At 43.9% G+C, this 71,689-nt stretch overlaps 3 protein-coding genes across 4 annotated transcripts; all 3 read left to right on the top strand.

The window, feature by feature from the left end:
• The first annotated feature begins 20,830 nt into the window (after nucleotides 1–20,830).
• LOC135903155 (uncharacterized) lies at nucleotides 20,831–27,803 on the top strand. The gene is made up of 3 exons (XM_070539949.1): nucleotides 20,831–22,929; nucleotides 24,559–25,337; nucleotides 27,764–27,803. The coding sequence occupies exons 1-3, from the start codon at nucleotides 21,217–21,219 to the stop codon at nucleotides 27,801–27,803; spliced, it is 2,532 nt and encodes an 843-aa protein (XP_070396050.1). The 5' UTR covers nucleotides 20,831–21,216.
• A 10,527-nt stretch (nucleotides 27,804–38,330) lies between these two features.
• aln (divergent protein kinase domain 1C) lies at nucleotides 38,331–41,153 on the top strand. Its single transcript, XM_065433554.1, has 3 exons — nucleotides 38,331–38,678; nucleotides 38,740–39,543; nucleotides 39,904–41,153. The coding sequence occupies exons 1-3, from the start codon at nucleotides 38,523–38,525 to the stop codon at nucleotides 40,105–40,107; spliced, it is 1,164 nt and encodes a 387-aa protein (XP_065289626.1). The 5' UTR covers nucleotides 38,331–38,522; the 3' UTR covers nucleotides 40,108–41,153.
• A 419-nt stretch (nucleotides 41,154–41,572) lies between these two features.
• On the top strand, nucleotides 41,573–70,000 carry LOC135903145 (malonate--CoA ligase ACSF3, mitochondrial-like). Of its 2 annotated transcripts, none has more exons than XM_065433552.1 (7): nucleotides 41,573–42,391; nucleotides 42,444–42,713; nucleotides 50,216–50,406; nucleotides 54,193–54,338; nucleotides 54,422–54,658; nucleotides 62,701–62,826; nucleotides 69,463–70,000. In XM_065433552.1, exons 1-7 carry the CDS (start codon nucleotides 41,876–41,878, stop codon nucleotides 69,705–69,707), a joined length of 1,731 nt encoding a protein of 576 aa, XP_065289624.1. In that variant the 5' UTR covers nucleotides 41,573–41,875; the 3' UTR covers nucleotides 69,708–70,000. The 2 variants fall into 2 exon arrangements, with proteins under 2 accessions (XP_065289624.1, XP_065289625.1); XM_065433553.2 differs by having other exon boundaries at nucleotides 41,578–42,391; nucleotides 50,234–50,406.
• Nucleotides 70,001–71,689: the final 1,689 nt, after the last annotated feature.

Raw genomic sequence — 71,689 nt, 5'->3', positions numbered from 1 at the left:
GTTTGTACGAGAAATGTTTGGGGTGCGCTCCAATCACGACGCGCTAGCGGGCGTGCCCCGTGGTATTTTTTGTATTTCGCGGGCAGCTGCAGTAAGCGTAAGAACACTAATACCTAATAGATAGAAAGTTAGAAACTGTTTAATCGGACGTTTTGCAAAGCACTCTACAACTTTCTAACTGGAATTTTTTGCCTAACTTCGTTGCTTCAGAAGTTGGTTAATTAATCTTGATTAACTATCTAATTAAGCAAAATACAAAAAATAGCGTGACACACCACATGCAAAAGTGAGAAACGTGCATTTGGTCGCGTCGTCTTTGAGTGCATAGGCATATTTGTAAACTCTGGTTAAAGTTAGCTGGGACACCCTGTATATTATGGATATGCATGCATGGAACCAGGGGTAACAATGAGGTTTTTTCTGGGTGACTGCGTCATTTACACACCTGGTAAACAGTCGATAACCAGACAAAGCAGTTTAACAAGTCTGTAGAAAACATCGTTACGTGGTGCGAAAAATCCGACATGCAAATTAATACATAGAAAGCTATGTATACGAATGTAACACGTAAAAGAGAACCTTTAAGTTTCACATATAAATTAATTAATACTTCTGTGGAACGAGTTGACTCAGTAAAGTATCTTGGTGTCACAATAACAAGATCGTTGAAGAGGGACGTATACATTTCAATAAAGTTTGCACACACGCGTTCAAAGAACTCGGATTTTTACGTAGAAAACGAGTGACAGCCCCCACCTCGATGAAATTGACTGCTTAAAAGACTGGTTAGGCCGATATTAGAATACGGCAGCATATTATGGTACCCGCATCAAGACTATTTAAACTTTTCATAAGAAAAGATTAATATATGTTAATATATTAATAATTTATATAAGTATATGTTAATATATTACTTTCGTTCTTTCAAAATATTGTCCTTAGGTGCGTCCGAAGCTTTGTTCCTCTGAAAACTAAGAAAGAAAACCCAAAGGTCCGCTGGATGACTAGAGAATTACTACACAATCCCGTCGTATTTCCAGATTGAGACGCCTAAAGCGGGCGGGTAACTTCCATGCTACAGCAGAGTTTCATATTAGTAAGGATGAATATTGCGTTAAGTCAAAGGAAGCCAGTGAGTTTTATTATTATGCTACCTTTACTAATTTATTGCGCAGTAATCCTAGAAAATTCTGGAGCACAATGTTTCCAAATGTAAGCTCTAGCAATACTTTTATCGTTAACAATGCACCCTCTAGTGATCCTAAGCTAATTGCCACAGCATTTAACGAGCATTTTCAATCTTTTCACAATAGACAACCGCGATATTCCTCCTCACAAAAGTGATGTGTATCCCCCTATTGAAGATGCGTTTGTATCGGAGGAAGGTGTTCTTAATATGATCCTGAACCTTGATACGAAAATTAATTGCGACCAGATGAGATTCCTGATACGTTTCTTCATCGTTATTCTTTTTTGGCGTTGTCGCTACCTAACGCTCGTATTCAAGATATCACTATAAACTAGTATAGTCCCTTCGTCAAGAAAAACAGCAATATTTATTCCGTTATATAAATCTGAGGACAGACAATATTTGTTGAATTATAGGCCAATCTCTAGCATTCTATTTATGCAAAATGTTGGAGCACATACTGCACAGGCATATTTCAGACTACCATGTTGATAACAATATTTTATCTAACTTTCAAGAGGGCCGGGCAAAGGAACAAGAGTTCAGGATCGCCAGTCAGCCTATAGAGTTTGTGAAGGAGTACGTTTACCTAGGTCAATTAATCACAGGGAACCCCGATCATGAGAAGAAAATTCATAGAATAAAAATGGGTTGGATCGCATATGGCAGACATTGTCAGCTCCTGACTGGAAGCTTACCATTATCATTGAAAAGGAAGGTGTACAATCAGTGCATTTTACCAGTGCTGACATGTGGGGCTGAGACTTGGAGACTGACAAAGAAGCTTGAGAACAAGTTAAGGACCGCGCAAAGAGCGATGGAACGAAGCTTGCTAGGCATAATGTTAAGAGACAGTAAGATAGCGGTTTGGATCAGACAGCAAACGAGTATAGACGATATTCTAATTGACATCAAGAGAAAAAAAATGGAGCTGGACAGGTCATGTAATGCGCCGGTTAGATAACCGTTGGACCATTAGGGTTACAGAATGAGTACCAAGAGAAGGGAAACGCAGTCGAGGACGGCAGAAGACTAGGTGGAGCGATGAAATTAGGAAATTCGCGGGCTCTAGTTGGAATCGGATGGCGCAGGACAAGGGTAATCGGAGATCGCAGGGAGAGGCCTTCGTCCTACAGTGGACATAAAGCGGTATGATGATGATGATGATGATTGTTAGTGAGCTTTATTAAGGTTGCCAAATTGATTCTGTCTTTATTTACCTCTCCAAACCTTTGATACAGTTACTCACTCCAAACTTTTATGCAAGCTTGACTCAATATTTAACAATCCTTCTCTTGTTCACTGGATTACAAGTTTTCTTACCGGCCGTTCACAAAGCGTTTATTTTAGGAACACTAACTCTTCTGCAGTTGTCGTAACATCCGTTGTGCCTCAGGATACCGTCCTGGGTCCATTGCTCTTCTTGCTGTACATCAATATCTACCTTCTAACATACCTGTTAATATACGTTTATACGTGGACGACTGCGTGCATTATCAGACTATCACCTCACCTAAAGATAATATTCTTCTTAACGATTCCTTTGGTCATTTCTGCCAACGGTGCAAAACCTGAGAAATGACTATAAATTTTAATAAAACCGTGTACGTGTCATTTTGTAGGCGTTTGTTTCCATCCATGTTTCCTTAGGCATTTACTGGTGGCGCACTGGAAAAAGTGTCAGAATATAAATACATGGGCCTTTATTTTACTAATAACGTGTCCTCGTCTCATCATATAAATTATATTTGTAATAAAGCACTTAAAAAGCTAGGCTACTTACGGCGTACTCTGCGCACAGGTACTTTGAAAGTTCAAGTAACCACTTACAAAGCAGTTATCCGTCCACTTTTGGAGTATACCTGTGTGGTATGGAAATTACATAAGAAATTAGACACCGTGAAGTTGGAAATGGTTCAGAAAAAAGGCTATCAATTTCATCTACCGTCGATACGATAGCAACTTTTCTCCGTCTTCTAAACTTTCAGAGTTAATCTAACTACTCTCAGCATCCGTCGCAACATAGAATGCCGAACGCTCTTGCACTCATTAATTAACTCACCAAACACTTCTACCCTTAGTAGATACATAAAATTTGCTGAACCTTCGTCATCTAAGAGATATCACCATCTTAATATTGTACCCTATTGGTCTCGAACTGATGCAATTAAATATAGTTTTTTTTCCTTTAACCATTGAATACTGGAACTTGTTTCCTGGTGCCATTCGTTCTCTTCCGTTGGACGATTTTTTGGTTAAACTTGAATGTCATTGATCTATTTTTGGTTTTGTTCTTTCTTTCCGACCATGAGAGGGGAAGGGGATGACGTAGCACCCACGGGGCCCTTGGCGTCCGGCCATACCTAACACCCGCGGCGGAGGTGCAGTTCGCCATTAAGGGGACCACATACGCAGCTTCGCTGGTCATTCTTCTTTACAGAGTCGAAGGGCACTGAGTTTTCTTTATCTTCTTTACCACTACCTCGTAAACTTAAAAAAATCCGAGTACTTGGTGCCACCCTCGGACGTCACTCCAGTAGAACTAACCATGCTAAATGTATTAGACCATTTTTTTCGCGTTGTAGCCCACTAAAATACTCTTTTATTTTCCTTTAACAGTACAGCTCTGGAATTCCCTTCCAAGTGTCACTGTTTGTTCACTATCTGTGTACTCATTCGTGTAGGCACTCGAATTGCACCTCGAATCATTATCAAAATGATGAACGCATTGTCGTCTTGGCAGAGCTTAATTCAAAAATTTATTAACGACACATTTCCATGCCGCAACTTCTTGCACACGAGCCGGTGCCTGTACGTTCTTTCGTACTTGTCTGCACTTTGTTTTTGCACATGTTAGTCCATTGGGTGCACATGTTAAGATTCATTGCATTCGATACTGTTTGTACATCACACGGCGCACCCATTGTGCCTCTTTTTTTTTTCCTATATTACCTGCTTCTTGCACTTTACATGGCATACCCATTGTACATTTTGTTTTTATTGCGATAGCAATTATATGGGCGCTCCAGCCGCATTTCTGCCGTCGGCGTCGCCGTCGCCGTGAGGTTCCGTATGAGTGAAAGCGTATGAGGGTGAGCCGGCGAACGCGGTTAAAAATCTCGCGCGCGCGAGCGAGGAACGCGGCCCCTCTCCTGCGGCGCGCGAGGCAAGGGGGTTCAAGTGAGAAAGGAGGGGCGGACGCCGCTCCGTAGAGAGTGGAGACATGCGGCGTCTACTACGGCGTTGGCCACGCGAATCGCGGACGCCGTAGTAGACGCCTTGGGCGGACGCCGTAGGGACGCGTTGCCGGTGCTCGTGTCTTGAAAGCGGTCTATGACGTGGCCAAAGTGCGCGCCCGCGCGGGCGTCATCTTCAAAGCGATCTGCGATGTTTCCAGAGAGCGCGTAGTGCCGGCAGCTTCGTATGCGCTGTGCTTTCTACGTTCCGTACGCGTTGAAGCGACAGATGCATGGAGGTCAATTGGCTCGTGGCTGCTGCCGTGATTCCTAACTCCAGCGTTTCCACAGACAGCTTCCGCTGTCATAGAGCAATGTGTGATCATGTTTACCTGTGCGCTGCCAACGGTGAGACTCTCAATCCCTGGAATAACGAAGAAGTCGAAGATGCCGCTTGCTGGGCTCAAGCATTTCGCGCTATCATACATTGCTTACATGTATAGATATTACGAACATGTTTTTACAGATGGTTCTGTGATACAGACCTCTTCCGCGGCGGCCTACACGGTGCCAGGAATGGGAATCGCACAGCGATTCAAGATAGGACACAGGACGTCGTCTACAGCAGCTGAGTTGACCGGAGTTCGAGAAGCAGTTCGCTGCATACTGCAACAGAGTCTCGAGAAGTGGACAGTGTTCTGTGACTCAAAACCAGCACTGCAACTCATCAGCAATTATATGAGTGAGAGAACGGCATATAGTCCTCTGGTTCATGACATCATTTCTCTACTTGCTGAGGCGTCACACTCCGGGCATACCATCGTGCTGCAGTGGATTCCTGGACATTGTGGAATAGCTGGAAACGAACAGGCTGACGCGGAAGCAAAAAAGGCGCACACCGACGGAACCATTATAAAAATTCATTTTTCCCGGTATGACATTAACGCCTTGCTCCATACCTCCCTTAAAACTTCTACGGCACGACATTGGGACAACCCCGAACATCGACAAGAGCGCCTTCATGACTTGACGCTGGCTTACAATTCCGGCTTCCACTTCGGTTGCGGAGAAGCCAGGAAACACTCATTCATCGATTACGGCTGGGTGTTGCATACACCCACCGATACCTTCACAAGATTGGACAAGCACGGGACCCTGAATGTAGCGTCTGTCACACTCTCGAGACAATAGCTCACGTACTTTGTGTGTGCCCTCAATATGCGGCCGAACGCAGAAAACTCAAATCAATAGTTGACAGCTTGGACTCCCGTCCCTTTTCAAAAAGCTTTTGGGCGCTTGGAGGAGTGTTCACTGTGCCCAACGTGCCATAAAATCACTTTTGAACTTTTTAAGTGAGACTGGTCTAGACGATCGCCTTTAGAAGCTGTGAGACGTGCAGTCAACACGAAATGTGTTTGCGCAATAACTTTTTGGGACAATATTACTTTTTGCATGGACAAGATTACCGTTACGTGTATGCGCGTTCACTGCGCACCCGCATATTGGATAACGTGTATATAGTATCTCATTGTACCATAACATAATCACCCGCCACCTACCTTTCCCTGTATTTCCCACTTCCCCTTTCCCCAGTGAGGAGTAGCAGGCTAGAGACACGCTCTCCAGGCCGACCTCTCCTCCTTTCTGTACATTAAAATCTACTCCTCCTCCTACCTGTGCGCTCGTGACACCGTGCTGGTTAATTTAGTTAAAACACGTTGACGGGCTAGTTGGTTTGAATCCATGATAGAATGTGTAAGCGCGACTGAACAAGGACGTAGAAAGAAGCAGAAACACAAAGACAGCCCTGTCTCCGTGTGTCTGTTTCTTTCTACGTCCTCGCTGAGTCACGCTTACATGTTCTATCATTGTTAATTTAGTTAGTAAGTGAATGTTTACAAATTTATACAGCCGATAAAACTATGCTTACTTGGTACAGCTATCTACTAATTTGCTATCGCAATTGGTGCCTCGCCTTTCCGGCAGAACTGCAAATTTTTGTTTCTTTGTATCAACCATTTTTTACATGTATGTAGGGTCTGTTGTAACCATTGCCTTTTTGTTCTGAGCTTGATGCATTCCCTGTGTGACAAAACTCTACGACTGTACTGTTTGTATGTCCACTCCGGTATGAGCTTTTCAAGGCTTAAGTATTGATAATTTTTTTAAATGTGTTAACAATAACATTTAACGTTAGTCTCCCGGTTGTTTACTTCCAATATACGCGTATAGGTGAGTTTTAGACTTTACATAATTTTAAGTAATCTCCTGTGGGAGAATAGCACAGTTCTCGTCTTTGAGCTGGATTATTCAAGGAGGCAGATATCACTTGCACGAGAAATCGAAACGCTCAAGAAGAAATAAAGAATTTTGACTTTTTTTTTTACTTTACGGAACACATTGCAATTTTCGAGTTGTACAGCCGATGAGTTTGCAAAGCGTATCCACTTGAAACCTTTTCTCAGGATTACACCAGACATGCGCCGTCAATCCTGTGATAAAAGTGTCATTGTTTTCCCATTTAGCTTTTTTTAACAAAACGCCGTTTTGTGCACTAAAGTAAAAAAAAAAATAACTGGAACGTTAATGCATTAATACTACGATAATAACACTGCGGGAATAAATATCTCGAAACTTGTGTCATCAGCATTTGTTCCAAGGGGATACGCCTTGCACGCGAACTCACCTGCTATACAATTCTTAAATTTTAATACGTGCCATGAAATAATTAGTCAAAACTTAATTAGTGAAATTTCTTTATTAGTCGGTTAGTGCATTTCGATTTATCATGAAAGTAATGTCCGCCTAATTTAGTAAACCGGCACAAAAACTTGAGTTGTGCTATTTACAACAGGTGATATTTAAAAATTCCGCATAGTTAAAGAAAGCACCCTTATATAATATAATGTTCTCCAGTTGCGTACGCGGAAGTTTTATGTTATCACGCGATAACTCCCTGTATTCAGCATAAAAAAATTGTTGCACTTTTTTCTTTGAAACAATTTCAACCATGAGTACTGCTCCGTAGTTTGCTGGTGCTTAGCAAGAAGCTGCTTTTCTGTGTTAAGTAGTAAGTTAGCCGCCGTAATGATTGTACGATGTAATGATTGTACGACAGTAATTATTTTTACGATGCACCTTACTTCTAACAAAGCCTGTTCTAGGCTCTTTTTTTTCATCTTAACAAGTATTGGCCTGACAAATTTTGGGTGGCTGGCAAAGCAGGAGCTCAAAATTTTCTATATTTACTAACCCTTATTCATATCACACGCCAACTGGCTGTAACGACTTGATTTTGATATATAATATTTAACTTTCGAGCACGCGACCTGGATAAACTGACAACAGGTTTAAACGATGCCACGATAATGTCATATATGTTAACTTCCTGAAAAAAAAAAGAAAACGTTATTGCATATAGTGTGTTGCACCGCGCATTCCTGGATTGCCGGAAGTTCTGCATTAACTGTATATACCTATATGTATATTGCACCGGATCCTTTGAACTTCATCTTTCAACGCAAACATATTTATTTATTCGTTTATTCCATGAAACATCGAAGGTTCAGTATTCCTTCAGTGTGCTCATCTCAGCATAGCTAGGTACTCGGTATTTTTTAAATACTCTTTGTGTGTGCACAACAAAGACCTATGGACCAAGGAATAAAGTTAAAGAACGAGTAGATCTCAGGGGATAAAGTTAAAAAGAAAAAGAAAGTTTCTGCTCTCAAGCTGGAACCAAATATCTCGTTTTTTTCACGTTCATTCATTTCTGGCCGGTGTCACGGAAATATATTGTGGCTTTTGTCCGGCCACATCCCGCCTACACACCGGCTTACGTGAAGGCCTAGACTTCTCAGTACGCATTGTGTATTTTGTAATGTTTATTTTACATTAACGACAACGATCTGCAGTTACGGTCAAGTTGTAATGTATGAATGGTGCCATATATACTTAAACGCTGTGCTACAGGAGTGAATAAAAGCGCAGGCAAACGTTTCGGGCTCTTCGATCAAGTCATAATCTACAGGCGGTCAAACAAAGAAGAAAGGGAATTACAAAAATCATGTATTCAAAGGTAACTCAGTAATATATGCATAATAATAAATATTTATATTATATTATAATATAATATAATATTATATTATTATATATATATATATATATATATATATATATATATATATATATATATATATATATATATATATATATATATATATATATATATATATATATATATATATATATATATATATATATATATATATATATATATATATATATATATATATATATATATATATATATATATATATATATATATATATATATATATATATATATATATATATATATATATATATATATATATATATATATATATATATATATATATTATAGTGAATTCGTAAAGCTTCGTGTGAACGTACCAAAAAAGAGCGTATACGCATGCTTAGAGGTTGTAGCACGACGTTGTCTTTTCGGTAATCCAGTAACGTATCGATGACTTTCTTTATACCAACGTGTTGTATAGCGCGCGTGTGACTGGTCCCTGTTTTAACCAAGGGAAAAAGTCCCCGCAAATAAGAGCATCAGAAAACTGAATGGTAACACACTGGGCTCAACTTCTTGGGCAAGTTAGTATCAAGAGCTAGTGCCATGACAGCGCCGTTCAAGCGGAAATGGGGCCATCTGAAGGACGCGCCAGTGGAGAGGCTACAAAGTGATTGAGCTATCAGACGCTACATGCACACCGCGAGGACGGACGACGCTGCCATACTGAATAAAATTGCGCACTGCAGGAAAGCTGCCCCTTGGGTTTTTCAGCTCCTTTTGCTCCCTCTTGGACCGCACCGCAGACACGTCACGTTGCAGAAGGACGGTACATACGCTTTTTATTTGCCTCATTTACGGAATATAGCCTCCGTTTCATTTCTGTGAACTGCATGTAGCCAGTTAATGTGCCCATTGGGCTATCTTTTGGCTCCCGCACCAGCCTAAGACTAGAAAAGCATTTATTCATTCATCCATTCCTTTTTCTTCTTTGTACATAGTTATCACTATTTTCTTCAATAGCACCATAATCATGTATATGCAACTTAGTACCACAGTCGCAAGAAATTCTACATTTCCTCCCCCCCCTCTTTGTTTCACGTTCGCTCTTCGCATCCAGTCATTCGCACACCACCCGGAAGTCTCCAGTGCCATGCAAGAAAGCACGCTTGTCATGCCGCGTAGTGGGCGGATCTTTGCGCTGAAATTTCCTTTGTAGATAAATAGAACAGCCACAAGATACTGCGTTTTCTGAAATCATATTCGAGTGAGTGAGTGAGTGAGTAGGTAAGTAATTAAGTAAGTAAGTACGTACGTACGTACGTACGTAAGTAAGTAATTACGTAATTAATTAAGTAAGTAAGTAATTAAGTAAGCAATTAATTAAGTAAGCAAGTAAATAAGTAATATATTAATTAAGTAAGTAATTAAGTGAGCAAGTAATTAAGTAAGTTAGTAATTAAGTAAGCAAGTAATTATGTAAGTAAGCAACTAAGCAAGCAAGTAATTACGTAATTAAGTAATTAAGTATGTAATTAAGCAAGTAATTAAGTAATTAAGTAAGTATGCAAGTAGGTCATTAATTAGGTACGTAAGTAAGTAAATAAGTAATTAATTAATTATGTCAGTAATTCAGTAAGTAATTATTAAGTAAGTAAATAATTAGTTACGTGAGTAATTAGTTATGTAAGTAAGTAATTAAGTAAGCAATTAATTATGTGAGTAAGTAAGTAATTAGGTAAGTAAGTAAGTAAGTACTTAATTAAGTGATTAATTAAGTAAGTAACTGAACCAATCATAATTACTTAAGCATTCCTTAATTATTTACTTACGTATATACTTACTTAATTAATCACTTAATTAAGTAAGTAAGTATATACGTAAGTAAATAATTATGGAATGGTTAAGTATGTAATCACTTAAGTAAGTAAGTAATTAAGTAAGTAATTATTTAGGTAGTAATTATGAAGAAAGTACTTATTAAGTAATTCATTAAGTAATTAAGTGAGTAAGTAAGTGATTAAGTAAGTCATTAGTTATGTAAGTAAGTAATTAAGTAAGTAATTAATAAAGTAAGTAAGTACGTACGTACGTGCGCAAGTAATTAGTTAAGTGATTAAGTAAGTAAGGAATTAGGTAAGTAATTAATTGTTTAGTAACTATTTAATTAAGCGAGTGATTAATTATCTAAGTAATTATTAAGTAGGTAATTAATTAAGTAATTATTTATTAAGCACGTTAGTCGGTAATTAAGTAATTAGTGAAGTAATTAATTACGTGAGTAAGTAATTATCTATGTGAGTAATTAATTATGTAATTGATTAGTTGTGTAAGTAGATAAGTAAGTAACTAATTAAGTAAGCAAGTAATTAAGTAAGCAATTAAGTAAGTAAGTAATTACGTAATTACGTAAGTAAGTAAGCATGTAAGTAAGCAAGCAAGCAAGGAATTAAGTAATTAAGTAAGTAAATAGGTAAGTAATGAAGTAGGTAATTAAATAAGTAAGTAAGTAAGTAATTAATGAGTTATTATGTAATTAGTTAAGAAAGTAATCAATTAAGTAAGTATTTAGGCAGTAATTATTCTGTAAGTAATTCTTAAGTAATTAAGTAAGTAAGTAAGTACGTACGTTAGTAAGTAATTAAGTAATAAAGTAAGTAATTACGTAAGTAAGTAAGCAAGCAAGAAAGCAAGCAAGTGAGTGATTAAGAAAGTAATTAGGCAAGTAATTAAGTAAGTAGCTAAGTAGGTAATTAAGTAATTAAGTAGTTAAGTAGCTAAGAAAATTACCTAACTAAATAATTGAATTAATTAATTTACATATCTAATCACTAGCTTAATTAGCTAACTATGTATTCATCCACTTAATTAATTGCTTAATTACAAATTAATCAACGATTTAACTAGTCGATTAATTAACGAACTAATTATTTTAAAACAATTAGATAACTAATTAATTCATAAATTATTATAGTTAATTATATTACTATTATAATCATTTATTATTATTATATGTATAATTATTTATACTTAATTATAATTGATTATTACCCTATTACTCTATTAGTAGGTAAATAAGTAATTAACTAGGTAATTAATTAGTTACTTGACTAAGCGGGTACTTCGTTATGTAACTAATTATGAAGATAGTAATTCATTAGGTAAGTAACTAATTATTACTTAATTAAGCGAGTGATTAGTTAAGTAAGTAATTATGAAGTATGTAATTACTTAAGTACGTAATTAAGTAAGTCAGTAAGTAATTAAATACTTAAATGAGTAAGTAATTAAGTAAGTGAGTAGGTAATTAACTATTTAGGTAAGTAAGTAATTAAGTAATTAATTAGTTATGTAATTAGTGAAGTAAGTAAATAAGTAAGGAACTAAGTAGGCAAATAAGCATGTGATTAATTAAGTAAGCAAGTAATTAAGTAAGTAATCAAGTAAGTAAGTAGTTACGTAAGTAAGTAAGCAAGTAAGCAAGCTAGCAAGCAAGTAATTAGGTAATTAGGTAAGTAATTACGTAAGTCATTAGGTAGGTAAATAAGTAAGTAATTAAGTAATAATTTAGTAAGTAAGTAAATACGTAAGTAATTATTAAGTAAGTAAGTAATTAATTAAGTAATTATTAAGTAAGTGCTTAAGCAAGTAATTAATTAAGTAATTATTTAGGTAGTAATTATTGAGTCAGCAATTTATTAGGTAAGTAATTAAGTAAGTAATTAAGTAAGTAAGTACGTACGTAAGTAAGTAAGTAAGTACGTAAGTAAGTAAGTAATTAAGTAATTAAGTAAGTAATTAAGTAAGGAATTAAGTAAGTACATAATTCAGTAAGCAACTACGTAAGTAATTAGGTAGATAATTAACTAAGTATTTATTTATATTTAATGAAATACTTAAGTAAGCACGTAATTAAGGAACTAAGTATGTAATTACGTAAGTAAGCAAGCAATAAGCAAGCAAGTAAATAAGTAATTGAGTAATTAATAGGGTAAGTAAATAAGTAAGTAAGTGCTTAAGTAAGTAATTAATAGGGTAAGTAATTAAGTAAGTAAGTAATTAAGTAAGCAATTATTATGTAATTACTAAGTAAGTAAAAATAAGTATGTAATTGATTAAGGTAGTAATTAATTGAGAAAGTAAGTAAGTATGTAATTACGGAAGTAAGTAATTAGGTAAGTATTTAAGTAAGTAATCAGGTAATTAAGTAATTAAGTATTTAAATAAGTAAGTAAACAATTAAGTAAGGATTAATCAATTAATTATTTAAGTGATTAATTAGGTATATGATTATGTATGTCATTAATTAAGCAATTAATTAATTGGGTAATTAAGTGAGTGCTTAAGTAAGTAAGTATTTAAGTGATTAAGTAAGTAAGTAATTAAGCACGTAATTAAGTAAGTCAGTGAATAAGTAATTAAGTAAGCAAGTAATGAAGTAAGCACGTAACTAAGTAAGCAAGTAAGTAAGTAATTAAGTAAGTAAGTAATTAAGTAAGTAAGTAATTACGTAAGTAAGTAAGTCGGACGGACGGACGGACAGACAGACAGACAGACAGACAGACAGACAGACAGACAGACAGACAGACAGACAGACAGACAGACCTTTATTGACACGGTCCTGAGAAGGCCTGCCCTAGGGCAGAGCTGCGGGCCGCTCCCATGTGGGGACTGGTAGGCCGAGCCTAACTGCCGCATCGTGGGCTCTCTGGACAGCCCAAGTTTGCCGTGAAAATTCTGATCTCTGGATGGCAGAGCGCCATTCTTCCGTGATGTGATTGGGTCCCTGTGACGAGGGGCATCGCCAGAGCATGCGTGCGAGTTTGCTAACAGCCCCACAGTCGGTGAAAATAGAGCTAAAAGCCTCTGGAGGGGAGGGAGGGAGGGAAAACTTTTGAGTCTTTCGAGAGTTTCGCGGTTACGAGGTCTCCGTCGTCTTCATCTTCTTGGCGCTGGCGACTGGAGACCTCTCTTCAGCAAGGGTGGGCCCCTATTCCAAGACTCCACTGAGTCGCGCTGCATCGCTCGCGTGCTGCACTAGGGCCCTTTGGGCCGTGAGCTCGCTGCTGGTGAGCCGACTCTCTCATTGCTCCGCACTCGGGTGTTCGTGTTTGTGGAATGCTTTGTTGCGTTCGCACTCCCAGGTGATGTGGTAGAGTGTAGGTTTGGCACCGCACCAAGGGCAGGTGGCCCTGTATTGTGTCGGAAACATCTTATTGAGCACGTGTAAGTTGGGGAAGGAGTTTGTCTGTAGTCTGCGCCAGCTGGTCGCTTCCTCCTTTGAGAGGTCTTTGTGTGGTGGCGGATATCTAATTCTAGTTCCTCTATGTAAGTTCAGGGTCTCTGCGTATCCCCCCTCGCAAGCCTGTAGGTGGGTCTCCGGGGCATTCGACCACCCAGCTCGGAACGCTTCACCTCGAGCTAGGCTGTCTGCCCTTTCGTTCCCCACTATGCCTACGTGACCCGGGATCCAGATTAGTTTGTGTCGGGGCTTTTCCTTCTCGGCGGAGGTGGCTCCGCTGAGTATTCTGAGGGCAGTTTTGCTGATTCTGCCTCTCGTGTAGTTTCTGCACACCTCTTTTGAGTCCGTCAGTATGTTGAGAGATCGGCCTGTTCTATAACCTTCCGCTGCCGCCAGCGCTGCGGCAATCTCCTCGGCCTCCGCTGTGCCAGCGACCTTTGCTGTGGCATACGTGATCGGGTTTCCTTCCCTATTAACCACTACCGTCGCGGCCACGCGTTCTCTTCCGTGTGGATATACGGCGGCGTCCGTGTATACTGTATTGTCTAGCTGGGCTAGCGTTCTCTCAACATATGCGGCCCTAGCTTTTCGCCTGTTTTCGTGTAAGTTGGGATCCATATTTTTTGGCAGTGGTCCCACATTAATGGTTTTTCTGAGGTGGTCCGGTACGTCCGCGTATCTTTCTGCCAGTCCGCTCGTATCCCGACCCAACCTCCTCAGGAGCGCTCGTCCCGTAGGGTTGCCTCTGAGTCTCGCGGTTTCCGTACCCAGCAGAGCCTCGGCGAGCTCGCTGAAGGTGTTGCTGATGCCCAGCTGGAGCAACTTCTCGTTCGACGTGTTTCTCGGTAGACACAGAGCCGTCTTGTACGCCTTCCTGAGGATGGTGTCTGCTTGCTCTCTTTCTGCCTTGGTCGTCACGTGGCACGGCAGGGAGTACGTGACTCGGCTGACAATTAGGCTGTTGACTAGCTTCAGAGTGTCTTCTTCTTTCATTCCGTATCTCTTTTGGGACACCCTATTGATCATGCGGCCCACCTGTTCCGCCGCCTTGCTCAGCAGGCTAATGGTGTGGCTGCACTTCCGGCTGCCTTGTAGCCACATGCCCAGGATCCTAATCATGTTCTTCTCCGGGATGTTGTGTCCCTCGAGGGTCACCTCCAGTGTCGCTTGCGTTGGGTGCTTGCCGACCCTGAGGAGCTCCGACTTCTCCGTGGAGCATCGCAGTCCCCTTTCTCTGGTGTAGTTTTCCACGCAGGTCGCCGCTTCCTGCAGTTTTTCTTGCTTCTCTCCGAGGGTGACCCGGATGACCCGGATTGTGACGTCGTCGGCATATATCGCGTGCTGGATGCCTCGGATCTCCTTAAGTTTTCTTGCCAGGCCAATCATTGCCACGTTGAAGAGGACGGTCGATATGACAGATCCTTGGGGTGTGCCCTTGCACGGCGTGGGGAAGACGTTGCTTCTCAGCTCGCCCAGCCCCACCGTCGCCGTTCTGTTGCTCAGGAAGTCCCTGACGTAATCGTGCACTCTCTTCCCGCAGTTGGTGTTGTTGATGCCCTCCATGATGGCCGCGTGGCTCACGTTGTCGAAGGCCCCCTTTATGTCGAGGGCCATGACGACGTTTTCGCCCGTTTTCGGCATCGTCTCGAGCACTTCCTCCTTGAGTTGGAGCAGCACGTCTTGCGTTGAGAGGTTGGCTCTGAAACCGTACATGCTGTCCGGGTACCATCGCTCGTTTTCCAAGTGGGACTGGATTCTCTTCGTGATCACTTTCTCGTACAGCTTGCCCAGGCACGACGTTAGGGATATCGGCCTGAGATTTTCTATTTGGAGTTTCTTCCCTGGCTTCTGAATCATTACAACGACGGCGTGTTTCCACTCCGCCGGAACTCTTCCTTCTTGCCAGAGCTTGTTGAGGTAGGCCGTCAGTTGGTCGATGGCCTCGTCGCCGACATTTCTGATTAGCGAGTTCCGGATTTTGTCCGCCCCCGCCGCCGTGTTCTTGGTGGCCGATCTTATCGCCTCGACGACCTCTTCTCTCATGATGGGTCGGTCCGTAGTAGGGTTTTCTTCGCCGCGGTATTCTTCCTTGTAGCTCTCGACCTGCTCTTTGCCGTAGCATTTGACCCGGACTTCCTCAAGGAGTTGTTCGTCTGTGCCTTCGTACTGGTGGACTAGCCTCTGTATCGACTTTCTGCCTTCGGATTTGTTTTTGCTCGGGTCCATGAGGGCCTTGAGGATCTGCCACGTTCTGGCCGTACTGAGGGTGCCGTTTAGCGAATTGCTAAATTGCTGCCACCCCTGTCTGGCCAGCTGCGTCGCGTACTCCTCCGTTTTCTTGGTGATGTCCGCAATTTTCTTTTTTAGCTTTCTGTTGAGTTTCTGTCTCTTCCACCTCTTGGTGAGCCCGCGTCTCGCCTCCCATAGCCTGAGGAGCCGCTTGTCCACCTCCGGCGTCTGTTCCGTTCTGTCTACTTCCTTCGTGTATAGGTCTTGGATTCGCCTGAGTTGTTGGCTCCACTCTTCCGCCGAAACGATGCTGCCTTCGATCTGCTTGCAGTGCGCTCTAAAGGCGTCCCAGTCCGTCAGCCGAGCCGTGCCAATCTTCCTCCGGACGTTGTCCGCCACCGTGCTGATCATTATTATGTGATGGTCGCTCCCAAGGTTCTCGAGCAGGTTTTCCCATTCCGCTTGTTTGGCGCCCCTGATAAAGGTTAGATCGGGACTCGTGTCTGGACTGACGCTATTCCCCTGCCTGGTCGGTTGGTTCTCGTCGGTTAGCAGCTCGCACCCTACGTTCTCTGCCGCCGTGCAGATGCCGCGCCCCTTTTTGTCCTCGTTAGTATAGCCCCATCTCGGACTCTTGGCGTTAAAGTCGCCCGCAATGATTAGAGTATTCTGCCCCGCTAACTTTTTCGCCTCCGCAAAGAGCCTAATAAAGTTCCCCTTTGTTTGTCTGAAGCATGCGTAAAGTGGACGCCAGAGGTCTAGCCAGTTTGCTATGAGGGGCAGGACAAGTCATCCTACCCTGGTGATAGTGCTTAGTGATTTCGTTGAAAGTAGTGAGAGTGTCCCGAAACTTGAGAACCCCGGAGTCTGAGCTCGCCTCTGCTCCCGCGCAATGGGTTAGTGCGCGCGCTTGGGAGTGGGCGATGTCATTGACACTGGGCAAGGAGTCAAGCTGGAAGTCGAGGTGCGCCGGAAACCACGTGATGGTGTGCGGAGAGATTATCTTCTTCTTGAGAATCTTGTGAGCCTCCTCGGCGATAAAACCTGAAGCGAAAGCCCTGACCGCCGATCTCGAATCAGTGAAGATTTGTGTTCTGCTTTATCCAGGAGTGCTATAGCAACTGCGACGTGCTCCGCTCTGAATGGTATTGAGCACTTCAGGGAAGCCGCATTCACTATCTGCCCGTTGTGATCAAAGAGGGCAATGGCGAAGTTAGACGACTGTCCATATTGGGCTGCGTCGACAAAACATGCCGAGTAGGGATCACCTTCGGTACTCTTGAGGAGGGCGAGCGCTCTTGCTCTGCGTCTGCCTACGTTGTGTAGGATGAACATTACGGGGAAACGGTGCGACTCGTATGTTGTTCCTTTGATCTTCTGAGATTTGATATTTCCTTTCTTCCATGAGGATAGGATTAATCCCAACAACCGCCAGGATCTTCTTTCCTGCCAGGGTATAGGATAGACGGGCCAGTTGGGCCGACTCCTGGGCCTCCATTATCTCGTCCAATGTGTTGTGCACTCCTATAGCTGCATAAGGAGGTCCGTGCTCACCCGTAACAGAATACCTAGTACTCTTTTGATACTATTTCCGATGAGCGTGTCCAATTTTTTTCTTCTCGTAGTTATGCCAATTGCGCATGGCTGCCACATAAACTATGACTCATGAGGAAGGCGTGGAATAACCTCAGGAGGTTGTCTTCCTGAAGGCCTCCACACCTATTCGAGACTCTGTTGATGAGCCTGATCATGCTCTCAGTTGTTTTTTTTTTGGGGGGGGGGGCGAAGGAGGGGTGCGGGAGGGGGGGATGAGTTGTTGGAGAGTTTTCAAAGTGCCAAGTAGGGGGCATAAATTAAATTTTAAAAAAGAGAAAGATAAAGAAAGAAAAAAGCATACACGATATTATGAAGAAAGCCAGAGTATAACAGAAGTTATTGCATAAACAAATTCTTGACAAGAGTGTATGTAGGCGTAAAAAAGGCAAAATAACGAAGTCCCATCCTAGGTACAGTACCGCATGCAAAAAAAAATTTTCTTTAGGCTTTAGGTGCCAAAACCACAGTATGATTATGAGGCACGCCGTTTGACCACTTGAGGTTCTTCAACGTGCACATAAAGCTAAGTACACACGAGTGTTTTTGCATTTCGCCCCCTTCGAAATGCGGCCGCACGAACCCCCGACATCGAGCTCAGAAGTGCAACGCTGTAGTGAATCTAACTTGCAGGGAGCGGAATAAACTATAATAATTAGTTAGGTAAAGTACGTAGAATCAGTAATCCTGCAGCAGACAGAGTGGATTGCTGCAGCAAGTGATATAGAACACGCTTTCTAAAGTGCAGAGGTTGTGTCGCGAATGAAATTCGTTTCTCATGCGGAATGTTCTACATAGGCTAGACGAGACGCTGTCTAAATGACAGATTAAGAGAACGCAGCAACAACGTAAAGAAAGGGCGGGATGGCTGCGTGCGTGCGTGCGTGCGTGCGTGCGTGCGTGCGTGCGTGTGTGTGTGTGTGTGTGTGTGTGTGTGTGTGTGTGTGTGTGTGTGTGTGTGTGTGTGTGTGTGTGTGTGTGTGTGTGTGTGTTTCCTAGGAAGAGAACAAACCATTATATGCATGTTCGTATGCATTATATCGCAAATGTTCACTTTTCTTGAAAAGCGACCATTTTGGGCCAGTCGCTCGCTGCTCGATTTTTCAATCGCGTGACCGTGGTCGCAAACTGATAAACCAATCAGTGGCGCAACGGAAGTGATCTTTCATGTGTCTATATTCCGGCCTGCTCCCGCGTCGCGGCAAATTCCGCATTGATTCCGAGAGTTCTCGCTCAGCCGCCTCGCGCTCGCGCTCAGCCGAGCTTGCCGGTGTGAACATCAGTCGCCTTCGGTCGCTTTTTGGTCGCGAGTCGCAAATGGTCGCGCGACCTCCTCAAGTCGCAGGTGTGAATGAGCCATTAGGCTAACACACTAATGACGTGGCAGTATATATGTGGAAGGGTTTGCGCCAAGGTTTTCCCATTCTCACCACTTCTCTCTATGATATATACGGTAAGCATGAAAATGAAGCTAGATCGAGTAAGCTACGTGTAATCTTTCGCATAAACAAGATAGTATCGTGGTGGAACAGCTTCTTCCGGATTTAATGTACGTAGACATGACATTGTTTTGTTAGCGAATAATCGGAGAAGTATAGAGATTTTTGAGGATTTGCGCAGAAAAGAGCACAAAGTTCTGGGATTTAAATAAAAACTGGGCTATATGGAGTTTAGTGACGCTACTGGCCCCCATTCAGGAAAATAATAGACGAAGGGTAGCTGAGTATACAAATATATATCTGGCGAAGTGAAAGTCCCTTTCATGAGCTTTCATTCACATCGCGGACTTCCGCATAACTGATTTGTCAAATACCTATATGCATTAAAGAGGGAAGAAGGTACATATAAAAAAATGAATCAGTAATCCAAGCGTAAGGCTAGAGAAACGCGGTCATAATATATGAAGTAGTATACAAGGCGTACATGGAAAAGTGTTGATAATGGTTCCTGTAAGCCCCGCTACGGGCGGCTGCAGAACAAACCCAGACGGACGGCGCGGGCCATCTGGGCAGGGGACATGCGTCTCGACGAAATTGTTTCCACACTTGGGTAATGTCTGTTAACGGTTGACACAGAGCGGGGCCTTGCAAGCAAGCAGAGTAACCACGCCGTCGGCACCCAGGGCTGCCGCACAGCTCGGGGAGCGCAGAAGGCCATCAGCGCCACGTTTGCGGTCGCGCCTCACAGTAAAAAAAAAGGGTGCTTCGGACCCCCGTCGCATTGTGCTTCCTGGGGATCCCCACAGGCGTTTCCCTTGCGCGCGGCCGGCTGGCGGGGGTAAACTCCTTCCCAGCTGGGATCTCCCCGACTGGGCGTCAAACGCCGTAATGGGTGGGCCCGTCTGACTTCCGCGGTGCTCTCATCGGCGCCCTTGAAGAGTGCTTGGTTCGGGCCTAGCCGCGGGCAATGGAGATAGCGCGGCCTCAAGCAGGCGCGCCAGCCTCATTGACTTTGACGGCTTTGCACCGCGCGCTGACCGGCGTAGGGATTCTTTGAGCCGCAAAAGACCCTGCGGTTTTGTCTCGGTTCCGAGGCGCCGTCGGAACGTCTGCTTCGGCTTACGGCCCGGACACGAGGCCGACCTCGGCGGGTGGGCAATTATCCCGGGCTCCTCGGTGACAGTTTGGCTTGCAAACAATTGCTTGTTTAAGGCGCCGCATGGCCTGCGGGTTCTTGGAACCCGATCGCGTCGCGCACATGTTCGAGCACTGGAAAACATGGTCCCGACGTTCCCAGGCTTTAGGGATTTGTGAATGTATTTTGTTAGTCAGTGCTTGTTGCGCCGGCTGTGCTCGAGAGCCGTTGCTCGGAACTTGCGATGTGTATAGCTGGCATGACCCTCACCCCTTTGTTGTTGTATATTGTGTATTTCTGGTGAGGGTTCTACACCGTGAACTGTACTAAAAAAGAGATGTTCTTTGACTTTTCGTTGTTCGACTGGCCAATCCCGCACGCAAGTTCTGCTGAACGCAGTGATTGGTGAATGGATTGTCCAGTTGAGACGCAACCCGGCGGCAATTCGCCAGTAAAGATTGTGGGCGGAGCGTTGCGTCTACAAAATGCGGCCGCAGAGCTCCGAAGGAGAGTTCTGGACCTGGCTTCGGTGCTAAGCACCATCGGCTCTGCCGAAATAGGGTCGCCCTATGTGGTCCAAACCAGTGTAGCTATTTGTAACCGATGTACTGTTTGAAACTATGCAATCTTGTAACCGAACTTTGTAATTTTATCTGTAAATACAAGTTGTTGTTCGTTCGTTACTACAGCGGCTTTGTCCTTTCGAACCTAAGTCACCCATTGAGCCACCTGTGCAGACCGTCTCTGACGGTGTGTCTCGGACGCCGACGGTGGGGGTGAATTTTAACGAACTAATCGATCCATCGTTTTTGGCATCGAATTCTTACTGGCGCAGTCGACAGGATAGGTTCGGAAGACCAGCTAAGCGCTATGAAGACAGCGGTACATCTGCCAGAGTGGCATCCCAAGTGCTAGCAGCACCTCCGGTGTCTGCAATTGGCTCAAGCCTTGGAGGAGGAAGCCCAACAGCAAGTCATCGCTAGGCGACGTACCTCAACGAGTAGGACGTCGAGGCGCCGACTCAACCCCAGCAGGGAAGCAGCCCGAGCGAGAGCCACGCAGAAAAACCTCGACCTTCGTCCACCTGTGATCCTCGTCTGAAACGTGAGTTTCCTTTCCTCTTACTGTTCAGTCACTGCGGGGCTTCGAGGCTAATCATGATGCAGAATCACAGGGACGATGAGGATGGTCAGAGGGAGAGGGGTAGCAGCGATGGTGAAAGCGAGCCCTTTCTGTCTGAGCGGGAGATGGAGTTTAGACTAAAGATGGCTCAGGAACGTCGCCAGAGCCTAGCCCTTGAACTGGAGCTCGTCAGGGCACGAACAGCGTCGCCATCGAGTGGTCGCGACGGCAGTGGCAGAGCACTTGAGAATGATAGAAACACGGAATGGCGTAAATATTCAAAATTATTAGTTGGTGCTTTCCCCAAATTTCCCACAGACGCCGAGGTCCCCATTTGGTTCGAATCTGTAGAGCACACCTTAGAGGCCTACGAGGTGCCGCGAAGCTGTTGGGGTCAGATAGTTTTTCCGCTCCTAGCGGAGCGCATTGAGTACCTGTCAACACGTCTGACTCCCGCACAGCACCGTGATTATGAAGCTTTAAAGGAAGTCGTCCTTGATGAGCTGCAGTTGTCTCCCCTTGAATATCAAAAACGGTTTTTTGGGGTACGGAAGCGGAAGACCGAGACGTGGAAGAGTTTCACGACTCGTCTTGCCAGCTACCTAAATTTTTATGTGGCATCAAGAGACGTGTCAAATTTTGCGGAGCTGCTAGAACTCTTGGTGGCTGACCAGCTGAAAACAGTGTTGTCGGAAGAGGCGCTCAGGTACGTCAGGCTACGAGAGGGTGCAGGGTGGTACAAGGCCTCGGAAATTGCTAGACTTTTGCAAACTTTTGAGGACGCTCACGGCCGTGTAGACATACCTAAGGGGCAACCTCGGGACACCAGCACTAAGGGCCCGGAAACTACAACTGGGAACCGCAGCAGCAGCGGTTTGGTTTCGCACCAAGGGCAGAGGACAAAACCGAAATCACCGTATCCACCCGCGGGACAGCAGAGGCCAACAGTTTGCTTTGAGTGCGGGTCAGCCGGGCACATTAGGCCAAATTGTCCCCGCATCCGCGAAAGGCTGGCGCACACGGCCGCCCAGCAGGAACAACCTGAGAGGCTCACCGCGCGGGTCGCGCTAGAGAACCCAGCTGTGGGTGACCGCTTGTTGTGTGTAGCTCTCAATTGTAGGGGCCGAACAATGAAGGCAATAGTGGATACGGGTGCCGAGATAACTGTGGTTCGCGAAAGTGCCGTGCCACCGGAATTAGCACAGTCGCATGGCAGTGTAAATCTCCGCGCAGCTTTTGGCGAACGAGTTGAAGCGAAACTCGTGGCGCTACCCCTGACACTAAAACAGGGCCAACCCGTGTTTTCCAAAGTGGAGGAGGCGACGCCAGTATTGTGCGCACTCACGGATAGGCTGAGCGTGAGCGCGGATTGCCTGCTCTCAGCAGAGGACTGGAGCGCGCTCCAGCAGGGTCGGGACGAGGCTTGTGAGCTGCCCACCAAAAAACTCCCGCCGAGCAGCAGCGAGGAGCTGGTTACAGCCGTAGGACTGGGTGGGGGACAGGTTGATCCCGAAAACCCGGTTACCGGTGCGAGCAAGTGCGATGCGCTGCATCCGAACGCGGAAGGGGCACAAGAAGAATCCAATAGTAGCTCCGATACAGTGAAGGGTGACGCCGGGACGTTACGTGAGGAACAAAAGAGTGACGCCACTCTGAGCAGGGCCTGGAAAAATGCGGAAGAAGGAAGGGGTGGCATGATCGTGATTGATGGTCTGCTTTACCACCGCGACCACGTATTGGGACAGCCGGTAAAACAGCTAGTTTTACCTACGGCGCGGCGCGCTGAGGTACTTAGTCTCGCCCACGAGTCATGCTGGGGCGGCCACCTTGGCTGTCGCAAGACAAGAGCGAGGATTAAGCTTAGTTTCTTTTGGCCAGGCGTCGAAAAAGACGTTCAGGCATTCTGCAACAGTTGCCACGGGTGTCAAATCAGAGCAGACAAAAGACAATCAGATCGAGTGCCCATCACGCCTCTAGTAAGGCCGCAGTACCCTTTTCAGAAGGTAAACCTAGACGTTATAGGGCCGATCGATCCCCCTAGCAGTCGCGGCCATCGCTACGCCTTGTGCATTATAGATCTTTGCTCCCGCTGGCCTGAGGTCGTGTGCCTCACATCATTAACAGCTAAGGCAACCTGCGACGCGATGTTAGGAGTTTTCAGCAGAACCGGGATACCAGAGGTAGTTTGTTCCGATTGCGGAACGAATTTTACCGCCTCACTCACCAATGAGTTTCTCTCGCGCCTCGGCTGTTCACCTCGCTTTTCCACGCCTGACCACCCGGAAAGCAACGGAGCGGTGGAGCGGTGGAACCGAGTGTTCAAAAACATGCTGTTTCACGTGATCAGCAAACAGGGGAGAGAGTGGGATAAATTTGTCCCTTTCCTGTTGTGGGCCTACAGAGAAGTCCCGCACGATACTACGGGCGTGTCGCCATTCCGTATGATGTATGGGAGAGAACCAGTCGGCCCACTCGCCATATTAAAACGAACGTGGTCAGGGGAGCAGGAGGTGCCCGCTTTGGTCGCAGATAGACCCTCGCAGTACATGCAGAAATTGAAAAAGCAGCTGCAGATAGCAGCTGAGGCGGCCGACTTGACTACGACCAACCAGCAGAGGGCATATGCCACTCAGTACAATCTCCGCACGAAAGAAAAGGCATTTCAGGTAGGGGACCAGGTGCTTGCGTTCGATAGTAACCGCCTTGGTAAGATGTACCCAAAGTGGCTGGGACCTTGCACGGTCATGGAGAAGTACAGGCAGCACTCTTATTACATCGAAACCCCGGAAGGAAGGCGCATGCTCGTTCACGCGAACCACTTGAGACCGTACACGTCTCGTGTAGCTAGCATAGGCGTTATATTCCACGACGACCGCGAGTTCGGAGAGGTGGAGTACACGCCGCGTCCGGGTAGGGTTCTCGGCACTACGGCCCTCTTACCCGCAGACAGTATATCACATTTGGAACCGCCGGAGCGAGCGTTGGTGAATGAGGTGTTTCAGACACATGCCGCCTTGTTTACGGCCGAAATTGGGATAGCGCGGGTGAACGAGCACCGCATAAAACTGATGGAAGGAGCCGTGCCAAAGCGTTGCCGCCCCTATCGCATTCCGGTAGCCCTGAAAAGCGAAGTCTCCAAACAAATATCGGAACTACTAGAATTAGGGTTGATCTATAGGTGTGAAAGCCCCTTTGCACATCCGTTGGTGTGCGTCCCCAAGAAAGACGGCACAGTGAGACTTTGTGTTGATTATAGGAGTTTAAACGCGATGACCGAGCCAGACGCATTTCCTATGGGATTCCCACAGGATTTAATAATGAACGTCGGACAGGCTAGCCATATTACCCTTATTGATCTCCGTCGTGGTTATTGGCAGGTGCCCTTAGCGGACGACTCGCAGCGGGCTGCGGCGTTCGTGTCACACTTGGGTCAATTCGCTTGGAGGGTGATGCCATTCGGTCTCAGGAACGCTGCAGCTAGCTTTCAGAGAAGCATGAATCAGCTGTTAGCACAGCACGAGGACTACGCCTGCGCATATTTGGACGACATCGCTGTTTTCAGCAGGTCGATACAGGAACATATCCGCCACCTTCACGCTGTTTTCTCAGCTCTGACATCAGTGGGATTGGTAGCGAACCTCGAAAAATGTCAGGTGGCCCGTGGATCTATCCGCTATCTTGGGCATGTGGTAGGCTCCGGCAAGCATGGCCCGGACCCTACTAAGCTCGCAGCCATCAAGGGACTGCAGGTGCCGCGTACTAAAAAGGAATTGAGAAGCGTCCTTGGCCTCTGTGGGTATTACAGGGGATACATTTCAAATTTCGCGGCCATAGCGAAGCCGCTCACGCAGATGACTGCTAAACACGTTCCCAATTGCATTCCGTGGTCTCCTGAGGCCAACGAGGCTTTCGAAGGTCTCAAAGGTGCTCTGTGTAGTGCCGTAGAGCTGGCGACTCCAGACTCAAGCAAGCCATTTTGGCTGTTCACCGATGCCTCTGCAATTGCCGTGGGCGCATGCCTAGCTCAGATGACCGACAATGGCACAGAGTGCCCCATTGCTTTTGCCAGTCACCGCTTCACGCCCACTCAGATGCGGTGGTCTACGATTGAACGCGAGGCATTTGGCGTCATTTGGGGTCTCAAAAAGTTTGACACGTGGGTGTTTGGCAGGAAAATATTTGTAGTATCCGACCATAACCCTCTTGCGTACCTCACTCAGTCCACGCCTCAGGGAGCAAAACTTACGCGTTGGGCTCTAGCGCTACAGCGCTACGATGTAGTGGTGCGACACAGAAAGGGAATCGCACATACTAACGCCGACGCACTTTCGCGTCTGACGAACCATTGCTGGGAAAAGGATGTAGAAGACAGGGAACCCGCAGTGACGAACAGTGGAGACAAGGAAACAAGTGTGGTGTGATGTGATATGACTGCGGTAACCACACAGACGACCTTGGACGATGAACTCATGCTGCCGCATTTCTGTGTGTACCTTGTTGTTTTAGTGTTTTTTTGTTTTGGCGAGTGTCGTCATCTAAGCTCAATGATGTATGTTTTTATGTTTTCCTCCCAAGCTAGAGGCTGACAGTGTCCTTCCGGCTCATATTTGTACGATACTGCATATTATAGTTTCAGGACGCGAGCCCTGTTGCATCAGGGAAGCCTTACTATTTGTTTCGTTTGTGTATTTGCTTAGTGTGTGTTTAGGTTGTACCTATTTTACGGTGAAACTTATTCATGTGTTCACACTTTCTACGGAATGTGCCGCGTAGAGTGCTCATCATATGGCGCTGGCATTTATTTGTGTTGTTTCAGTAAGCGAGCCAGCTTACTTGGGCGAACCAGCGGGCCAGCTTACTGTCTTGAGCAAGGCGCGGCTCACGCATTTCCTACGTGTGCGAACTCAGACCATCGTTAAAACGCGCTGCCTAAGATTGGTTGGTAACTTTTAATTGTCATGTCCAGATGCGGCGTATGTACAAGTTTACACGCAGCATGCTTTTGTTTTGGTTTGTTTTGGTTTCTGCTTCGACAACACTGTAAGCGAGTTGTTGTCTCGTCTTGGGTGGGGGGTGTAAGCCCCGCTACGGGCGGCTGCAGAACAAACCCAGACGGACGGCGCGGGCCATCTGGGCAGGGGACATGCGTCTCGACGAAATTGTTTCCACACTTGGGTAATGTCTGTTAACGGTTGACACAGAGCGGGGCCTTGCAAGCAAGCAGAGTAACCACGCCGTCGGCACCCAGGGCTGCCGCACAGCTCGGGGAGCGCAGAAGGCCATCAGCGCCACGTTTGCGGTCGCGCCTCACAGTAAAAAAAAAGGGTGCTTCGGACCCCCGTCGCATTGTGCTTCCTGGGGATCCCCACAGGCGTTTCCCTTGCGCGCGGCCGGCTGGCGGGGGTAAACTCCTTCCCAGCTGGGATCTCCCCGACTGGGCGTCAAACGCCGTAATGGGTGGGCCCGTCTGACTTCCGCGGTGCTCTCATCGGCGCCCTTGAAGAGTGCTTGGTTCGGGCCTAGCCGCGGGCAATGGAGATAGCGCGGCCTCAAGCAGGCGCGCCAGCCTCATTGACTTTGACGGCTTTGCACCGCGCGCTGACCGGCGTAGGGATTCTTTGAGCCGCAAAAGACCCTGCGGTTTTGTCTCGGTTCCGAGGCGCCGTCGGAACGTCTGCTTCGGCTTACGGCCCGGACACGAGGCCGACCTCGGCGGGTGGGCAATTATCCCGGGCTCCTCGGTGACAGTTTGGCTTGCAAACAATTGCTTGTTTAAGGCGCCGCATGGCCTGCGGGTTCTTGGAACCCGATCGCGTCGCGCACATGTTCGAGCACTGGAAAACATGGTCCCGACGTTCCCAGGCTTTAGGGATTTGTGAATGTATTTTGTTAGTCAGTGCTTGTTGCGCCGGCTGTGCTCGAGAGCCGTTGCTCGGAACTTGCGATGTGTATAGCTGGCATGACCCTCACCCCTTTGTTGTTGTATATTGTGTATTTCTGGTGAGGGTTCTACACCGTGAACTGTACTAAAAAAGAGATGTTCTTTGACTTTTCGTTGTTCGACTGGCCAATCCCGCACGCAAGTTCTGCTGAACGCAGTGATTGGTGAATGGATTGTCCAGTTGAGACGCAACCCGGCGGCAATTCGCCAGTAAAGATTGTGGGCGGAGCGTTGCGTCTACAAAATGCGGCCGCAGAGCTCCGAAGGAGAGTTCTGGACCTGGCTTCGGTGCTAAGCACCATCGGCTCTGCCGAAATAGGGTCGCCCTATGTGGTCCAAACCAGTGTAGCTATTTGTAACCGATGTACTGTTTGAAACTATGCAATCTTGTAACCGAACTTTGTAATTTTATCTGTAAATACAAGTTGTTGTTCGTTCGTTACTACAGCGGCTTTGTCCTTTCGAACCTAAGTCACCCATTGAGCCACCTGTGCAGACCGTCTCTGACGGTGTGTCTCGGACGCCGACGGTGGGGGTGAATTTTAACGAACTAATCGATCCATCGTTTTTGGCATCGAATTCTTACTGTTCCCGAGCTTTTGTTTGCTAACTCTGTGCTGCACTTGAAATCTGACGTGCAGGCGGGACTGGAAGTTAATCAGCGGGCTGGTGGAGGACTAGCACCAAGCGGCGCATTGGAGAACCTCAAATGAGGCAGTGCAAGGAAGCATCAGATAGGCGTCCTTAAAAATGCTACAGACATCGAAGCAAAATACGACTATGGAATATGAACGCAAATCAATGGGCGGCTAGGGTATCTGTATAGAGGAAAAATATTGACTCACAGAGAACAAAATGAACCAGTAAACTAACCAGTAAATATTATGCTAATGGGGTGGACAGAGGCAGAAAAAATTGTCTTAAATCTGAAATCAGAGATTGAGAAATAGCGTACAGGATAGGAGCAGTGGAGAGGAAGGCAGCTATGGAGCAATATCGTATAGCAAAAATGAAGCCGGAAGGGAAAGCTTTTTGATAATTCAAAGAGAGAGTGAAAAAATACGAAATTAAATAAAAAAATTTAAAAAACAGGCCAACTGTCCTCTAATACTCTCCACTGTAGATGGGCAAACGGGAAAGAAAAGATGAGAAGGGAAGAGGAGAATATGTGAAGAGAATCTTTCCGCACAAACACAAGGAAGGCCCAGCTGACAACGACTATATAGTTCTTCATTCAGATCCGTTGCTTTTAAATTCACACTAGCGCTTTTAGAGCAATATGGGCTGACGTCGACTGTGACCAGGGTCCAAGAATTTTGTTTTCCGCAAGGGAACGGCCGGCTGTCAAGCTTAATTGTCGAGCGGTGTGCAGATCACTTTTATTTGTGCACTGAAACGAAGGCAATCACAGAGAAGGTACTCAATCGCCTCTTTGCGCCCACAAACTTCACATTCGGAACTTATGGCCATTCCGATGAGGAAGGAGTAGGCATGAGTGGATATGCTATATACTTCAAGCCATAAACGACAAATGAGAGGGAAATGTTTGACAGTTCGAAAGGAGACAGGTTGCCTAAGAATTTGCACCTAAAACTATGCTTTAAAGCATAGCTTTAGGTGCAAACTTTCAGATAATGTCGACATGTGCGTGTATAGCGTGTCTAAGAGAAGCCATTGAGCAAAATTTGTTAGAATGACAGAGTATTCGTCTGCAGGGATAAATGAGAAAGCAGTTTGCTTGACCTATAGATGTTAGGTTTTAAGGACAGTAAGGGAAACTAATGAAACTGCATGCTGTGAAGTCTAGTAAGAGAAGGCTGGAAGAATGGTGGCGATAGGGGAGGGATAACGCGCTATAAAGTGAACGTTAAAAGCAACAAGAATAGAAAATTCTGGGATTTTACGTGTCAATAGCACAATCCGATTATGAGGCACGCCCGTAGTGGGAGGCTCCGGATTAATTTTGACCACTGCGGTTGTTTAACGTACACCCAATGCAAGGCACACCAGCGTCCTTGCATTCCGCACTTTGAGCGAGTGTCGAGCTCAACGCACTATTCCCAATCCTTTCTTAAACATAAAGAAATAGTAGAGCGTAAGCCAATCATACGAAAGTCTAGGCAAAATGAACCGCATAATCGGCCTTTCGGTATTGCCGAGTTGAGAGCTGCCTTGAACACATGTAAAAGCACTGCACCGGGACCAGACAGAGTCATGTATGACATGATCAGACACCTACATACTGACGCACAAGTTACACTTCTTACACTATACAATACTATTTGGGCTTCGGGATACCTCCCATCCACATGGAAAGAAGCGATTGTGGTTCCTGTCCTAAAGCAGGGAAAAGACCCTTCCTTGGCGGCAAGTTACCGTCCGATAGCTCTAACTAATTGTCTGTGCAAGCTTTTTGAAAAAATGATAAATCGCAGACTTATACATTTCCTTGAGCTCAACAACATACTCGATCCTTATCAGTGTGGATTCCGAGAAGGGCGGTTCACAACCGATCATCTTGTACGCATGGAAGGAAATATCCGTGATGCCTATACACATAAACAGTTTTTTCTATCGATATTCCTCGATATGGAGAAGGCATATGACACGGCATGGCGTTACGGGATCTTGCGAGACCTGTCGGAAATTGGCATCCGTGGAAATATGCTGAACACAATTGAAAGCTATTTGTCAAATCGTACCTTCCGAGTAAAAGTCGGCAATGAACTCTCACGTCCCTTTACGCAGGAAACTGGTGTACCCCAGGGAGGCGTGCTCAGCTGCACTCTCTTTATCGTCAAGATGAACACGCCACGTGCTTCACTACCACCTGCCATTTTTTACTCCGTATACGTAGACGATATACAAATAGGCTTCAAATCCTGCAACCTCACAGTATGCGAAAGACAGGTACAGCAGGGCTTGAACAAGGTTTCCAAGTGAGCAGACGAAAACGGATTTAAGGTCAACCCCCACAAAAGTTCTTGTGTTCTCTTCACAAGAAAGAGAGGCCTGGTCCCAGATCCTTGTGTAGAACTGGGCGGACACCAAATTCCTGTCAGCAAAGAACACAAATTCCTTGGTGCTATTCTTGACTCTAGGCTCACTTTCATTCCTCACATAAAACATCTTAAAGAAAAATGTCTAAAAACAATGAACCTACTTAAAATCGTATCCCACACAACATGGGGTAGCGACAGGAAGTGCCTGTTGAATCTTTACAGGAGCCTAGTTCGGTCACGAATAGACTATGGAGCCGCAGTATATCACTCTGCCGCCCCGAGCGCGCTAAAGATGTTAGACCCCGTACACCATCTGGGAATCCGTCTGGCCACTGGCGCATTTAGAACAAGCCCTGTTGAAAGTTTGTATGTTGAGTCCGATGAGTGGTCACTCCATTTTCGGAGAACTTACATCAGCTTCAACTATTTTCTGAAAGTGCGCTCTAATAAGGAACATCCGTGTTTCACAACCGTTAACGACTTGACATGTGAAACACTTTTTCATAACAGACCCTCTATGAGACTTCCTTTCTCACTGCGTGCAAGGGAACTTAGCACGGAAATGGATGTCCCAGTTCTCGAACAACGCCTAATGCCTCCAGCTAAGCTAGTACCGCCCTGGGAGTGGCAGCTGATAGAGTGTGACACATCCTTTGTACAGGTCACTAAACATGCGCCAGAGACACATATCAAAATGCACTTCTTGGAGCTCCAGTACAAGTACTCGTGCACAGAGTTTTATACAGACGCTTATAAGTCGCATGCCGGGGTGTCCTACGCAGCCATTGGCCCATCCTTCTCGGAATCCGGTGTACTGCACCCTGAAACAAGCATATTTACGGCTGAGGCCCATGCACTATTGTCGGCTGTGAAACATATCAGAAAATCAAATATTCAAAAAACAATTTTATTTACAGACTCCTTAAGCGTCGTAAAAGCCTTGAAGTCACACTGTAAACACAGAAACCCCGTAATTACTGAGCTCTATTCCGTCCTCTGTAGAGCGTATATGTCTAACCAGCATGTCATTATATGCTGGGTGCCTGGACATAGGGGCATCGAGGGTAACGTTCTAGCAGACCAGATGGCCACATCAATTTCATTGCATACAGTCAGTCCTACTGCTTCGGTCCCTGTCACGGACCTGAAGCCTTTTTTAAGAAGGAAACTGCGAAACCACTGGCAACGTAAGTGGGACGCAGAAGTAAATAACAAACTGCACGTGATAAAGCCACAATTAGGTTTCTGGCCTCCTGTAACAAAATCCCGCAGGACAGATGTCCTATTCTGCCGTCTAAGAATAGGACACACTTTTGGAACACATAACTTCTTACTCACGGGAAACGAGCCTCCAACCTGTGGTAGGTGCGGGGAGAGGCTGACCGTCCTCCACGTCCTACTGGAGTGTCGGGAAGCCGAACCCGAAAGAAAAAAACATTTTCTCTTAGCGTACAGGCACCACATCCCCCTTCATCCTGTTATGTTACTTGGTCCAGAACCACTCTTTGACACCAACGCTGTCTTAGGTTTTTTGAAAGATGTTGTGTTGCATGTTATTAGCCCCATACGTTCGTAGCGCTTCCTCTCTCCAGAGGATGCCGCTGCGATAGTTATTTTGAATAGCACATGCCTCTAGGCCCTTGTGGTTCAAGGGCTCTGGCGATGCTGTAGTGCTGTAAGAAATTTAACGTCTCGCATATTTTAAACAATGCATCATTCTTTTACGATGGATTTTAATCTTCACAGTGTTCGTCATTAATCATCGCCATAATTTTATAGCACGTAGATTTTACGCACTTTACAGCGACTATTTTTAGGCCACTTTACAGCCAAGTCACATGTTCCATAATACATCGTTAACACTACCATTTGTCATGGCGCTCTTTGGCCAAACCTGGCCCTTGCGCCACAAAACACCACACATCATCATCATTCCGCCCCCATCGGGATGCTGCCGCCGCGGCCGCAACCTCTATACCGCGGCGGGTGATGCAACACTTTCAACTACGAATAATTTAACTTGGTGTATGGAGACGGTTAAAGATGTAAATGCGCCAGAAATATTTAAAGAACGAGCTTGGTGGCATATGCCGCTGCCCCGTTTCAAATAGGGCGCTGATATCATTATCAAGTGTAGGGGTGCCTTGATAGTATACCGCGTCTCTGAGTTTAGGGTATACTCCTGGTGAGAAGGGCACCGCATTAATCAATTTCGACCACTTCGGTTTTTTTAAAGTGCACCCGCTAAAGCATGATGAACTAGTATTTTCACCGAGGATCGAAACCACGATCTCGTACTCAGCAACAGAACGCCACTGACCCACAGTGGCGTTGTTTGTTTAAAGCGAAGCCGTTGAAGTGTCAGCCGCTTCAGCTATTGGCAGCTACAATGCAGCTAGTAGGAATTTTCCTGCCTTCCTGCTCTATTTTGCCGAATAAGACAACGCCCAATCAACCCAAGCTCTCAAAGGACTAATGAAAATTTGCGCTTTTATAATTTCTTTTCGATAGTGTGATATTTAAGTTGCAGTGTTTACACCTATAAATCAAACAAAAGAAAACTGTTGCAGAAACCATCGAAAATGATTGTCGAAGTACAAGCGAAGAGCTTGTGCAGACCGCAAATCAAATAACGCACTAGCAATACCTCCGAAGTACACTGTTGACGTCGATAACGATGTGTGATGATGACGGAAAAAATTATTGTCGGCGTGTTTTCGTAGACGGCATGATATCGTGACACTGACGGCGCCACGACGACGATGGCACGACAGCGGCTGCGCACCTTCGCTTTCTTCTTCACTCGTTTACTCCACGGAGGCTACGTACACCTCCGGCCATTTGCTTTAAAATAATGCAGATCCCATGCACTGTGGGATTCTCTGTCCAAGCGACGCTTTGGTGATCTCGCAAGACGAAACGGCTCATCTCGACAAGGCAGGCACAGCGGACTTCGGTGGGGTGCATCGATGCTCCTCTGCCCGCTGCCGCCGGAGCGGGGAGGAGGTGGGCATTGAGGCACCCTAGACTTCGGCCACGAACGCGCCCCGAACCTTCAGGCGGCGGTGAAATAAAGTACGTACCTCGATAGTATCGCGTCTCCTCTACCGAGACACCCTATGAATGGTGATGCTTTCTATTGACACCCCATTTAAAACTGGGCGCCCACGAACAGTCACCTAGCCTACTTGAGCTATACAGGTTTTACTAAATCTATTGCCCATCTCTCCTTGATATATATATTCATTAAAACTTGTATCTCTGCAATGTACAGCTTACCTGAGCCTGTAACGACCCCGGCTTCGTTGATCTCTTCCCTGCATTTATTTTTTCTTTTGACCAGAACTCGGGACGACTCCTGCTTATCTCGACCGCTGCCCAGTTCAACGCTCCCATCAGCTTTTGAATCACAGCGCTTCTGGAAGGTGGACGTTCCTTACGATCCTTGCGGGGTGAATACCTTGACATTTCATTACAATGCGCCGAGTCGTCTCCAGGCTTTTGCCCCAGCAAACACATGCCTCATTCTGTTGCGACAATTGGCTACTGTATGTTTTTGTCCTCAGTTCTCATATAGCAAGGCCTTGCGCTTTGTGTTACCGTGCAGATTTTCTCTCCTGATCCCTTGCTTATTCTATTTGCAAACCTCCATGAACGCTTTTGTTTCCATCTTTTGCACACAATTTACCGTCTCTGTTTCTCTCACTTTCTTTTTAATGACCTCAGGTTGTCTAGTTTCATTACCTTGCACTTGGTTGTCCACTTTCTTGGCATTTCCTTCCATTCCAGTGTCCACGCTTCTGTGGTACTCAGAAGGTATTTGCGATATTCCTGGGGTAGTTGCACATTCTAGCTGTCCATTTCTTCATTCCTTGTTGCTGAGTCTGTCCTCAAGACTAATTTTGCTCTGTATACTTAAGTCGACTTCAGGCCCAATCCATGTCACCATGCGCTACTTCATTTGTGGTTTTACCGTGGGCCCACCGATATTTGGTCAACTTCAGAATGGCATTTGCAAACACTTGCGCTGAGATTATTATTATTGCTGCCCAAGTTCCTCGCACCACGTCGTATTTATTGTAGCCCCGAAGTTATCCATGTTTCATTATAGACGGTATCGCTCGATCGCGCAATAACAGCAACGAGAGTGCGGCCCCAAGAAACTTTCGGTCACGGGCCTTATCAGCCCACTACGCCGGAACACAAAGCGCCTTATTAAGTTGTTTCATTGGGCGGAAAGTATGCTTAAGCTTTCATATAAAGGACATGCGCGTTATGTCTCAAGATTAATATATAAAATTTTCCGTATAGTTTACGGCAACACTGACTTGCAAAATTGTCTTTATGTACAGAGGAAACGATCTCTCATACGCATACGATAGCATACGATCTCTCCAATGCTATTCACAGCGTGTTTACAGGAGGTATTCAGAGACCTGGATTGGGAAGAATTGGGGATAAGAGTTAATGGAGAATACCTTAGTAACTTGCGATTCGCTGATGATATTGCCTTGCTTGGTAACTCAGGGGACCAACTGCAATGCATGCTCACTGACCTGGAGAGGCAAAGCCGAAGGGTGGGTCTAAAAATAATCTGCAGAAAACTAAAGTAATGTTTAACAGTCTCGGAAGAGAACAGCTGTTTACGATAGGTAGCGAGGCACTGGAAGTGGTAAGGGAGTACATCCACTTAGGACAGGTAGTGACTGCGGATCCGGATCATGAGATTGAAATAATCAGAAGAATAAGAATGGGCTGGGGTGCGTTTGGCAGGCATTCTCAGATCATGAACAGCAGGTTGCCATTATCCCTCAAGAGGAAAGTATATAACAGCTGTGTCTTACCAGTACTCACGTACGGGGCAGAAACCTGGAGGCTTACGAAAAGGGTTCTACTTAAATTGAGAACGACGCAACGAGCTATGGAAAGAAGAATGATAGGTGTAACGTTAAGGGATAAGAAAAGAGCAGATTGGGTGAGGGAACAAACGCGAGTTAATGATATATCTTACTTGAAATCAAGACAAAGAAATAGAAATAGGCATGGGCAGGACATGTAATGAGGAGGGAAGATAACCGATGGTCATTAAGGGTTACGGACTGGATTCCAAGGGAAGGGAAGCGTAGCAGAGGGCGGCAGAAAGTTAGGTGGGCGGATGAGATTAAGAAGTTTGCAGGGACAACATGGCCACAATTAGTACATTACCGGGGTAGTTGGAGAAGTATGGGAGAGGTTTTTGCCCTGCAGTGGGCTTAACCAGACTGATGATGATGATGATGACAGAGGAAAAGTGTTGAAAATCTGCGGGCCTAGATTTTAAAGCACTCCTGCTACTCGGTATCGCCGCCAATGCCTCTGTTACTCGCTAGATTTAGCGGGCTCACTACAAAATTACGTAAAGTCACATCATCATTGTACATAACCATTGTGTATGCTGTATATATTGAACATATTTTTTGTAATGTGACAATTAATGTGTAACTGACCATTTCCGCGGGTCTCTGTGGTTATATGTTAGTGAGTGTGGACTCGGATAATTCTTTCAAAACGTGCCATGTATGCAATGTTTCGTACTTTGCATACGTTCGTCCTGGTGGAATTGTGCCGTCATTGTGACTCAGTGTTCGTATCGCATTTTCTTGAAATAATCTTTTTCTAAAACGTCATTGAGCAAAACCGGAAGCCATCCAGGTAAGCGGGGCGTGGCACTTGCGGAGACGCCGGACGTTTGCGCGCATGCGTGAGTAAGAGCGGGTGCGAGAGAGGAAGTGCGGGGAGTTTTGCTCCTTGAATATATCTCTCTGCCTAGGCACTACTACAGTATACTAGAATCTAGTACACTGTAGCACTACGGAGAAGTTTCTTAGCGCGTGTTGTACGCGTTTGTCCCTAGGCGTGCCGGCAGAAGTCGTGGGGCGCGGTAGTGCAGAACTTAGCGTCGCAAGTTGGCGGCTGGACGTATATTATATTTATTCAAACGTGTTTTTTTTTTTTTACTAATTGAAACACCGTGTCATTATTTCGCATTATTGGCGGCGCCTCCAGGTCACCAAAGCGGCAAAGGGGACACCAAAGCTACAACCCGGACTGGTCCGTGGGTTGGGGCTGCTTCCAGCTTTGATCCCCCCGCTACCCCTTGGGTGCCCCGGAGATCCTGCGCCGCCTGCTTTATTACAACCTCAGGCGCTCTCCTGAGGCCTGCGTTTGCCGGTTACATGTGCCCTCCTGAAGCAGTGCTTGTAAAAAATTCAATCTATCGTCGCGACTAATAAAGCGACCGGCGACTTATAAAACACCAGTCAGAACCTGCCCCTTCAGACACAGCGATCACCAAATGGGGCGTCCGTGCCCAATGCTTCACCGCCCGGGCAACTAGCGGCGGAACAAACTCGACCGCACTCCGCAATGCCGGCATGTCTAGGGAACAAACGTATACAACCCGCGCTAAGAAACCGCCTCCGTAGTGCCTAGGCAGAATCACATATTCAAGGAGCAAAGGCCCCCAGATTTTCTCTCTCGCACCCGCTCTTACTCGCACCTGCGCAGAAACGTCGAGCGTCGTTAGAAACACCCCGCCCCACTGTACCTACTAGCAATTGTAAACGTGCATCCAGGGCCTACGTGTATGCATTACGCTTCTCCTTCATTCTCAGACTATATTTATGTTTGTTTGAGTAGGTATTTCCTTCGTTTATGTATACACCTAGGCATGTATATTATATATTGCTTGTCTGTCGTTATGACTTGCTGTTGAACTGATACGAAGTCATTATTCATATTTTCATAAATCTGTAAATGCCCTGCATTGTCCACTAGTAGCACGTCCGCATACATCAGCTCCGGGCCCTCTGTTGCACCTTCTGCCCGTAAGGGTGGAAGATAAATCAAAGCCTATAGTTCACTATTTTCCAGTCGTCTTTCTATTTACTTAACATAGAGTTAACAACAATGAAGACAGAGGGCATCCTTACTTCAGCCCTCGGTGAATTTCCACTAATTCTGTGCATATCCGGCCTTCCCAGGCGATTTGTACTTGGCTCCACAATATCGTCATCTATTCCTCCGTGCACGGAGAAACGCGACACAGTCTGCGACAACTGCGAACTGCGACACAGTCGCGACACAGAAACGCGACAACTTACCATAGCATCTAAACCATGGCCGCTGTGTGTGATGCTTCAGAGGCCATAAACTCTCGCCCGGTAGCACATGCGTCTCGAAGTGCTAGTTGACGCCCGGCGACGAACGCGCCCTATAGTGGCGCGAAAGCATGTGCCCTGAGCGGGGAAATTCCGGCTGGCGACCACGAAGAAGGGCGAAAGAGCCAAGGAAAGCTATTCGCCTTAAACGAAGCAACCGCGTGCGTCAAAATTGCGCACTACAGCGTGCACTATCAAGAACATCCTCTTCTTCAAGAATATTGCCACGCATCTAGATCTATTGCCACGGCGGGGATAGAAAGTGATCGATCGTAGCGAAGAACGAGTAAACGAAATAATAGTACTTTTATTCAAATGAAACTTCATCCGCTCGTCTCAACACCTTTTCTTTTAATGGTTGTATCATTTCAGTTATCCTACAAGCACCGGTTTTTATGCCCGAGGGAGCGGAGCCTTTTAGAACGTCAAAGGAACGTTGGTTGCAAGTTTGAGCTTGGCCTCTCAGAGCTGTAGCTGCTAACTTTGGCTAGCCGTCCGACCGAAGCTAGCGAGGGCACTAGAAGGAACTATCATAGAGAAAGGGCAGAACCCAGAAGAGGCCTATCTTGCCTTGGAATGAAAACGTTCCGGAAACTCTGTCTCTTCGATACATATGACCGCTTGTACCAAAACACAGAAAACAAGCGCGATGGATAAAGCTGTAGTGAATTATGATTACCTCTATCTCCATCTGTTATAACTTAATCGAAATAAAAATTGCGTCACGACCTCAATTCACACCAAATATTGAACTCGACAAAATATGGAATCGCTAAACCAAAACGACAAATAAAAGCGTTGCCATTTGGGTGACGAAAAGTGGACTGAAATGACAAGCTTCCGCTTACAGCCTAGCGTCGGTTACGCAGGGTAATCCAAATTTCGCGCTAGGAAAACCGAAACAGGAAGTGCAGGCCAGTTGCTCTTACCAACTGCCAGGTGCGCTAGGGTCGATTGGGCCGCTGGGCTGTATGGGACGAGATCATCATCAACGTGTGGGATTTCCAGATGGTGGCGGCAGTGGCGATTTTCTCCGCGTTGTGCACGGTGGCACTATAGATTCTAGGCACTATAGTGGCACGGTCACAGGAGGCTGTGGCACGGTAATCCGCTATGTCAAAAGAGTACAGTTGGTTCTTTATTCTGTGAGACTACACTATATCGTGTTCTGACGAAATGCACGCTAACATGCTTTGTTCATGAAGGCATTGCAGTATATTTTTAGACCACGGCGATCGGCAAAAACTGCGAAAATACTTGGTGTCTTGATATTTGTCGGAGTGCTTATTTTTCTAGCTCAGCTGTCTTTTCCGGGATGCGCAAACTCCGATATAGAAGCTTTCTTGGACAATATCGTAAGTACACAATGTGACGTACTTTTAAACGTAAGCCAACTTATTGCATTTTCTTTTCCAGTGCTATGCTTACAGAAAAGGGAAAATAACCGGCAACCTGTGCGCCCAGTTCTGTTCGGGAGAGATATCGAAGATCCAGTGTCAGACTCGGCACATCGGCAAAGACATTGTCTTCACTGCCCTATGGAACTTCGAGCCTATTGTTGTAAAAGCGAAGAAACGGCTGATTACAGCTTTGGAACCTGTCTATTGGAAGGATGGAAGCAGGAACAGTCACTATCCAGACAATGACACTTTCATCCGTATGGTAAACGCGCAAATCAACTATATTTTTAGGCGCAACTTCACGTGGGTCGAGTCATTTTACGGCAAACAATTTAGCATTGCTGAAATGAACAGTGTGTACGCGCTGCTCCAGCAAACAGAATACCTGTTTAATTTGGCGCTTCAGGGCCTTGGTGTGGTCCCAAAAATATTTGGAACATGTGGTCATGCGTATGCTGTGGAGTTCTTGTCATCGTTGGAAACGCGTTTGTCACCGGAGCGTAGTGATATCTCTGGTTTTGGCTTTAAGGATCGTGCCATGATAGCGCTACGTATATTGAAGACCGTGGATGTGCTGGAGAACGCCATGGGAGAAGAAATTCATCAGTGCGATATGAAGTCCAGCCATTTTGGTGTCGACGCGAAAGGTCTCGTTAAGATGCTCGACTTAGATGCTTTCGGACTGCATTCGACCGTGCAAGCAAACATTGCCAGTTCAGGACACTGTGAAGTTGACAGAGACTGTGATTTCTTCGATTGTACTGGTCGCTGTAATGCACAGGGCCAGTGTGACCCTGCTGTGCTCAATAACAACCTGCAGGTGAATATGTATTTAATATCATGTATTGATTTATTGAGATTTGTTAGTTGACACCGCACGAAAACATGCCACTGCTATAGTTTAGTGGTGGATGGCTTATTGTGCAAGGCATGCATATGGCTGTTTGTGTCATGTTAACACTTAATTATAGATGGATCACTTCGCTTTGGTAAAGGACACAATGCCATAACTTGCCTGCAGCCGTACACCACATAGATTTTATTATTTAAAGGCAAAAAATTTAGTAAATTCATGCTTGGCATATTTTTAATCAATTGCATGGTCTGCCTGCATATTTTTTTTTTTTTTGCCTCTTGCATATATGTGGTTCTTTACCATGTATTCAATTCTTCTTTGCAGCGAATTTGCAAGAACATCTTTTTGGGAAATCTCTTCGGTCGGTATACAGGCCTCCTTAGAAGCCCACCCTCAGGCATTGCTACAGAACTATATGCGTTGTTAAATGAATGTGGTGGCACTTCTAGAACACCGCTGTCAAGAAACCGTAGTAGAGTGATCAAAGAAAAATTTGTGGAGCTACTACATTCTGTTTTGGTGCTCTGAGTGCTTCATGAGGTGTGAATTGCTCAAGTTGGCTTAACACCGGATGAAGCAGTGTGGTCAACTCGGTGAACTTCATTTTATTGTGAAGGTTTACTTAGCCATACTTTATAATGATTGCAGACGGGCATGACGACTCAGAACCATTACTTGGCTATGAGGGACACCATAGTGAGCAGCTGCAGAATAATTTTGCCCTCCTGGCACTCTTTATTCTGCAGCCAACACTTCGTTTACAAATGTTTTTCACATTGCACAACCATCAAGATGCAGCGAAGGATCGAACCTCCAGCATTGTGCTCAGCAGCTGAATGCCATGGTCACTTTGCTGCTGTGGCAAGTGCTCAGTAATGCTGAATTTGTGGAATCCATCTTTTAAAAACTCTCTCTCTTCCTCCCTTCATGTGGTATTTTCACTGTGGCCTGCTCCAGGTAAAAAAAGACCATTTTTATTTGTTGCGCTAATTGCTTTCACAACTGTAATGTAATGCATGTGCATCTTAACATTTGGGTTTCATGGAAGTGTTGCTAATGGCAGGAAAGAGGCATGGCAACCAGTAAAGTGGATGCATTTATGGACAAAAATTTGCATTGTTTACTAAAATTCCGTTCACCGAGTTGTTCTGTGTCCTGGTGCATGTACTTTCATATAGAATTATACTGCAATGACGTAGATCTCTTTGAATCAAAGATTTTTGTTGTTTTAACTTAACAGTGCTGAAGAACCTTGTCAACTCAGACACCTGTAACCAAGTTGTAGCCTGTTATGTAATGTCTTGTTTTGACTTGTTTTCTGAACGACCTTTACTCGTGGATATTGCATTTGTGGTCATGCAAATACTTCATTTTGTGAGAAAATGGGCTGTTAGAGCTTACTAGTCAGCAAGTATGTCTTAGTTTCGTTACTGCCTACTTATTTTTGGTTGAACAAATGTTGACGATGGCTTTTTTTATCACTCTGTAATGAAGTCATAGCTAAAGTACAATGTCGTGAAAACTTGGTCACATTCCATCGAGGTCCGTGTTAATAAAACTTTTTTTACTACCGAGTAGTCTGTGCTTCGGGGATTTAGGAAATGACTCTGCACTTCCATCAGTGGTGTATGTGGATAATATAGCAAACGTATGTGAGGGCGGAACGTTGCATAGAATGTGAGAAACTAAAATCTGTGAAAAAAGTTTCTTGAGCCCAACAGTATTACGTGCAACTCTACAGCAGTCCAGTTCCGAAGCCTGTCATAAGGTTTGTACTAAATTTAGCATCTATCCGCCAAGCAAGCTTCGTTTGATGAAATACACTTTATTATGAAAGAACTGCAAAGCACGTGGAGTTCACGCTAATAGTTTCGGTTCTACCTGAAGAGGCGGGGGGGGGGGGGGGGGGCATAGAGAAATTTCTTTTCTCTATGGGGGGGGCATGTAGATAAAAGTGCCTGTGTATATTGAGAAAAGTCAGTGGTAAAGTTAAGCCTCCATCGTAGTAGCGAGTGATAATAGTTTATGCTTTAACACAGGAGGCTATCAATCTAAAGTAGCGATTCGTACAAGATCGGATGTTTACGAAACTGCCCGTGGAAGGTGATATTCCGTACGGGTAGACATGGCGCTGTGCGTGTACTGCCCGAAGGTCTCTCTGCCGACTCTACGAAACGTGTGCCGGGTTGTGCGGTTGTGCTGAGTATTTTATGCACTCGTTCATTTCATAGATGTTAGAACGCACTTTATACATGTGGTGTGACACGCAGCGACAATAATTCAGGAACCTTGCGATATGTATTTTCCTGCGATGACGAGAATACTGGGAAACGTCCCAGCTGCCGTACTGCAGTGCGTGCGATTGCCCCGGCGGTTACTTCATAGTTTCCCACCACCTTTCGAGTCCATATTTAATAGGGCTGCCTGTTATCAAGATAGATTAGCACTAGTGGGTGTTGAAGGGACGTATACTTATTCAAACCTTTTGGCTAGTAGTACTACTCTGCAGGCGCACTTTGACGACGTCCTAAAAGGCTCCGCGAAAGAGCGGATATCATTTCTGTGCCCCAATACAGTGTCTTATGTTATTGCTCAGTGGGCATGCTGGCTAGGGGGTCATGTCGCCGTACCGCTTTACTGGAATCATCCACGTTCAGTTCTAGAATATTACATAAAAGATTCCCAAAGCGCGCTCCTCGTGAGCACAAAAGCATATGCCGACCGTTTGCAGCCCATAGCGAAAGAATTAGATTTACCGTTGGTAGTCCTTGACGACGAGCTGAACAAAGAAACATACACAGCATCGAAACAGGTAGGTATGGTTAATACCGTTGTGTTGCGCTGCGACCTAAATCTATTTGCAGAAAACCGAGGAGTGGAAGCGACTAAAGCACAAGGATGCCCAAATACTGTACACAAGTGGCACTACAGGACCACCCAAGGGTGTCGTCACAACCCACAACAACCTGTTTGTTCAAGCTTCGGCCATAATCAGTGCATGGGAATTCAGCTCGTCGGACGCTGTACTCCACACACTGCCCCTGCATCACACACATGGCATAGTGAATGCTCTGGTGGCTCCCCTGTATGCTGGAAGCACTTGTGTTATGCTGCCGAAGTTTGAAGCAGCTGAAGTAAGTTGACACTTGTTAGTTCTGAAAGTTCGTACCGTCAACTAGTAACATGTATATGGTATTTAAAAAAAAAAAAGGAATTTGAGCATGTGAATGACTTTGGAGTTTAGGAAGACATAACAGTACTGTTTTGGCACCATTGCTATTGATCAGTGTGCATCGCGCTATAAAACACGAGATGCCAAGCTCAAATTTCAGAAATCCCAGGGCTTCTTGGCATCGCAGCGGTCAATTATGCATTAAAAAAAAATTATGTTGTTTACACGGCGACATTGCATGTGCTGAGCGTGCTCCAGTGTGAACTCGGAGAAGGCCTTACTACAGGTGCACCAATGAACACGTGCTGCTGCTCTGGTGTAAAGCTTGCCTCATGGAACATTGTCAACGTCAGACTGAAGAGCACAGTGAAGGGGGACAGATGCAGTAGTGCGCACCATTGTGTCTGTCACATTCTGTGCCATTATATATATATATATATATATATATATATATATATATATATATATATATATATATATATATATATATATATATATATATAGTAGATAGATAGAGAGAGGGGGGGGGGGTATTTTACAGAATGAGCTGTTCAGTACGTATTCTGCTAATGGCAGATTTGGAATAAAAACATTGCAATTGTTGTGGCTATCCCGGCCATGTTCTCTATCTTTGGTGTGTGCAGGGATGGTTTTTGGTTTTTAAAGAATCTGCACAGAGACTCAAATAAAGTTAGAAGGTTGAAACTTTTAAAATAGTAGGTGGAGCTTCTGTAGATACTGTGAAGTCCCATAAAATGTGTTGGTAGAATCCTGGAACCTGTAATTGAAACTTGCTACTATGGTGTTGGGCTGCTGAGCACGAGGTCGCGGGATCGAATCCCGGCCACGGCGGCCGCATTTCGATGGGGGCGAAATGCGAAAACACCCGTGTGCTTAGATTTAGGTGCACATTAAAGAACCCCAGGTGGTCAAAATTTCCGGAGTCCTCCACTACGGCGTGCCTCATAATCAGAAAGTGGTTTTGGCACGTTAAACTCCAAATATTATTATTATGAAACTTGCTAGGAACTTTTTAAGCGTGGGCAAGCACACTTGTGTGGACATAGCCTTCAATGGTGCCTTGCCTGCAATAGTGCCTCAATATGTCAAGCATACTTGGAATTTACTCAGGCAGGAAAATGGACATCGCAAGGCAACGCTTTGCTTAGAAAAACAAGGATTCATTGAACTTTAGTTGAGTGGCTCAGAACTGCACCCCCCAGCATAGAACCACCTCAGAATTTCTAACGGTCTTCGTGTAAATTTCTGCAGCTGTGAAAGAATCCAGCATTGACTAAAGATTGCGCTTAGAAACATTTGCAGGCATTTAGGGTATCACTCGGCTGACACTGATCCTCATGTATGCCTAAGAAGAGTATGCACAGATCCACATTTTTTTTTTTTTTTTAATGGTAAAGCATTAACTTTCTGTGATGAAATTACAATAAAAGAGAACACAGCACAGCTCTGCTACTCATGATTTCTTTGAAAAGAAGACATGATGCATGTGTGGAACCAATAGGGATTCTGCATGGAAGTTTTATGTGCTGGTGGAAGTTTCACCTCCTCTTGTTTTTTTGTTGTTGAAGCTGCCAAAAGTGCAACTTTGTGTGAGCTTAGACATTTATTGAGTGTATACAAGCTTTCATGCATTTTTGCTTGGCCATGGGCTAGGCAAAGCCTGGCGTGCTGAATTCATGGGGGCAAAATATGCATGCACATTTTCTTTCTCATTTCTGTCAAAGCCTAAGAAACTGGTGTCAATGATCCTTGCGTGAGACTGAAACAGTTGCAGCACCTTATGGTTAGCACAGGGCTGTAGGTTGTAAATGCACACCAGTAGATGAAGCCAGCTGATTCGTAAAACCTCTGTTAAAAAAAAAAAAAAAGTGTCGTATATGCACACTCAGTCTGGAGGCATCTGCCATTATTTATTCAGGTGTATACATGTTACTGTTATGGAATACCAGTGATATAGCTGAGCTGAGAACAGCAGTACTGGTAACGTGGGTGAAGGAAACCAAGCATCAGAGGCCTTGTCATCACTTTTTTGAAGCTGAATGTCAGAACTCTGCCACATTCCCTCTCTTCTTTCTACCCTTCCTGTCACGCCTTTTCTTGGGCATCCACCAGCTTGCCTCGCCTCCACCTTCCTAGTGCACCTTGCTAAAGAGGTTGAACTTGTGCTGCTGTCATTGCAGGATGTGGCATCAAAGCAAATATTCTGCACATTGCGAATTTGCATGTAGATCCAATGCTTGGCCAGCTCCATTGCAGCGCAAGCACTGATGTGCCACTGGCCACACAACAGCCAATGCAGCTTGCATTTCCCTGCCCTACATGACTATGCAACTGAAGCATGGTTGCTATAACGACATGGCTGCTATAGCAACGTGACCACCAGTTCTAGTGCTCCTTTTTTTAAAAAGATGTCATACTTTGGCCACACTTTCTCCGAAGCAATCGGGTTGGCCTAAGGTTTCCTCCCTCCATGACATGTGTTGGTGCTTTGTGATGCTATCTTCAGCCAAAGTATGCCAAGCTGTTATTGCATGAGTGATCGTGTATCACTCATCCATTGGCATCAAAGTGCTGGCAGTGGCTAAACCTTTATAAACACATTTTTGGCTGCTTTTCGATAAAAAGATTTGTGTAACGCAAGAATGTTTGTAATGCACTGTACCATATTTGAATATAGGTCTACTTGGCCTTTTTTTCTTTCCCTGGAAATGTTACCCAAAATGAGCTATTGACCTATATTCGTGACCAAAGGATGACCACCTATATTCTTGAACAAAGCTAGCAAAAGTACCGAACTAGCAGAGCTCTTCAGTCGCGCCTGTCGTAAAGCCACTCTGTAGATTATCTGAACTGGCTTTAAGAAATGCTACATATCTAATGCACACGACGGGTCTGAGGATGATCTTGGTTGGGGTGCCGAGGACATGTGCAAGGCATCTGACTGGAACGACTTCTCTGGAAGTTCTGATGAAGATGCATCTTGTAGCATCGACAAGCAAGATTTAGTAGCTGAGCTTACGGTATATAAAGGTGTGTCATATTCAAGTTTTCCATGCTAAAAAGATGTGGGTCGATCTATATTCAAATTATAATTCTATAATAATACTAAATAATTCATATAATCATTCAGAATGATAATTATAATAATCATAACTTTATTTCTTGTCGAGTTCAGTATAAGGGGTCGACATATATTCATGTACGACCTATCTTCAAGTAAATGTGCTAGTTCGAATACAGCACCATAAGTAGTTGCCACTAGCCTTCCATCCTTCTAGCTATATCTTTGGTGTACTGCAAATTTTTATATGTATACATCCGGCTAATTGGGGTCCCTGATGTGCAAGATCTAATCCACTATTGCAACTGGCACCTTGGCCCTTAGTGATGTCTCACTAGCATGTCCAGGAGTGCAAGTAACTGCAGAAGAAAACAACGCTGAGAGAGGCACCTAGGGGACTTGCAGAAGAAAAAAAAAAATTGGCAGGCGCATCTATTGCGTAGTGAGGGGGGGGGGGCAACTCTCGAGTGTGCAAAGTCGGGACGGGGTGGAGGCGGGGGGGCAGCGACCGACCCTGTCATTGATAGGAGGCGCCAGTCTGTATGTGCAAAATAGTTTCACAGTTTTGTTATTCCTACCATGTCGTGATTTTAAACAAGAAAGGCACAGTAGTTGCCTGACTAGCATGGCTACCAGCGCATGTAAAGGTACCGTGAATGAGCAGTGCCTACAACGGAACTAAAACCTAGACAAAAATGAAACCTCCTTTATATTTTGACAATGGAAACAGAAGAAAAAAAACTAATTTACATGTGCAACCAAGTTTATAATAACAGGAAATATAATTTGTTGAATGTTATTCAGCAGAAAAAGCAAAAGTCTGGACATTTGGCCATCTCCCAAACGGGTGAAGTCGAGATTCCGGACATTCATTTCAAAGTTCAGACTGTACCACTAAAGTCGGGACAGTTGGCAACCCTAGGAAAGTGCCCTCATATATACCTCCTCTCCTTATATGCGTGGGTTAAGACATTGTGCTGAACTGTGCCGAGTATGGAGCGTAAAATGTGCATATGACCACAACCCATATTTTGTAAAGTTCCATTTCATTTTACGTACTTCTTGCGTGTTGCAATTTGTAGTTAGTCCCAGCAACGACTACATCTGAGCCATGCTTGAGCTAATGACAAGGGATGAACAGAATAGAAAATGGATCATTAGAAAATGTAGCCCTAGAGCTACTGCTGGTTCCTGTTCTAAGACTTGTGGCTCCTGGCATTCCGAACATTGTGAAAGGTGATAGTGAACTATTTATACTGGATGGAGCTCTGTAAATCTGGTACAGTGCAGGCCCAGCCTTAGTTGCAAGCCTGAGAATTTTCGACAAAGACTGAAAGGCTGGTTGCTAGTTGCCTTCCTCTGTATTTCATTACGGTGACATGTATCCTAAAAGAATGCTAAATTCTGTAATAATGTAACATTAATGTGTTGTGCAATGTCTCTGGTGGGTCGGCAGCTGGCACGGTCTGCTGCCAAGCACAAGGTTGTAATTTCGATTCCTGTCCCGGTAGTTGCATATTCACAAGCACATAACACAAGCACATTTAATCAGCAGCCCTATGAGTGTCCTTTTATTAGACAATGTGTAGCTTTGAAACCTTAAAGCCTGTCAGTGAAGATCATATATTGCATTCACTGCAATTTTGCTGTTTCAATCAGTAAAAAATGTCTCAATATTGAAATTTGTGCATGTGTGTGTGTGTGTGTGTGTGTGTGTGTGTGTGTGTGTGTGTGTGTGTGTGTGTGTGTGTGTGTATTCCTTGCGAGGGCTTTATATCCTAGACATTATATAAACTTTCCTGTGTAGGAGTCTAAAATCAATAGGTGTCTGTAAATACTTCCTTGACTTCATAAAGTGACATTAGTCCTGAGGCCATATTTTGCAGTGATCCATTTCATTTTCAATTTTTTTTCATATTGACTGTCGCACTGAGTGGCCAATCCTGGTAACAACAATGGTACAGCATTGTCCAAGTCGATGAAGGGGGAAAAATGAAATGGATTACATGAACTACTATAAACTGTGGCCCCATGTTATGGCATTAACTCCTCACTTGCACACTGCTGTATATTGGCTATGTTTATCTTATCTGCTGCTACTAATTTTGCATTCTTGGCCAGCAACAGATAGGACAGTATGTGGCATTTGCAAAAGGATAGAAAGTTGAGCGAGTTAGTACGGTAACATGATCTTGGGTTGCAGCACTAAGGGACGTGGACACAGACTAGAAGCAGACAGGATAAGTGCTAACTCTCAACTAAAATTTTATTGAAACGAAGAACATATATGTAGGTTATTGCAAAAAACAGCAGCATAAGAACATGACAAGGTATAAACACATCAGTTAAACGTATCAGGAGATAGGGAAGTAAAAAAAAAGGAAACAACAAAAAGACACTACTACAGATTAACACACGTGTTGTGAAGATGCTAAAATTCGCATTCTAACAGAGACGAAGATGCATGGCTCACGCAAGTCTCTCCTAACCTTTTAATGTGAAATGCCTCGATTATTTCTCGTATGGTTTGGCATTTGTGTCTTGAAAGAATTTTTGTCTTCAAACAAAAGTTTACAATTGCAATTGAAACAATGTGATGCTAGATGTGAAGCATTAGGGTTAAGTGAATGTGTGTGTTCTTTTAGTCTAATATTAATGCAGCTGCCACTCTGTCCAATGTAAGTTTTTTTGCACATGAGTGGAATCTGATGAACTATACCAGTGTTACAAGGCACAAAAGGGGACACATGTCTAAACATGTCAGGTTGTAAACCTTTGTTTGAAGACACACAAATTCTTTCAAGACACAAATGCCAAACCACATGGGAAATAATCGAGGCATTCTACATTAAAAGATTAGGAGAGATTTGCGTTAGCCATGCATCTGTGTCTCTGTTAGAAAGCGAATTTCAGTATCTTCACAACACGTGTGTTGATACGAAGTAGTATCTTTTTGTTTCCTTTTTTTTTTTACTTCCCTATCTCCTGATACGTTTAACTGATGTCCTTATACCTTGTCATGTTCTTATGCTGCTGTTTTTTGCAATCGTCTATATATATATATGTTCTTCGTTTCAAATTTTAGTTGAGAGTTAGCGCTCGTCCTGCCTGCTTTTAGTCTGTGCCCGTGTCCCTTCGCACTGCAACCCAAGATCATGTGGCATTTGCCAAATATTGTGAGAAAGTTTTGGTTTCCTCTTATTCTCTCCATGAATAACAGGCATAAAGATATCATTTTTGTTTATTGCATTAAACAGAACTTGAATTGCACAAACAGAATGCTGCCCCACTGGCTCAGAAACTGTAGCATTCTGCTACTAAGTACAAGTCAAAGGTTTGGTTCCTTGCCACCACAGCTGTGATCGAATAGTTGTCCCAGCTAACCACAGATATCTGTGGAACATTCGCTTAAAATGCTAACACTTTGTCACAGGAATATCTGTAATGTTGATGCAAAGAACATCCACTAATGGATGTCCGTGTAGGGTTTCTGACAGGTATACAAGGCACAGTCATAAGTAGCTGTTATGCATTTAAGTGAAAATGAATATAAATTGTACCGATTAATGTTCTTTTCTCGTGACTTGCAAATACAAAATCATGGGTGGAATATTAGTTGCACACTTCAGTGTAAACTGTTTTCACATATTTTATTTCTTATCGAACATCAGAGTGGACAACATCAATGTGGACACCGCAAGGATATGCATTAACATGGAGCTGAATAGCTAATAACCAGCAACATTAAAACGAGCTCTCAAGGTATATTTGTAGTCTGATTGGATCAATGCCATGTATTATATGTATAGTTTTACAACTGGCAAAATTCACTAGTAGAACTCCACCCCTTCTTTTTGGACTCCAGCACCAACATGTGGTCCAGCACAGGCATATAAATGCTTGCAAAGGGAAGCAGAGTGTTGCTTCAGAAATGTGTGCATGCATGTGACTGAATTTAACTAGCCCATGTCAGTGGAAACTGCATGAAATGTATATTTGGTGGGGTACAGATGAAAAAGTAGATTGGGATGATGGTCGCTTTTTTTGCTGCAACTGAGTACCCAATTTTGGATGTTTGACAAATCTGTAAAACTGCTGCCTTTTGTCTAATAGTAAACGCCCCTCGAATTTCCATTGGCCATCTAGTGAATATCCACGATTGCTTAGGGTTGAACGCAAAAATTTGTGTGCAAAGGTTTCTTTACACATACTGTACACTAGGTTGTCAAAATTAACCTGGAGCCCTCCACTATAGTAGCATTCATAACATGTGCTGCTTTGCAATGTAGAAGCTGTTTAATATTATTACGTAGACCTTGGATGTATGGTGTGAAATGAGTGTCTTTAAATGCTGGAGCTGCAGAGCAACATTAATTCTGCAGATAGCAACTGTTTTACAGGTATGGAACTATCTCATTGAACCTCCAACAAGAGGGCCTCGAATCAATGTTTATATGGCAGTCCCAACAATCTATGCAAAGCTTGTACAACATTACGACAAAATGTTTTCAAGCAGTGCTCCCTTCTCCAGAAGCAAAGAATTCATCCGTGCAGCTTGCACACAAAAAATCAGGTACAGACCATTGTTTGCTATGGCATTTATTTCATGTTAATTTATTTGCAATCCTAGCGTTGAGGCTCCTCGAATACTAATTATTGGTTAAGCCTGCACTGCTTTCTTTGTTCCTCATTTGCTTTTCTGCTTTCTCTTGGCTTGATATGACTGTCTTGCAAATGTAATAGTCTTGGATTTTGTCTACCTTCATTGCTTTGGTTTAAATATGTACTCTAGTAGGAAGTTAAAAAGTCAGCCAAGCCATTTCTTTAATAGTGTAACATTTGAAAATTAACTCTACGTGACATGCTTTGCAAAGCTCAAGTTCAGTGAGAGACTGCCACCTGTTGTGTGCCCTGCTGCAACTAACCTGAAAAATTATGCAGCAGACTCCCATTTCAACCATTTGACTGTTGTGTAGCAAGAAAGCACTTTGCATCACAGCATTAGGTTGATTTATCTATGGAAAACACTCTGGGAAGAGGCCCTAGCAGCTCCGGCATTGCACGTGCTGTTGCAAAAATTGTAAGGAATCGAGGCGCTTCGAGGCGCTGAGCATGGATTACCTTTATCTGTCAATTCAGCATCCTGGCCTAGAAGCATGAGGGGCGGGAATACTTGCTTATGAAAGCAAGTGTGAGAATTTCACCCATTGAACTTTTTTTATGGCCTGCAGAATAGCTTACAAAAAATTTTGAATTTGGCGTGCTAAATCATCACAAAATACAGGTAGGGTCCTTTGTTTTCAGCTAAACCGGATACTTTCCCATTTTTGCACCTCGAAGAAGGTTTATAACAATTAGTGTAAACACAATTTTTCCCCAAAGTTACACTCATTTGTAAAGGGTTAAGAATAAATTAAAAGAAAGTGTTGCAAATGCAACAACCATTGCATGATATGAATTGTTTTGCACTGACGCCATGACTCCCTTTCCCTTTTTTGCTCTTATATTCCATGCGCAGCATGAAATCGGGGACCTGACTTCAGACATGATTAAGCTGGGGTCTAAAGGGACGCCACAAGGGTCAGTCATATCCCCAACCCTCTTTAACCTAGTCATGATCGGTCTATCCCGGACACTCTGCTATTGACGGTATCAGTCATACCATGTACGCAGACAACGTTACCATCTGGTGTACGGGAGGTAGTGACGGACAGGTAGAGACGGCCCTGCAAGAGGCGGTTGATGCTACCGAGAGATACCTTGAGTCCACGGGCCTTCAGTGCTCACCGCACAAGTCAGAACTGCTACTTTATCGACCCAAGCGCAGAGGCCCGAAACCAAAGGGATGGAAGCCACTCGCCGAATGCGACATAAAACTGCGCACAAAAGACGGAGGCTATATTCCGAGGGTGGATGCTATCCGGATTCTCCGCATGATGGTAGAGTTGAGTGGTTCAAACAACCAGACAGTGCTGCGACTCACTAAGAAGACGGACAATGCCATCAGACTAATCAGAAGAGTGGCCAACCGGCAGCAAGGCCTCGGAGAAGATAACCTCGTGAGATTGGTACATGCGTTCGTAATGTGTCATTTCACTTACGTCGCGGCCATGCACAACTGGCAAAGATTGGAAAGGGATAAGCTCAATGCATTAATCAGGAAGGCAATCAAGAGAGCTCTCGGCCTCCCTGTATACACTCCCACGGAACGCTTACTTCAACTTGGCATGCATAACACGCTAGAGGAAATAGCGGAAGCACAGGAGAGGGCCCAGTTCATCAGGCTATCTACCACACCAGCTGAAAGGCACATCTTACAGGAGCTGGGCGTTCCTTCCAGAGTAATCAAAACAAAGTTCTGCAGCATCCCTCGAGAGCAGCGGGACCGCATCACTGTCGCGCCTATCCCACGAAACGTCCATCCAGAACACAACGTGGGAAGACGTCGGGCGCGCGCGAAAGCTCTCCTGGAAAAGGCTCATGAACGGGCTTCGCAGAACAGTTTCGTAGACGCAGCGCGCTACGCTGACGGACAGGCCTTCGGTGTAGTTAGCGTAAATCATGAAAGCCAAATAATGAACGCAATCTCGATTCGGACGACGTCCTCTGAAATCGCAGAGCAGGCTGCAATAGCGATGGCCTTATTGGACAACAAGAGGACATCAATTTACAGTGACTCCATATCAGCTGTTAGGGCATTTGCCAAAGGAACCATATCCGAGCTGGCCCTAGGGATATTAGGAAGCAAAGAAATCAAGCCACACACATTGATCTGGTTTCCAGCTCACATGGGACAGATCGAGGGTGCCCCGCCCAACCTCAACGAGTCGGCACACGGAGCTGCGCGAGGGATCATCAACCACGTAGCTACCGGGCAGCGTGACGCCGGGGGTACTGACCATCGGGACTCTCCTTCCTCGTACACCGAAATTATCAAGCACTTTTACTTGGCTCGGAGGATCTACCCCCTCCCACATTGCAAACTCAATAGACCTCAGGCTTTGACACTAAGGCTTCTACAGACGGGGGCATACCCAAACCCCCTACTTCTTCACAAGATGTACCCCGAAATTCAGACGACAAATGCATGCGCACTATGCAATGACTTGGCGAACTTACCTCACATGCTCTGGCGATGCCCCGCGTTACGCAGTGATGAAAGTAACACTTCTTCACGCTGGGATGCTGTCCTACACAGCCCCAACCTCGAAGAACAGTTATGGGCTGTCCAACGGGCCCGCGACGCAGCGGAGAGGCTCGGCCTCTCTGTCCCGACGTGGGAGCGGCCCGCTGCGCGCTAGGGCGCGCCCTAAAGGACCATAATAAAGTTTTTCATCCATCCATCCATCCATCCATGAAATATTTGAAGGTCTGCACCTTGTTGTTCATGTTTCTTACCTATCTGTCCCATCCTTCATGCTGTTTTAAATTTGGGAATCATATTAACATTATTAATGTATATGAATGTGATATATGCTTCCTTTTCACTTAACATTCAAACAAGAACCGGCATATGTAGTGTATTCAGCACCTTCCAGCCTTAAGTGAACACAAGCTTGTTGCCGTTGTAGCAGCTTGTGTAAACGATGGTAATGTGCTAGGAAGTGAACACAGGGCTGACATTGCTTTGCATTGCAAATGGTAGTTTTGATGCTAAAAAGTGTCTTCGCAATTAGGGTACGTAGGCCCCGGCAGGTCTAGGGTGAACACAATTCTCAGAATGCAAATGGTAATGCACATAAGAGCATCACACCTTTTGCATCATGTCCGCTACTATTTGTGCTTTTATCCCATGTTAATTTGCAGAAAACAAGGTGAACAAAAGATTGCCACACTTTGTCCATATTTGCTTTTGTTTGTGATTTCTTTAAAAAGTGCAAATAATGCCTGTCAACAATGATTTGTATAGATACGTTCATCACATGGCTTGTGAGCAGCTCTTTTTTATATGTTCCTGTGAGTACTCGCACTTCATTAAGTAGAACATTTATGTCCAAAAGGAGCCTGTGTTAATCATTTATGAAAAGTCCTCGGGAAACTCCCAAGCTTTGGGCTGCCAGACAACATGAACTGTGATTTTTTCCCTTGTTTTCCTCTTTAAAAATGGCATCATATTTTTACCCCTCATATTTTTACCCCTCCGATTTAAAAAAAAACCTGCAACTCGAAAATGAAGATCCTATACGTATTTTATTGCTTAATTTCAACCTGGCAGTGTTGGACTTGGAGATTTGTAGTGTTGATATGAAGATGGCAATTATTTTTTCAGCTCACTAGCGTTAAATAAATGTTAGCACATACTTGAGTGCAATGCTTGTAACATTTAGATACTGTGGATTGTTTTTGTTTCATCTGATAGGTTGATGGTGAGTGGGTCAGCATCACTTCCACTTCCTGTGTTTGAGCGCTGGAAAGAAATAACTGGGCATACATTACTGGAACGTTATGGAATGACAGAAATTGGAATGGCACTCACAAATCCTCTTCATGGAAGACGAAAACCTGGTAGGCACTGCACAAGATCCTTGAATATTGTTCTCGTAATAGCTTTTTTTTTTCTACATGGATTCTCTAACTTATTTTTTCAGGATGTGTAGGCAAGCCATTCCCAGGTGTCAAAGTCTGTCTTGCAAAGCCAAATGCCTATGCTGCAACAGGTTATGATGTGATTTTGACTGGCGATGAGTATGGAACTAAAGTTGTCAAAGGAAGTGAAAATGACTCTGGTGACCTTCTTGTAAAAGGGCCAAATGTCTTCAAGGAATACTGGAACAAACCAAAGGCTACTAAGGAGGCCTTTACAAGTGATGGCTGGTTTAAAACGGGTACGTTTAATGCACTGTTTTTGCCATTATTTGGGAGATTTTGTCATGTATCTGTCTCTTGCAAGTGATATTCTGTTATGAGAAGACCTGCAATTGATGAAACCAGTGTTTCTGGAGCCATCCTTAAACGTGGCGAACCTTAAAATTCAGTTTCTGTCGCACCACAGTAGTATGACATCATTATATAGTAGTTGTGCTGTGATGCTGTAAAATTTAAGGACAAATTGGTATTTCACATTTTGCTGCATGCTAAAATAAGAAACAACACTATCAAGGGCATCTTTTTATTATTGGAAGCACTATGTATGATGTATTTAACCTTTGCAGCTTCCTTGACCAAATATATCCCTATAGTATCACTCCCTATAGAAGTAAGAATATGAAGTAGACTCCTGCTAGCAATGAACGGAGTTAAGCAAAATTTTCAGACATGAAGAACAATGTGTAAAGGGTATGTTTCCCATAGAGACAGAAAAGAATATAGTCCACTTAAGACGAACGACTGGTTCGGTTAAATCAACTTAAACTTCCACTGCCGCCCTGATGTCTGCTGTTTGGATCAGCAAGAGACCCATATTGGTAGATTTGGAGGAGGTGACTGCTTGCCAGCCACACGAGAAGTGCATCGTGTTAATGTGGACATAAACAGCTGCATTAGCATCAATGATAGTGTGGAAGCCTGCAGGCTGATAATCATGGTGAGGGCACTGGCCAGGAGCCACAAGAACCAGCGATGTTCTCGCATGGTGCAGCTGATACTGCCCTGAATCCTTACAAGAATTTTTAGAGAGCATGAGGGCATTGAAGAGTTCTTGAGCAAGCTAGCTGAAGTGTCAGCTTTTGTGACAGCGCACAGAATTGCACAGTGCAGACAAGAAACTCAACAGCTTAACTAAGAGTGCATAAAGCAATACTTTGTATCATGTGAATCCAATAAATGGCTCTTCTTCTGGCTTTTGGTGTTAATGCTGTCTCATTTATCATTCTGTATCATGGATGTTTGGGTGCACCAGGAATAATATATTTTGAGTTTTCTGGATCACTTCTGTTAAAGGCCAACTGCAACAAAACTTTGGGTTGCAGAAAAAGCTTAGTTTCAGATAGTGTAGATACAGAGCAGCCTCCATGCGAAATTGTACACTTGAAATACTAGTGGATGCATCACAAAAGGCTTGCAAAAGGCTTGCAAAAGGTAGTATTTTTTATACCAAAACTGAAAAAAAAAATCATGCCGGCATTACCACTCACCAGAAGTGACACGTGACTTAACACGCAGCCCCTTGGCATGACCTTTGAGATTAGATACCCCCAGCAGTGCACTGAAACGTCTCGGAGGAGACGTGCTGGGACTTGCGTCAAGCTCGCTAACCGCCAACTGCACCTGCTGTCTGCTTAGGCACTATCTAAAGACTGCTAATAAGAAAATTAGACAATTACCAGCCCTGCAGCTCTGCCACGATTACTTCAGTAGTAGACAGTTTTAAAATAGTGTTCAGCGCCTTATGTACATTAAGCATAAGCCCTTTGCTGGACGCTATGAAGCACATCTTTAGATATGGGACCACAAAGAGAATAGTAAAAGGCAGGGCACTGTCTGGTGCCTTGTGTCGAACATGTCCAAACCAAGACCGTCTATTAGCAACCATCCTGCCGTTTTTGTGCCAGGCTATCTTGTCAGCCCTATGGACACCTGATTCTCACCTAATTTCATAAATCGAATGTGCTAGGCGCTATTAACTGGTATTTCAGGTGGGCTTAGAGGAAGCAAGAGCTTATTTCACAATTAATTGGTGATCCTTGATAGTGAGAGTGCAGCCATTGAGGAAATCGCACTGAAGCAGAAGCAGCAAATGCCATCATGTTTCACGTTTCCTTGCGTACGTAAAGATTATGTACATTGAACTGGCCAAATGTATGTTAACCTAGCATACATGAGCCGCAGAATCCTAATAGCTTACGAAGCAAGCACAGTAAGGATGATGTTATTTCTTTGCATACCTAAGGCATTTGTTTGCTTGAAAATGCTATTCTAAAGCTTTCTAGTATATATTACTCGTTTATAACCAACTTAGCCAAATTAATATTTCGTTGCAGCTGGCCTTTAATGCAAACTTCTGAAAGCCAAACATATTTTCACAGTTCCTTCAAGTTCATCTTAACAGAAGTCTACTGTAGTTACTTCCAAAGTTTTATAAATTATGCAAGTTTCTCTGAAAGTAAGATAAGCTGTTTTAAACCCAGAAGTAACATTTCAAGGGGCACTGAAGAGGAACAATAAATCACTTTAGACTGGTAGGGTATTCTCTCAAAACTCTTAATTTCATTCATTTGGACTGAAAAAATGTGAATTAATACTGGACATAATGTAGGCCGAACTTCTCTTGAGTTTGGTGCTGAAGTCACGGTGCCTGTAGGTCAGTGTGGTGCGGATTTAAAGGTATTTTCTCATATTTCGTGTCATTTTGTTTAAGAAATGTTTTTGAAACCTGTTAGGTTGAGTCTGATTCTTGAGTCTGATTTTTTTTTTTATTTGATGCAATGTAGACATTGTTTACCGATAAGCAAATCGCTAGACGCGACAAGACACTCAAAATCCTTGATGTTGTGCCAAGCTGGTGCGGGGATTTCAAGGCAGCGTTACCACCAGTCCTGTTTTTGCCTCTTTAACAGCTTAATGTGCTTCCTCTTGTGGTAAGACTGGTTATTTTGTTATTGCTGAAACATTATTTATTGATGCAGCTTAATATTCCTCTTAAGTATCCTTTGAAGAACATGTCATGATCATGCATTGAGGATGCAATACAGATAAATTTTAGACATGGTCAAACAGCTCATAATAACTTTATATTTTATATTTAGTTGAATTTTGTCATGGTATTTTGTAATTTCAATGGGCACTTGCAAGTTCCAGTATATCCTAGTCATGTTATCCTGTCTCCGAACAGATTTGTACATCTTTGGGCAAAAAAAAAAAGTTTCTTCAATGTAAAAAGGCTTGACCCGCCATGGTTGCTTAGTGGCTATGGTGTTGGGCTGCTAAGCACGAGGTCACAGGATCGAATCCCGGCCACTGCGGCTGCATATCGATGGGGGCGAAATGTGAAAACACTCGTGTACTTAGATTTAGGTGCGCCTTAAAAAACCCCAGGTGGTCCAAATTTCCAGAGTCTCCCACTACAGCATGCCTCATAATCAGATCGTGGTTTTGGCACGTAAAACCCCATAATTTTTTTTAAAAGAGGCTTGGTTATTTGCAGGAACAATCAGATTAAGTGAATATGCAATCAGCCACTGTTCTGTATTCTAATGAATGAAAAAGTGCGTCTTCACATTGTGTGGCAAAGCTAGATTATAAGACCAATTGCAGTCCATTTTAGTGATGCAGTCCATGCTGTAGAAATAAGTTTTTGTCAGAACTGCGGTGGTTCTCAGGAAGTGCACTATAGCACTTAACAACCTGATTTGTATTAGTATGCTACTTTTGGGAGTTATAATACTGCAGAATTGCAGCCAGCTATTGTTCGGGGCTTATTTGTTTACTGCAACACCCAGAGGTGTGCAAATATCAATTTTCTAAACCAAATCGAGTACTTTTTGGATAGTGCAAGAAACGCTTAGAATGCCAAATAGTTTTCAAATGATGAGAAACCGTATTTGCCCTTAATATAAAACAATGTTCACACAGTATATTGTCAACATTAGCGAGCTTCAGTCACTACATTGCACATTATGAGGCATTTATTAAATGTGCATATGACCCATTAGGAACAAATGAGTATATTGTGCACATACTCGCGACTCTTTGGTGAGTGCGAATGGTAGTAGTTTAGGCAGAAAAGTTTGGCTCGCTGAGCGATGCATAGCATGCTCCATTACGTACCGCTCTCTCTCTCTCTCTTTTGTCAAGTGCAGGCACCGCGGGGGGGGGGGGGGGTGAAATTTATCACACTCTTGGTCCAATTTTAGGGTTCATCGCTCACAGTTGATGATTGAAATTACTCGATTCAAAGACTAAATCGAATTTGATGATATTTGATCTGTTATTTGACATTTTTTGTTATTTGCAATTTGCTGAAAGAAAACCTAAGCACTGTCACCAGCTGCAATAAGATTTTCCCAAAATTGCTCGTCGTAAATTTGGAAACAGTAAGCTGAGGAATGGAATTGTACTTGTTTTGAAGGCGATCTGAGATTTCTTGAACACTGCCTGGCTTTAGTTTTGCAATAATAATGCATGCTTTAAGCTAATAATTCAAAGTTAATGAGTTATAGTTGGTTTGCTGGATAGTTTCTTTTTTACTTTGCTTTTGGATTTGAACTGCCATGTTACCTTTGCTGTATTGTAGTAAGGAATTTTTTTAATCAGCACTTGGACATGTGCTATACCTGCGGACAACTTTCTCTGGAAGTGAAAGGAAAGCTACTAAACTGGAGTTTCTGGTCATGTTTTGCTGCACCAAGTAGTCCAGCAACATTTGAGAGTGTTTTTGGTTTCTTAGAGCAAATATCGAATCAGTGTAGCTTTATGTGCAATGGTTTTGCATTTGCCCAGGCACAGAAGGAAAAAGCAGCAAAGTAAGTCAAATGTTACACTCAGTGGTATGTTTTGTCCTATTTTGGTGTTGCAAATAAGCTGTTTTTCTTTTCTCTTCCCCGCCTTAAACTAATTCAGATGAAAAAGTGGGACCTTCTTCAAAAGCGCTCTCTTTTGTGCGCGCTTTGCCTCCGTAGCTTTCCCTTCGTTGCCGCAGAAAGTTGTCTGCGAGTGTAAGTCACAAGGGTGAAAACTCAAGCTGTAAATTTCTTATATAGGTTTGTGAACATGTGTGAACTAACAAAGCAGTGTAGCTGTAGTACCATCCTGTTCCACAATATATGAAGTGTACCATAAACAACTTACTCAACTGCATCCACATCTAATTTTTCAAACCACATCACTAACAATGCTAACCGCACGCTTGGTTACCTCCATCGCAATTTCTCTATGGCACCTGCTAACTTAAAGCTACTTCTGTACAGAACACTAATACGTCCTAAGCTTGAATATGCCTCTTCTGTATGGGACCCCAGCTTAGATTACTTAACAAATGCAATAGAATCTATACAAAATCGTAGCGCATGTTTCATTCTTACTAACTATTCTTGGACATCAAGCGTAACATCTATGAAGGCTACTTTAAACCTCCCTCTCTTCTTATCCCGTTGGAAGTTAGCACACTTATCACTGCTGCACAAAATTTATTACTATAATCTGGAATTAAAACATGAACTATTGTCCGAACCTGCATACATATCATCTCGTACTGACCATCACCATAAATTAAGCGTTCCAGACTGTCGCACGAACCTATTTTTTTATTCATTTATTCCTAACACTACCAATGAATGGAATCATCTGCCGGCCTCAATTGTTAACATAACTGATACATCTGCTTTTAGATCTACTATTGAAGAATACTTTTGTTAATCTGCACTTTCGTTTTTTTTTTATTATTGATATTATGCCCTGTTATCTGAACATGCTCTGTATTTCGTTCCACTCCCTTCTGTAACACCTTTGGGCCTTGAAGGTACAATAAATAAACTGCTATGCACATATGTTGGAACCTGACAATAGCACAGCAGTTTTTCATTTCAGCTTCTATCTTGTCAACTTTCATCATCCTTAGTTTAGATGTAGCTTAGTGTGTTATGCAAAGCCCTTCTTGTGGTTACACCCACGGGTTAGGCTGCTGCCATTTCCTGAGCACACATATTGAATGCTATTGATTCTATCCGTCTCCTCTTCCCTCTCTTACCCGCCGTGGTTGCTCAGTGGCTGTGGTGTTGGGCTGCTGAGCACGAGGTCGCGGGATCGAATTCCAGCCATGGCGGCCGCATTTCAATGAGGGCGAAATGCGAAAACACCCGTGTACTTAGATTTACGTGCACGTTAAAGAACCCCAGATGGTCGAAATTTCCGTAGTCCTCCACTACGGCATGCCTCATAATCAAAAAGTGGTTTTAGCACTAAAACCCCATAATTTCTTCTCTCTCTTGAATTGAGGTGATCACAGGGCGTATTTGACGCATCTGTAATTTGATAAAGATGTACCAATTTAAGACAAGACTGAAATCCCTCTGGCAGAAAGTCTCTAGAATCCAACATATAGGATGTACAGGCTCACTCACTGTTATTAGACACATCTTTAACATTCAAGCATGCGTAACAGCTTGTGTTTGGAATGTAGGCATACAGATAAATTTTTTACAAATATATATGCCTTTGGCATCATATTGGAAGGTTTTTTTTCCCCCATAAAGTCAAAGAAATGTTTTAGTTATATTAAATACTTATTTGCTTCTTATAAGAGTGGAAAACCCTTTGCTTGCCATTATTGCTTGCTTTACCTTGTAAAAAAGTACTTGTAAAGGTCATTGCCCTCATTAAAGCTAAGGACAATGGTTTTCTGGCCTTATGCTCCATGGGCTTAATTTTCTTCAAATATCAAATACTCCCATGACACTTCGCAATACAGTGTAGAACAGCATTGTAGCACGAAGTATGTTATACCAATTTGCTCAATTGCACACCATATTCAACTTTCATGATCTGTGTAACTTGTAAGCAGCCCATATATTCATGTTATATTTCTGCATGAAAATGACCACTTCATGATCATAATATTCTTGTAGCTGTGAGAGAGATTGTGGAAGCAAGTAACCAATGTATAGAGCTGAACAAAATTACTGTGAAGCCATAATTACTGTGCACTTTTATGTCTGTTATCATAATCATGAACCTTGATGCTTGTAAATAACTGCAGAGCAACATGTTCAGTTAGCAAAGTGCTGAAAGCAAATCCTATGCTATTCTGAAATTTAATTAATATATTGGGGCTACAAATATATAGTGCTGATGACAAACTATAGTTGTAATGTGACCAAGAGGCTTCTTGCCATGATGTATTGAAAATGGCTGAGTGGTACTCCTAGCAAAGAAGTTGGTAACTTCACATGCCCAGAAAGGTCAGAAGTGCCAGGTATAAAGGGGCAGTGGGAGCAAGGTGTGGGCAGCAATGGCTGTTTGCCCAACAGAGCAATCCTTGTCAAGAAAACCTTCAAAGGAAAGACCACCCTCACCAGGTTTGGCCATTTTTAACAAACAAGTGCATCATATCCTTCACACACTGATGATTGTATATTGTAGCACTGCGCGCCAATGAACACAGCTGAAATTTTTAGACCAAACTCAGCACATCCTCTGTCTTAAGGCAGCACCGCTCCCAGCCAGAGAAGTTGGGTGACACACACAAATGACGTGATGTAGGACGCAGTCCTAGCAACGTCGCTCACTGTGACATGTTACTTCGGTAAATTGTACAATGTGGAACGTGCAACGCCACCACTGGAAATGCGCTGCACAGCAAAAAGAAAGAGATGGAAGAAAAAAAAATCAAGGCGGGGCTGGTCACATGAACCTGACGCTGCCCCTGGGCTCCGGTGTGGAAGAAGAAGGGAAAGGAATGTCACTTGCAGGTGCTACACGAGGCAGAGAGTGTCTGTTGGCAGTCATGCCCACCTCCTGGCGGTATGGTGACAGGAAATTCTATTTCTTCCATCTCCTCCAATAACAAACCGATTACAAAAAATTCGTATGGTAAAAGGATCCCTAGATGGCATTTTAGAACTTATAGTGTATAGCTAAAATTTGCAATGGTGTCTGGGGAGGGGCCCTTTAAGGGGGTCACCCCTCGTGCCACCCACTTCAGACACTGCAGATATGGTGCATAATTAGTAAAATGTAACTTTGTTGTACAATTAAAATTTGATGCCAGGCATTGTTTTGTATTGAATTAAAGCATCCCCTTTCTGCCAGTGACTTTGCACAGTGCTGCTGATATATGCAAGTTGTGGTGCATTTGCTGAATGACAGACATGGATAAGCACTAGATTTATTTTTGCGTGAACATGAATAGCAGCTATTGCTTTTGGTATGCCCTATGATTTCAGTTCCTTAAGGAAATAGTCTTTATTCTTTTCCTTGCTTGTTGATTTCCTAGGAGACACTGCTGAATACAGAGATGGAGCATACAGGATCCTGGGTCGCACATCATCAGACATTATCAAAAGTGGGGGCTACAAGATTAGTGCTTTGGATGTAGAACGTCACCTTCTAGCACACCCAGGTAACATTGCTGAACTGTTTGTAAAGTGACTGTTGCAAGGTGCAGCAGTTTCACACTCTTGAGTACTTATCCAAAAGCAGAGCTTCGTAGTGTGCACTAATAGCTGCCTTGACTTTTGCTGTGCATCTGTTGTGATGCAGTGCACTTCAAAAGGCAATATGTTATAGTGGCATTGTCAGTAATGTTGCCGGAATTTGGATATCATCATGAGTTTTCTGCATTGCCATGTTGCTGTGGATGTCGGATCTGTAAGCAGATGTGTAGCCTTTTTTTGGTGCTGTTATGTAGAAACCATGGAAAATAACAGAATAATAGTTCGAGTGCACAGGGAATATGCTACACATTTGTGGTTAGCTTTTTTTAGAAGCTTGCAACCCTTTAAAGAGGCACTAAAACTTTTTTGCACACAGTTGGAAAAGGTTTCCGATTTGTAGACAATACTGCTGTGAATGTGCGAATCAGATGTTATTCTGCATGCATGCAGTAGGAAACTTACAATATTACATTGTTTGCTCTCTCTTGCGGCTCCCTTAAACCCCTATGATTGTTTGTTTTCCCTGCCTTATGCAATGTCAGTGATGATGCTACAGCAGGCTCGTGACAGCCCATAGATGCCAGCCATTGGGCAATCATTTGTGGCCACGAATTACTCATGAGCACGAGCTTGCACATGCATGCACACTCTTCCAGGTATTCTAGTAAATGGAGAAGCTTAACACATCCCACCTGTCCTGCACAGCTCCTTTGTCACCCTCAGGTGCTTATGTCAGATGCCAGTGTCAAAGATTTGCCACAAGGAGAAGAAAAAAAAAGCAATGGGCATGGCACAGCACAACACAGGAGTTGAGGAGGAACAGGGAAAGTAAACATTGCACTCATCATGTCTCCGTTCATATTTGGTTCTTTTTTTAAAAACTTTTTTCAGGAATAAAATCCTTGAAGATAATCATACTCATGCCAGCCTGTTCCTAAGTTAAAAAAAGATTGTTTCAGTGCACTTATAATGCAGCTTGTCCAGAAAGTGTTCTGCATGTTGGCGAGTTATGGAAAGTGCAAAATGTTGAAAAAGAAAGTTCAAGCAGTAGAATGTTGTAATATATTTTTGTAGAAGGGCAACAAACTTGTGTGATGGTTTGACCTACCAGCACAAATTACTGAAGGAGTGTGGTGGGTGATCATGTGCATGAATAAGGCATGGACTTCAGTGCACAAAATGGAGGTATGTGAAAGAAGCATATAAAAGAACAGGCTTAATGCAATTATAACAACGGAAACCAAGTAAGAAAGTGTTCCTGTGAGTGGTATTTACATTAACCAAAGATATAAAAGGTTGGAAAAGTTGTGCATGTTTACTTGCCTGCATGTGACGAGCCATGTCAATTATTGCAATAGTCTTGAACATAATTGCTGGTAGTACTGGTAACTGAACAGTAACAACTCACAAGTTTGAGCATAAGGCAAAAGACTTAGATGGATCATGGGTCAAAAACATTTATTGTCTGGCATTATGGCACCAAAATTCAAGCGAACCAACTTGGAGAGAGCGCCAGTTTGGAGGTATGGGCGAACCATGTCTCTAAGGACGTGCACACTTTCTTAGCCACAATAAATTTTTTTCCACCGTGTACTGTGGTAAACATTGCAAGATTTGGATACACTTGATTGTCAATAGGACTTTGTCAGACAGTGCTTGATTTGAAAAAGAGATGAAATCAAAGGTGAAGACGGTATTGTGTGGCTATCTGTTATTGTTAAGGGGGTATGGTAGGGTAAATGCGTTATCTTCGTTTCAGCTTTATATCTCAGCAACTGTTTCATATTTTATTTTGAAATCTTGCATGTTGAATAAGAATGCTTATCGGCTTCATTTGATGTAACTTTTTTTCACTGAAGCCTTTTTTGTTTGTTTTTTTCTGCCTGAGAACCAAATATTAGGCTGGGGTGCTACATTAAATGTACCTTTTTTCAGAAACAAAAATAGTATGACCGTGAAATTTTGCACAATAATTCCACGTGATAGTGGCTTTAAACTGAACCTAAAAGAAATTGGGTTTCTGCAATCATCTCACAAGAAAAAAATATTGCCCTCACTTTTCACCTACTTTGAGCGAGCCTTTCCAATTTTGTTTTCCAAAATTATAACTCAAACAGTTTTTCAAAGTTTTAGGTTAAGACTATTTGCAAGGGATTTCAGTATAATCTCAAAAAATTTCAGCGTAAATTTCAGCGTAATCGGCAGCATAGCTTTCCAGAAAAATTGCATCAAAGTTAGAAAATTTTTAAATAAGTGATATTGAGAAAAATGCCATTTCATGTTCATTTTTAAATACCACGAGACACAGTTTTTTGGCACCATTCTTTAAATGGCTTTGAGAACTCCTGCGCGCTCGCCACTGTAAGGCTTTTGCTCTGCAAAGTGTGTATTACTTTTTAGTAATGAAATAAAACAAAAGTTTTTTTGATGGAAAACAATATTCAACAAACCCTCGTATCCATAATTCTTAAATACCAGAAGGAGCGGTTTCTGGTGCCATTTCTAAATAGCTTTGGGTGCTTTTACGCGTTTGCCACTGCACAGTTTTGCTCCGCATAGTGTGTATTATTTTTCATTAATAAAATTATTATTATTATTATTTTTTGTTACCCTACCATCGCCACCTTAGGGCTCTGTCACACATGTTGAAGTCATCATTGGCATATTCTTTGTGAGAATGTCACACAGGTCCTTTACTTGGTTCAGTCTTTATGATCTATTTATGTTACTACAGGTCTAACTACCACAAAAGTTCACACTCTGCATTTCCACCTTTCTTTTTTGTGTCTCGTGGTATCACGTAACTCCTATCTTTCATTCAGCTTTCCACAACATTGAAAATATACTCAACTTTAGAATGTGTTCTTGGCTTCATGAGTCTTTTCATTTAGTAGATTTTGAAGTGACCTGAGGTGGCACACTGTTTAAATGCACACATATTGTTGGAAATGTGAAGAGCAGCTTGATGATGATGGTGCAGCCGTAATGGTAAAAGTTGTTAGTATAATTTCCTACCCCAAAATCCATTGTTAGTAAATGATGGCAAGCATCTTGTGGCCAGTTCTTATCACTGTTTCTTGGTGATCCAACAATTTACAGACAGATTATTATGAATTAGGTAAAGAGCATGTCACTAAACAGATCATGCCATATTTTAAGGTTAATTCATTAGACAAAACTTTCTTATTTTCATCTGTTGTTGGGAAGTGCCACACCACTTAATTGGGCCTGTGCTCACACAGCTATCTACCTAATTTTGTCCCGCCGCCATGACCCAATAGTTTGTTTTAGGCCAGATCCAGATTTTTTCTTTTAATGTGATAGCATTTAGCAGGATACCCCTTGGACATTGCGGTTAGTATTGGTGCGGAACAGACAGCTGTCACAAAACCAAGGAGTGGAGGAGGCGAGGCATTAGCATGACGTGTTAACTGGATACTCACGAGAAAATAAGTTGAGCTGTATTAGTGAATTGCCCTTAACAATATCAGAGCTTATCAGGCTTTCTCACTTAATGTGTGAGAAGGCCTGATAAGCCAGAAAAGACATTAAAGTGAAAGACTGATGGTGATGTCGCCTTCGAGTTTGGCACCAGCTCAAGCCTATTTAATCATTAATTGGTAAAGATAGACTATGTTGCATTCTAAGGAAGCCAAAACTTAAACTTGGGAAGTTTTGGTAACATTTACTGTGCCACAGAGGCCCAAATATGAGGAAATACTTTGCAGTCCACGATGTCACACTGATTTACCAGCTATGTGGTTTTCACGTGAAATTCAAGGAACAAAACTTAGGCCTTCATTTTCTCTTTTAGTAATCAACCTCTTATGTGAAATAAATGAAAATAGAGCTTTTAAAGAATAGTCTATCAGTCCTGATTTAGTGTTTCTGTTTAGTGTCCCTTTAAGGAATGTCACAGGTCACATGGAAAGAAGAAGGGCAGCAGCAGGGTGGTCAAAACTCGGTGCCAACTCTTGCACAGCTGCGCTGGCAGAACACCTGGAGATGATAGCACAATGGAGAGGAAGGAGATATAACAGATGAGAGAGCATTGCACAATACTGATTGAATTGCAGCAACCGATCAAGCGAACACTGAATGCATGTTGGGAATGTTGGTACATGTCCACGGTGTCGCATAATTTTGTGCACATTAACAAAAATAGGAATGCTGTGCAGGGCTGCGATATTGTAGCAATGCATTCTTGCAATGCTAATGCCTCTTCACACTTTTTTGCATTTGTGAGTGGTCAGAGTGGTACTCCACCTGGGATAGAGTGCTGCTCTGGCTACTCTCACGAGTGTCGACAAATAAAAGAGACGACAAAATAAAATAAATAGTGAAAGCATCAAGAAGAATTGGACAGGATATGGACCATACTTACTTGCATATAGGTTGAACACGAATATAGGTTGACCCCTATCTCTTTAGAAAAACGAAAAACTTTTAACATGACACACCTTTATTTACCACAAGCTCAGCTACTAAATCGTGCATGTTGATGCCACAAGCCGCATCCTTGTCAGAACTGCCAGAGAGGTCATCCTCATCAGATGCTTCGTAGGCCATCCTTGCAACACCGAATGACAACATCCCTAGTGCCGTTGGGTGCTTTGGATATGCAGTATGTTTAAACTCGGTCCGGATAATCTCCCAACTGGGTTTACAGTGGTGTGCGGTGAAGAATCTCAATTACCTTGGTAGTTTTGCAGACTTTGTTTAAGAATATAGGTCGAGATTCTTTGGTCATGACTATACGTCAATTCCGCATTTTGGGTAACATTCCCGGAAAACAAAGGTCAACCTATATGCAAATATAGGTTGACCATAACTTTCCGCTTTGGCTGCACAGTGTTGTGGGTTCGATTCACATCGCCGCCGGGCACCCGCTGGTTCAAATGGGCACAAGTGTACCCCGGCCTGGCGTTCGGCTTCCTTCAGGGGTGAAACACTTGGGCAAAGAGCCTGCGCTCTAAGTTCCTGTCAACTCTCGTGAGCACAAAAAAAAGTAATGTTTGGGCCGCTCCCGTGGCGGCAATTTCTCACGTGGCACCCCAAATGCACCTATTGAGGTAGGGACACCTTCGTGTTGGAGACAAACACCCCTTTCCAAGCATTGGCTCCATAATGGCTGAGCACCAGGCTAGGAGTGCGCTTGTAGCTATTTTACTGGTAGGTACCCGGTGGCAGCACTTGCCTCCCACAGCCACGGTGGATGCTCTTTAACAGGGCCGTCTGTGGTCACCCATGAAAGGTAGTTACCCTGAAGAGAGCAAAAAATTCATGCAGATGTCGGGTGGGCAGCCATCGCATGAAAGGCGCCTAAATGAGATCACTTTAGTCACTCAATTGTAGCATGGGTGAGGACCCATTAGTTGCATCACTTTTTTTTTTTTTAAACAAAACCATTCTTATTTACTGCATAAACGTACCTAAAGCGGGAGGACCACGAAACGGCCCGGTCGGCATCTTGCAGCCGCAGCATACTTTCACCGCGGCCTCCAGCAGAGGTGTACCAAACAGTTCAGCAAGAACTGGTAGGTAACGTCGAGTCCCTCCGGGGTGAGCGCCACCTGGTATCCTGGTGGCGTGGACATGCCGCTGCGACTGCGCTGCCCTGTGGTGCAACCGAAATGTGGCCGCGGCTGTGGAGTGGAGGCAGCGGTTCCCTGCCAAGACACGCCTAGAATATTGTGGCCTCCACGCTCCCGACCACTCGCATCAACACTGCAATCCTGGTGTCCTGGTGGTGTGGCCATGCCGGTGCGACTGCGCTGCCCTGTGGTGCAACCGAAACGTGGCCGCGGAGTGCAGGCTGCTGTCACTGGTGTCCTGGTTGCGTGGCCATGCCGCTGCGACTGCGCTGCCCTGTGGTGCAACCGAGACGTGGCCGCGGCTGTGGAGTGGAGGCTGCAGTTGCTTGCCCAGACGCACCTGGAATGTTGTCGCCGCCACCGTGGAACTTATACGGCTCAACAACGCGATCATGTTGGCCAGGTGGTGCTGCTCGGCGTAGTGTCGTCGGCGCTCAGAGCGACTCATTCGAATGGTCGATTTAAAGACAGGTGCAGCACGCGGCTCGTAGCCTGGCTGGCCGGGTATGATCTCACTCTCCCAGTCCTCCATGATCCGCTCAAACCCAGCGCACATTGATGTAACAGTATTACCTTATTACTTTGGGAGAGTTGTATTAGTTGTCACTTTGGCTTTAATAGAGTGCTCCAAAATGATACAATATTTGGCTGATATTTATCATTCTACATCAAACAGCTGATATATTTTTTTCTATCAATTTTATGTGCATGTGATATGTCATATATGTTTACATATGTAGAAATTGTAATTTTAGATATATTTTGCATACCTGTAGTGACATACATAGCACGTTGTAGGACTTGGAAACCTGCACAGAAAAGTTGTCTTTTCTCTCAAATTTGTGGCCACCCTGTACATCAATGACAGTTAGTGCTGAACAATAACATGTTCAAAAATGGCGCTTTTTTTCCCTAGTCAATAACTGGTGCTGCCCTAGGGCATCAGCACCCAAAGAATTTCTTTCGTGAATGCAGCTGTATGACAAGTTCTCTACTGTATTCTTGCAGATATCCAAGACTGTGTTGTGGTTGGCCTGCCAGACATTACCTGGGGTGAGAAGGTGGCATGTGCAGTCGCTCTGCGAGACTCGGCAACTGAACTAACTCTACAGGAGCTGCGTGAATGGAGCAAAGCTCGAATGGAAGCAGCCATGATTCCAGTGTTACTGCAGGTTGTTCAAGAAATACCACGAAATGCTATGGGCAAAGTGAACAAGAAGGATATTGTGTCTAAACTTTTTGCAAGTTCTTAGTACAATGTTAATTTCTACGTTTGTATGTTAGTTTTATGCATTATTGAATGTGATGGCATATTTTACAGCATAAAATGCATGTTCACCCAAGAACAAACAAAAAATCACAGGGCGCATTGTGCACGTGTGATGAATTTTTTAATTTAAAACGTGTAGCCATGTGATGCAGTTGGTAGGGTTTGGTAATCTTGTCAAGTTCAAGCTCTGCACATATCAAGCTGCTGCTGTGTAGTGGCAATGCCAAGTGATGCCAGACAAGGTGTAGTTTTGGAATAAAGGTTTTCTTTTGTTTACTTGTGTGTGTGGTCTTTGCAACAAACATTTCTCTTGCCAGCTCTTTGCAATGACAAAACTCATTTATCCAGAATGCAGGTGGTGCCGCTTTCCAGAAGCAGCTCTCTCAAAATGACTTCCTTCAGCATGCCTTGCCAGATGGGCCATCTGCCACAACTCTTACTTCTTTCTGTGCACTGCATTATGTTGCACTTCCTTACACAAAGGGATGTATTATCACATGCTTTCTTGCCTACCACAGCTGTCTTCTTCGCACAAAGGGAACCAAGCTAACCTGTGTACATTTTGGAAGAAAACCATCCTGATCCAGCAAGTTCTGAGAAATGGCACAAACTCTAGCGCTTTCTGCTTTCATGCTCAGGACAACTGCTTGCAAAGTAGGTGCGGTATCTTTATAAAAATTATGCCAATACTGAGCATTCAAGGCTGGACTGTTTGAGGCTTCGGAGCACAGTGCATCCTATATAACTCTTCTACCATGGGGCTTGCTATTAAGAAGCTTACAATAAATATGCAAATCAATTTGTTATTGTACTTTTAGGACCAGCTCTGGCAAAAGTTAATGGCTGTTCCACAGTGGTTAATCCCCACATGGACTTACCGTGGTTGCTTAGTAGCTATGGGGCTGCGCTGCTAAGCTTGAGGTCGCGGGATCAAATCCTGAACACGGCAGCCCCATTTTGATGGGCGGCGAAATGCAAAAAGAGCCGTGTACTTAGATTTTGGTGCACATTAAAGAATCCCAGATGGTTAAAATTAATCTGGATTACCCCACTACAGTGTGCCTCTTAATCAGATAGCAGTTCTGGCATGTAAAATGCCATAATTTAATTTTGTAGTTCCCACATTTGTACAATTTCTGCAGCAATATATTGAGTTGTGTACTATAAATTTAAGCACGGAGTTCTCAATGTCACTACAATATACACAACCAACATCTGTAAATTCAACTGTTTCAAAAGTCCCGATAGGCCCCCACACCTCTCTGTACAAGAAAAATATCACTATATTTGAAACTTCATACATTGAATATTGTATAACTATAGTTGATAGAAAACAGGTCAGACGTGGTAAGAAATTTTTCTGAAACTTTATGGCAAATGTGCCACCAACATGCCAAGCACACTACCTGCCAATTGAACAGAACACGGCCAGAATGGGAAAATCTGGAGTAGAATGCCAAGGGGTAGGTGAAAACAATGTGCCGATAGCCTAAAGAACGAATTATGGCTGGAACCCATGCAAAAGTGGGCTTCCATTTTCATGATTGAAACCAATTCTAAGCCATTGACATAATTCGTACGATTGTGACAGAGTGAGCGGAAGTAAACGCTCAACTATGAACTGGCAGGGCGGTTGATTGCACAGGAAATCAAGAGCCTTGCTTAACTACCGAGTATGGTGCTTCAAGATCGCCTGTAAAGTGCCTACATTCAAGTGCAAGTGCTGGCCACTCTTACAAGGTATTTCCATGTCATTAAACGTTTATTTAGAATTTGCTTTTTAATTAAAATATTAATAAAACGAATTTTGCATGTCCGAAGTTGGGCCAAGTTAATAATAACCATGCCGCAATTGTTACTCTCACAGTGGTGCACTTCTGAGAATGTATCAATGCAGGACAAATTGTTGCATGTCAACAAGGCATCGACACATGTTGCAAACTGTTCATTGCAGCCAAGGGCTTC

Source organism: Dermacentor albipictus, chromosome 1, assembly GCF_038994185.2.
Source record: "Dermacentor albipictus isolate Rhodes 1998 colony chromosome 1, USDA_Dalb.pri_finalv2, whole genome shotgun sequence".
Classification (NCBI taxonomy): domain Eukaryota; kingdom Metazoa; phylum Arthropoda; class Arachnida; order Ixodida; family Ixodidae; genus Dermacentor; species Dermacentor albipictus.
The sequence above is the reverse complement of the archived record's forward strand: the minus strand, read 5'-3'. Positions and strand labels throughout refer to the sequence as shown.

Bases quoted from the DNA above. Each gene is read 5' to 3' on its own strand.
- LOC135903155 (XM_070539949.1), top strand. From the start codon at position 21,217: ATGATGCAGAATCACAGGGACGATGAGGATGGTCAGAGGGAGAGGGGT. The intron at 22,930-24,558 runs GTAAAACAGCTA...GGTTATTGGCAG, and splicing joins ACCACGTATTGGGACAGCCG to GTGCCCTTAGCGGACGACTC. The intron at 25,338-27,763 runs GTGGGTGTTTGG...TCTGACGTGCAG, and splicing joins GGTCTCAAAAAGTTTGACAC to GCGGGACTGGAAGTTAATCA.
- aln (XM_065433554.1), top strand. From the start codon at position 38,523: ATGAAGGCATTGCAGTATATTTTTAGACCACGGCGATCGGCAAAAACT. The intron at 38,679-38,739 runs GTAAGTACACAA...TTTCTTTTCCAG, and splicing joins AAGCTTTCTTGGACAATATC to TGCTATGCTTACAGAAAAGG. The intron at 39,544-39,903 runs GTGAATATGTAT...TCTTCTTTGCAG, and splicing joins TGCTCAATAACAACCTGCAG to CGAATTTGCAAGAACATCTT.
- LOC135903145 (XM_065433552.1), top strand. From the start codon at position 41,876: ATGTATTTTCCTGCGATGACGAGAATACTGGGAAACGTCCCAGCTGCC. The intron at 42,714-50,215 runs GTAAGTTGACAC...TTAATTCTGCAG, and splicing joins CGAAGTTTGAAGCAGCTGAA to ATAGCAACTGTTTTACAGGT. The intron at 50,407-54,192 runs GTACAGACCATT...TTCATCTGATAG, and splicing joins GCTTGCACACAAAAAATCAG to GTTGATGGTGAGTGGGTCAG.